Source organism: Glandiceps talaboti, chromosome 3 (assembly GCF_964340395.1).
Source record: "Glandiceps talaboti chromosome 3, keGlaTala1.1, whole genome shotgun sequence".
Taxonomy (NCBI): Eukaryota; Metazoa; Hemichordata; class Enteropneusta; family Spengelidae; genus Glandiceps; species Glandiceps talaboti.
The window spans coordinates 8695654-8759418 of NC_135551.1; the positions used below are offsets into that span (position 1 = coordinate 8695654).

General features: G+C 36.4%; 1 protein-coding gene across 3 annotated transcripts; it reads left to right on the top strand.

Moving 5' to 3' along the window:
- The first annotated feature begins 35540 nt into the window (after nt 1-35540).
- LOC144432791 (uncharacterized) lies at nt 35541-44609 on the top strand. Of its 3 annotated transcripts, XM_078121070.1 has the most exons (4): nt 35541-35681; nt 36839-37074; nt 39917-40020; nt 40591-44609. In XM_078121070.1, exon 4 carries the CDS (start codon nt 40611-40613, stop codon nt 44178-44180), a length of 3570 nt encoding a protein of 1189 aa, XP_077977196.1. In that variant the 5' UTR covers nt 35541-35681; nt 36839-37074; nt 39917-40020; nt 40591-40610; the 3' UTR covers nt 44181-44609. The 3 variants fall into 3 exon arrangements, with proteins under 3 accessions (XP_077977196.1, XP_077977198.1, XP_077977197.1); XM_078121072.1 differs by lacking the exon at nt 36839-37074; XM_078121071.1 differs by lacking the exons at nt 35541-35681; nt 36839-37074 and adding an exon at nt 38353-38504.
- The last annotated feature ends 19156 nt before the right edge of the window (nt 44610-63765 follow it).

A 63765-nucleotide genomic window follows, 5' to 3' on the forward strand; every position in this document is an offset into this window, starting at 1 on the left:
TTCTGGTCTGATGTATACTGATATGTGACATTTTCTTCATTACAGAGAACCAGCGATGGAGAAGCATTTTTACTTTATGACAACGTACCCAGTGATCGACGTGTTTTAATTTTCTCAACGGCTCAGAATATGCGACTTCTTGAGAATTCAAGCGACTGGTTTGCTGATGGCACATTTAAAGTAGTTCCTGAACTCTTCTATCAACTATATACTGTCCATTCACTTAACTCGGGTCACGTTATTCCCTGCGTATATGCCTTGTTACCAGACAAACAACAAGCAACTTACAACGAAGTTTTTCGTCAGCTACGTGTTTTAAACCCTAACCTGGATCCACAAACATTTCTCATAGACTATGAACAAGCAGCCAAAAATGCCATGGAAGCCGTTTATCCACGTGCTACAGTTAAAGGATGTTTCTACCATTTGTCGCAGAATGTATATCGCAAAGTTGTATCAGAAGGACTTCAAACCTTGTACCAATCCGATGCCGATTTCGCCCTGTCTATTCGCATGTTGCCCGCCATTGCGTATGTGCCTGAAGATGAAGTGATTGATACGTTTGAGACATTAGCTCAGAATATGCCAGATGATGCTGAGCAGGTAGTTGATTATTTTGAAAGTAACTACATTGGAAGACCAAGACGCAACGGGCGACGACCCCCACGTTTCCCAATTACAATGTGGAACATGAATAGACGAGTCAACGACGAGTTACCAAGAACCAACAACAATATAGAGGGATGGCACCGCAGAATGCAAGCCAACGTTGCTTCTCATCACCCAAATATATGGCGATTTCTCAATATTCTGAAACGTGAGCAGGCACTTAACAACGTCGTCATCAACCAAATGATTGCCGGTGAATCAGCGCAACCACAACGTCGACAGCTAGTATCAAGATTCCGCAGCCAGAATCCATGCAATAGTGCAAGATTTTGAAAATCGTCACGTGCTAGATTTTCTTCGGGGAATAGCCCACAATTTACAGTTTTAAACACTGGCTGATCATGATAAACCGAGCCGAGTCACCATTTACTGTCACCAAAGTCTTACGAGAATGTACATTCTGAGTCTCAATATTTTTTCTACTTTTGACTCGTTTTCTATCTTGTTACCCGTATATTTTGTATTGAACTGATAATAAATAAATCTTTTCCAGTAAAAAAATGACTTCGTGTTTGTGTTTAGTGAGTATAATGTACGCAAATTGCGGAGGTAAGTTGCCGACGGTGACTTTTTAATGAATGACAAACCCGTACATCTGTAATACTAGTTTTTTTTTCGTTCGGGGGCAGTAGTCCGGGGGGCAGTTGTCCTTCGGGGGCAGTTGTCCGGGGGGCAATTGTCCGGGGGGCAGTTGTCCTTCGGGGGCAATTGTCCGGGGGGCAGTTGTCCTTCGGGGGCAATTGTCCGGGGGGCAATTGTCCTTCGGGGGCAATTGTCCGGGGGCAATTGTCCGGGGGGCAGTTGTCCGGGGGGCAGTTGTCCTGTTACCGTTCTGATCACAGGCGTTTCTAAATAATTCCTGCAATGGTAGTATTGTTGTGATATGCTAATATAAGCTACTGAATGGATGTAACTTGTTTACTTGTACTCACAGTAGGGTAGCAGCTATGATGACTTCTTTGAGGGTGAATTGTTCATTTTCGGGGACTTTAAGTGTTCACACTATTTCGATTACAGGGTTATTATATCTGCACAAGGACGGCACGACTATCACCCCCATTTGTTATCACAACAGCGTTAGTTTGCCTCTATCTTAAAGTTGTCTCCCTGGTTTCTGCAATAGTATCCACCTCTATTTGGCGGGTATATGGCATTTTTTAACAGAGCTGTTCAACTTCAAGTGAAAATAATTGCACGACATGCATGCAAATGATACATGTATCACTTGATGCCTGGATACAACCTTTAAACTAAAAAGTATATACTGTGTGAATAAATATGTTTAGTGTACCAAGGATCTACACTTGACGAATTGAAAACAAATATTATGATTACACACACAGTCATGAACATTAAATAAATGTATATGAAGACAATTTATCCTAACATAAATTCAGCCACTTCACTGGTCTGTAAGATACGGAAGCTGTTCATGTATTTATCAAGCAGAGCAATGTTCAATAGATTCCAACCAGTTTTTGATAAAAAGAAGGTCGTTGAGGGCGGGATGATACGACGTATATTGCAGCCTACCGCTTGATCTCTCATATTTAGCCCTAATTTACATATATCAGCAACAATATCAATCAACCAATAAACCTTAAAGAGGGTAGCCCAGTTGCCCGAAGTCACTCTTATCCAGGGCCCTTCGAATAAAATAGTACAATGACAAGACTTGGCTAAATAATGTATAAATAATAGTATGTGCAATGAATATAAAGTGTAGAATTGGCTCTGTGTCGTTTTGACCTATTTCAGACATTTTCATGGTGACCTTGAAGGTTTTGTCTTTAAACTGACCTTGGTTTGAAGTTTTCTTGATCAAAGTAATAGAACTAGTTGAACACATACAATGTTACAACGTTTGACTACAGTTTTAGCCTCGGACATATCTTATCATCCCATGCACAAGCCAAGTTAAACGATGCAAATAAATATAGAATTTATATCCGGGTCGTTCTACGTCACGACAACTGGTTCTGCTGTGTTCGAAATATGAGTCAAAACATTCAAAATTGCCCGATATTTCTTTGATATCACAGGCTCTGGTATAATTATGTTATTCTCCAATATTTTCTTCATTCAACCGTGAGATACTCGTCACCTGAGTGTTTTGTCATTACTCGTCTAGCGACTCTTAGTGACAAGGCCCCTTAGGTCAGCCGTATTTTTCCTTGGCTGCACGAAGAAAAATATTGGGGAATGATATCAATTACCTACAGTAACATGTAAGGTTTACTACCAAGAGTCAAGCCGTTAATAATATTTCCACATTTAGAATAAGGCCAAATAAAAAAAGTTGTTTGGTTCCGGTTACCCGACCCCACCTACTTTTTTTACGTATTCGAGAAAAAATAATAATAAAATCGCAAAAATTGAGAAGTCTCGCAAGAAATAGTGAGTGAGGAAACTGATGACATCACCTGAAAAAAAGACAATATAAAACTATTCGACCGTTTTGCACAGATCCACAGTAGGAGGGGAAGTTTCTAGGCTATTTTTGACGTTGTTGTTCTTGAAAATCACTGTTCAAGACCTCAATGAGTGTGTAGACAAGCATGTACACCCGGCCGCGCAAGTTAAACGTCGAATCGTGACAGCTAACACATATGTTACAATGCAATGTGGTAAAGAGCGTGAAGTGGGTAAAGTCGGTAGTTCTGACCCTTGAACAGAAGAACGTCGAAAGAGAATGACGGTGGTTTCCGAACAGAAAGTTGCGTGAATTGGTTGCTGCAGCTCGTTCTATGTTATGTTCTTTATGATGTACAATCAAACGACCCCGTCTCTTTTTCGCAATGACTTTACATTGTATCAAAAACATGTGAAACTGTCGCGGGGGCCGATAGATTCACACAGCAGCTAGAAGCTTTTGAAGCATGTGTCGCGGTTTGTGTTTAATGTGTGTTAATCGCACAATAGATCGACGGTCACAGGTACTTTTATCAAGGTTTAGTACGGTGAGATCTAATATCAACATGTTATTGTCGGCCATTCCCCATGTGCATTGTTTTAACACTATTAATTGCATTATCTGTTAATTGATTTATCCATTTCATGCAGTCATGTAATTAGCAATTCATATCAGTAAAAAGTGTATATAAGGTCTAACTTGTGTCACAATCTTTCATTCATCTATAGATCTGACTTAGTACCATACTAGTCGTCTCTAGCTGTGATTCCATTGTATTATTTGCACCTTACCCAAACCGTTGTGAGCTTTCCAGAGATATCAACACACTGTTCTCGAGATTCTAGTAAATTCATACAATTCAAAATTTCATAATCTACATTCGAAATTTCAGTCTACTTTGCTATTATAATGGCAAGTTCATGTAACTTCTCCTGTCTTATTGTAGGTGAGACTCAATGGTAAAGTACATTCACAACCATGTATCCTGTATTGATGGTTTTAGTCCAGTTGTCTTGTCTTTCCCAGGGAAACGAGTGGAGCAGATATGTGTGTATGTCGCTGACATAGTGCACCAATTTAACCTAATTATTTTCGATGCAGGCATTAATAACTATGGTGAAAGTCCTAGTGCAGTTACTGAAAAGGTGAAGCGTTTTTATGACCAGGTGAAATCTGTTTCACCCAACACCCATGTTGCTCTCTCTTCTGTTCTGTATAGGGATAGTAGTGCTTTTGTTGATTTTCCACCTGGATTCATAGATGGTGTGAATTACAACTTTGTTTTGCCACTAAATATTCTTTTCAGGAATCTGGGGGGGGGGGGGGGAATGTAGCAGATGTCACTTACATTGATTCTATTTATCATTTCAGTACGGAGTTGGATACTGGAAGACGGCTCTTGGCAAGAGATGGTCTCCATCTTAATCGCTATGGTGCTGCATTTTTAGCTTCATTTTTTTGTAATGTAGCACGTAAATTGAAGATAACTTTAACAAATGATGTTGTTTTATTACCAAGAAAAGCTGAAAGAAGGGATGAAATTAATGATAATGCTGTAGTTTCAGAAGCAGAGCAAAATAATGATTGTCATTTATTTTGCAGACAGGCAAATGAAGAACATACCAGAGAACAATCTGTTGCTACTCAGAAAAATAAGAGATTACCAAAAAAAATGATGCTTTGATAAGTTCTGTTGTGGACACTCGTCTTGGTAGTACTTCCAGGAAATCTAAGGACAAAGTAAACATAGTAATCACCATGTCTCTTTTTCCAAACAAGTAGGTGGTAGCAATGATATTTCATTGGGATCGACATTTTCAACTTATCCTGAATTTCAGATTTGTTATAAGCAGTGGTGCATAGATAACTACCATCCAATGAAAGTGTCAGCAAGTCATCGTGACAAAGGAACCTCTAACCCTGAACACTTTCCTTTCAGTGACATCACATTTACATGCAAACACTATGGCAAACCAAGAATCAAAGCTACTTTGCATCCAGTTGTAATGTAAAGCTACGGCTTGTGTTTTTTGATGATTCTAAACACTATAAAATAACAGTTCTAAATGTCAAACATAATCACCCCATTAATCCACAGGCAATTGGTTGGTATCATGAAAACAGGAAGCTCGATGAAGAAGATACCTAAAGAGTTGAAGAATTGCTTAAACTAAATGTCAATATGAGAAATATAAAAAAAATAGTTTCAGAACAAACTAGCAAAGTTGTCCTTTCTAAGGACATTCATAACATTAAACAGAGAATGGCTGAAACTGTTGCAAGTGGAAGAGGTGATTGACAAAAAATTGTTGACAGACTGATCAAGCTCCAAGAAGAAGATGCAAATGCCACTACTATTGTTGAAATGTCAAATATTAATGAACTAGAAATTCTATTTTTTCAAACTAGTGAAATGAAGGTGTTGTTTAATCGTTACCCAGAAGTTCTTTTCATAGATGGTACATGGTACATATAAGGTAAATGTTGAAGGCTATCCCCTGTATCCATTTCTTGTTGAAGATGGGCAAGGTAAAGGTAAAGCTGTTGGCTTTGCATTTGTTAAAAAGGAAAAGAAAGACACCATCCATACATTGTTTGAGCATATCAGTTCCAAGAATGATCTCAGTAAAGTAAAGATAGTCTTTCTAGACAAAGATTTCACTGAAATATCAGCTGTTAAACGTTTTATGTCAAATGCTGTTGTATTGCTGTGCACATTTCATGTGATGAAATATCTCAAGAAAAAGGTGAGCGACTTGGAAATTAAAAAAAAAACAATCAAAGTCAGACATAATGAAGACAATTGCTGCTATGGTATACGCTAATTCACCAGAGATATATTTAGAAAAATACAGTGAACTACTAACATTATGCCCTGAGTCTTTTTCTTCGTATTTTACAGATAACTGGGATAATTGCAAAGAAATGTGGGTTCTTTACTACAGAAAAACACTACCAACTCTAGGTAACAGCAACACCAACAACAGGATAGAATCTCACAACCAGAAGCTGAAACTCTACTTTGGGAGGTCATATCATCTCAATCATCTCAACAGTACCCACAATTCTGACTACACTACTTTCAAAATGATGAAAACGGGAATAGATACTAGAAATGTGAATGACTTGCAGCTTTTAATCTCAAAGTTCTGCACTGCTCCTGCTGTTGATTTAATAATGGTGCAGTTTGGTAAATCAAATGACAAAAAATATGACATCAAGCAGTATGGTGGAGACAATTGTATAACTCATGATGTTCAAATTGGTGAAACATTGTACAAAGTCACCAATATGTTAACCTGCACCCGTTCCTTCCACAGCATGTATCTTCTCCCTTGTCAGTATATATTTGCTTGTCGCAAGGAAAATAACTTAGATATGTTTGTTACAGATCTCATCCCAACAAGATGGCAAAAAGATTTTACAGGTACATGTACAGAGATCACAGAAGCATCAACAGTAGTTTCTAAGAGGGACAGCCAGGAAACTAATTCCTTGACAGAAAGGCAAAAATATAGACTTAGGGGTAGGTAACAAATATTAGTCTAGAGCATGATCGATATAGTGACAAGTACAAAAATATAAGTTGCGGGACATATAAGGACGTGTGTTTAGAATAGGACATCCATCGGTAGAAAAAGTTTTTCGCTAACTCCTCCCACAAACGGTGGATTCGATCAATGGAATTTTCCCTGTTGTTCCTCCAACCAATTCTTCCCAGAACGCACGCTATAGGAATACGTATTTTCGATTTTTAGTAGTAGAAATCGATTGATTCTTACCATCAGGATTGTCGATGTTACTTGCCGCCATGTTGAATACGCACTGGACGCTGGGAAAATCAGGACTTTGTGTTCGTCGCAATATAGACTTTGCTTGTACCTAAACGACTTGTACCAGGTACTATGTAGAATTTTCCTGCAACTTGTATTTTTGTACTTGTCACTATATCGATAGTGCTCTAGACTAATATTTGTTACCTACCCCTGAGACTGGCAAGTGATAAAGTGAAAGACATTGCATCATTTCTGACCACGTGTGGTCAGAAAGAATTTACTAGAAAACTTAATGATTTAGATGTTCTTTTACAGAGTTGGCAAGCTAACAAGCCTGTATATATTCTTGTCAGAAACAGTACTCCCAGCTCAAATCAATCCAGTAACCATACTTCTCTACCACAGAAACATAGTGATGAAATAGACAGTATTTCAAGTGCAAGTTACTCCAGTAATGATGTTATTTCTCCTTTACAGCCTCCCAATTCCAATTCTAATAGTTTTTTAAGTGATATTCGAGATGATTTATTTGTAGCCAAAGTATTACATCACCGGGGTCGGCCAAAGGGCTCAACAAAACCCTTCTTGAGTTTTTCAGGACAAGAAAGTGGAGTGAAACGTGCAAGAGAATCCAAGCTATCACTGAGAAATAAGAGAGGTAAAAAAGATTCCACTGCTAAGCAAAGTAAGAAACCTATTTGATGGATTGAGGAATTTAGTCTTGGTATGGCTAGTCTTCGCATTATAACTAACGATGAACAACCGGATGATTCTATAATTAATGCAGCGCAACAGTTGTTAAGTAACCAGTTTCCATATATTGCAGGCTTGCAGTCAATTTTGTATGCGCAAAAGTTATCTTTATTTCAGCCAGTAGTAGATTAAATGGTACAAATCTTGTATTTTCCTCATCACTGGGTAGCTGTGTCTACAATAGGTTGTAGTGGTGACAGTGTAAATTATTGTGACAGTTTGAATGGAACAATTCCAGATACGGCATTACACCAGGTATGTGCAATATTGAGAATTCCAGGTAAAACTCTGAAAGTTAATCACATTCCAGTTCAAAGTCAGAGTGATGGAGTTTCATGTGGCTTGTTCGCTATAGCATTTGTTGTTGCACTTTGTTTAGGTACACCAATCCCTATGTTTGACCAATCACAGATAAGGGAACATTTGCGTAGATGTTTGAAAAGTAGACAGTTTTCACAATTTCCTCATTGTAGATCAACAAGCAGGCAACGTAAACCTAAAGTATTAGAATTTGATTTATTTTGTGTTTGTAGACAGTCAGAAGACCTGGACCAACGAATGGCACAGTGTGATGGATGTGAGGAAAGGTACCATCCAACATGTGTAGATATACCAGATAAAGTGTTTAATGGTAGAAATGTTGTTTGGCATTGTGACAAGTGCAATAAATAATCAAAGATTTTGCTGAAAATGACTGACAAAAAATTGTAGTAACATTGTTAGGAAAAAAATGATGTCAAATTTTTGTATGCATATTTGTGTTAATTTAGGAATAATACAATTTTGTATTTATTTATTAGATTTATATCTGATGGACATATGTATTTGTCTATGCATATTATTGTACTACAAATAAAGTTACTTAGGGGTAAAAAAATTATTTGTCATCAGCCAGTATGTATGTATGTATGTATGTATGTATGTATGTATGTATGTATGTGTGTATGTATGTATGTATGTATGTATGTATGCATGTATGTGTATGTATGTATGCATGTATGTATGTATGTATGTATGTGTGTGTGTGTGTGTGTGTGTATGTATGTATGTATGTATGTATGTATGTATGTATGTATGTATGTATGTATGTACTACAAATAAAGTTACTTAGGGGTAAAAAAAATATTTTTCATCAGCCAGTATGTATGTATGTATGTATGTATGTATGTATGTGTGTATGTATGTATGCATGTATGTGTATGTATGTATGCATGTATGTATGTATGGATGGATGTATGTATATATATATATATATGTATGCATGCATACATGTATGTATGCATGCATGTATGTATGTATGTATGTATGTATGTATGTGTGTATGTGTGGATGTATGTGTATGTATGTATGTATGTATGTATGTATGTATGTATGTATGTATGTATGTATACATTGCATGTATGTAATGTGTATATGTATGTACAAGTGTGTATGTCATGTGTACTATATGTATATAGTGTGTATATATATGTATGTGTGTTTGTAACATTGGAAATAGGAGTACAAGTGTGTGTATGTAGTATGTGTATATGTACAGTGTATGTAATGTGTGTATGTAATATGTATGTGTATATGTGAGGTGATGTTATATGGCAGAGCAATAATCAAGTTTAGAGCCTATATTTCTTAGTAGGCAAAAAAATGAAAATTGCTGTTTAATTGCCCTAGAAAAAGAATTTACTGTTGACTGACTAGTTGATAAAACAATTGTTGTGGGGTCAAAATCCTCCACCAGAATGGTTTACCCCTTACAAATGTATTAAATATAGATGATATTTTACTTTGTGATTTGTTTTGCTGATGTAGTTTGATATACTTGTATAACAGAAAGCATTCATAATCTGCATATTCATGTGGTTTCCAGATGACCTGGAAGATAAAAACTACAATAAATTGAAAATAAAAATAGGGCCACAGGATAATGAAGATATCAAGATGAGAAAGCATAATATTTGAGTTTACATCTCTTGTTCTTGTAAAACTGGCCTGAATTGAAACAGACAACTACACTATACTGAGCAAAATAGCTTTCAGAACAAAAACTGTAGGAAAAGTGAACTCTTATTTCCAATGTTACAAACATACACACAGAATGGACTAAGGAATTACGAATTTGACTTCCATACATTCATGCATCAAGTGAAATAAACATTAAATCGCAAGTACTATTAAAGCTGGGGTGGGAAACTTGAAACTACTACAGGAAAACGACACGGTGACGGTATTACTCCATTCCGGTACTTAATTGGGTCAAAGGGTACGGGTCAGTACTAGCGCACATGTTGAAGTCGACCAGGCTGTAGTACAATACTGGTTTAAGTTAAAAAAAATAACCCACGTATCGGCGAACGATATATCGATATGACATGTGACCCCAGCCCCGTCACGTCAGTTTCACGCTTGCTCACGATTTAAACATTTTGTTGAAAGTTCTGTGTATTTAGTGTACGAAGGCAATCATTTTCAAAGGTAACCAGAGCGTTTTCTTCATATCAATACACATCAAATTGATGCCGTAAAAATCTCGAACCTGTCACCAGCATGACGTGCTGGTGCCCGGCGCGTGTCACGAGAACAATATGCTGCTGACAAGCGCCGGTCACCAGACACTCCGTATTTTTATGATATAATATGATATAATGAAAATATCTAGACCGTCCATACATCCAGACAGTGAAAGAAGACAAGTTAACAAGTGCCAGTTAAAGTGTCCATGCACTTACTGATCTCGGCCTTGACTTTGACGTTTTGTATTGTCGATCAAAAAAATTACTCGCAATTGTAAACCTTCCGAGTTCATTTAGATAAATTCCAATCACTTGTTGATGACTGCTGTAACTTGCTGATTTTTTGGTCTTAAAACAGCAGACCATATTTAATCTAGAGATTTACTTTAGAGAGGGAAGACATTAGTTTTTCCTCTTGGGTCACTTTTTTCATTAATATAAGGGAAATTGTGGACGTATGTCTGTTTTACCACCTAATCGTTTTTGCTATGACGACATTTGTGAGCACAGCTGCTATCCATTTTGGTTCCAGTATATATGGTGTTACATTTTCTTTGTTGTTTAGGTTTGACACATAATACCAATTGAGGAAGCATAAACAATAGAAACAACACTTTGGAAACAAGAACAAAAATCTGACCTTGCACGACTCCTTGCTAATAATATTCCTGAGAAATAAGCACAGTGAGGGTCACAATTCAAATGATAGCATGTAAACGAGTTTGTTACCATAGCTTTTATTTTGTCACCAATATATAGCATGGATAGTAAAACCCATATGGCATATATTCGATCACAGATTTCTAATCTAAATAAACAATGACCTAGTTGTTGGTGAAGAGCATTGAAGTTAGACGTCGCATTTTTCTGTAGAACCCGAGTAGAAAAGTTTAGGGGGAAGCGGCCATTTTAGTAATTATTTGATAACACTGATGATTTAGTAACATTGATCTTTTTTTCTTGACGTCTTTTCCTCAGGCTTAATATTTACTCTGTTTATTGCCAAGTGATAGACACTATGTCCTTACTTCTGTTCAATTCCTCAATCTAAATGAACACATTTCTCAACTTATAAGTACCGAGGTATACGTATGAGTTTCAATCACAGTCATATCGTCTAGGAGATTATGACACCAACTAAATACACATTTGAATACTAGTTGCATAAAAGAAATAGTATTATTAAACCACAAAATAGTCAAATTAAATTAAATCTAGTCAACTCAAGTCATCGCTAGCATGCTCGCTTCCCATGTGGTTATACATAAGGAAGAAGATGAGAAACACTCTTCCGTATATTTGAAACGAAACAATTACGTAGAAATAGACCCCATCAAAGTGAGTAAAATTTCCTGTTCTAACCCATACGTAAGATGAGACGATATCCAAACTAGTAACACGTTGAAATGACTGTGGTTCACTCACGGGTTGTTGGCGAAAACGTCGTGTTATATATCAGCATAAAGCCTAACGAGGAAGTAGTAGAAACAGTTTCATATTAAATTGGCAAAAGTCACACACATGGCAATAACATCGTGGTTTCTTTCCTGCTTTTATTTTTATATCAACGACATTTCAGCACGGAATTCGGAGAAAGAATGTATAATTCATGGTCTGGAAATGAAATAGACTCTAGCAACTTCGTCAGTTCACCAATAGACGAAATATGACACGATAATAGTTGTTTCAATTCGATTACTATTCGATAATAGATTTGTGAAATGAATCGAATTGTTTTCTCTTATACGCCGACATTGTATACAATGTAAATGGTGACACATGGATGTGCTGATCTTTGTAGTGTGCATTTTCTGGTGTGTAAAAATAGGGGTGTTTTATCAGGGGCAGGGGTGTGTGTGCCGGGGGGGGGGGGGTGAAATATGTTCTTCTATATTACATGATCTAACAGTCCAAATCCATCCTGAAATGCAACACAGTAGTAGTAGTAGAATCATTTATTATAGTGACATGAGGTAAACAGACTACCGCAAAAAACAAAACAATTTACATTACACAACCTCCCAGCCAAATAGGCTTATATGTCACCTAAAGTGAAATAAAACATAATTAGAACAGATTGAGGAGCTTTTTTACAATAATGAAAATATCATTTACAAGGCAAAAATAAGAGTTATGAATTAATGTACAAGTTGTCCCTTCTCCTTAAAAATGCTTTCTCAATAAATCTGGTCATTTTCCGCACTTTTCTTGCTACCAAGTACCAAGTTAGTTTTTCGTTTTCAGGTAAGTCAGTGTACTCATCTCCAAAATCAAAAAAAGAAACCCGAAGGTCATTGTAAAAACTACAGTGCAAAAGAAAATGAACTTCATTTTCGACGACATCGTCATGGCAGAGGGTGCAAACTCTTTCAGATATCGGTTCCCCTCTGAATCGTCCAGTTTCTATACGAAGGGGCAATACACCTGATCTGAACTGAGCCATGAAAGAACGTTGACTTCGTGATAAATTCATGGACACATAGGGTTCAACACCGTAACTAGTTTTGAAAATTCTATATGTTCTTAATTTTGGTTTATGATGCACCGTTTCTGACCAAGCTTGCTCTAAATTAATTCTTAGTTTACGTTCTACATTTTTTAGATCAATTGGCAACAGAAAATCAGTTTCAGTATCTATATTTAAATCATCAAATATAGTGCCTAATTCTGAAGACCAGTTAGAATTTCCGAGACTAAAATCCCACAAAAATATTTTCTTGGTCAGCCTATTTTCATCAAGTTGAAGTAAGTGATTCCAGTATCTAATCTTCGAAATGTGTCTACGAACTCTACACGAATGCCAACCAGTATCGCCAGTCAATGCATGTATTGGGGTAAACCTATTAACACCGAGAAAATATCGCAAGGCTCGGTTTTGTATCGTATCACATCTTTCATGTTTTCCAAAACCCCAAACCGCTGAACAGTAATCAAGTATAGGGGATACACATGAATCAAAAAGCTTGGAATAGCTACTAAAACCCATATTCTTAAGTACTTTAAACTTCGAGTTTACAGCACCAAGGGCTCTACTGGCAGAATCCGCAAGACTAGATGATGTAATCGAAAAATCCAAGTGTTCATTCAGTGTTACTCCTAGGTACTTATATCGATCTACATAATGCAAAATATTTCTACCAATATGAAATTCAAAATCACTTCTTACATGACTCTTTTTACGAAAATGAACCGCTTTCGATTTTACATCATTTACAGATAACCTCCACTTACAGCACCAATCATAGACAAAATCAAGCATTGACTGCATATCTACTTCGTTGTCTGATATCAACGCAATGTCGTCAGCATAAAGCAGCAACGGCACATAATCTTCACCAATCTTGACACCTTTCTGCATTGATTTCAAGTCAGTTGCCAAGTCATTTATAAATAAACTAAACAAAGTGGGGGACAAGTTATCACCCTGACGAACTCCAATATTCGTTTCAAACCAATCTGTGTATAAAGAGTTGATTTTTACACAAGCATTAGTATTGTGATACATAGCTTTGATACTGTTGTACATCTTACCATCAACTCCGTTTACTAACAGTTTATACATTAAAGAGTCCCTGTTTATATAATCAAAAGCTTTCTTTAAATCGATAAAAGTAACAAATGTAGATAAACCATTGACTAATCTATTCCTTAAGATTGATGACAGAACAAAGATATGATCTTGACATGATCTATTTCTTCGAAATCCATTTTGTTCATCAACCAGGATATTATTGTCTTCGAGATAGCATAGCAATCGCGAGTTTAACAAGGCACTATACAACTTAGCTACAGAAGATTGTAGACTAATACCTCTGTAATTTAGTGGGATTCTGTTATCCTTTGTTGTATCTTTTGGAATGGGTGAAATAATGGCCCTTCTCCACACATCAGGGATCTTACCAGAGTCAAAACACAATTGAAAAAGTTGATGTAGAACAGAAATGGCCTCATCGTTCTGCAACACTTCGTAAGGAATTTTGTCAACTCCTACTGTTTTACCCTTCTTTGCCTTCATAACTACTTTTCTAACGTCTTCTAAAGTAAAATTCCTATTCAATAAATAGTTGCATTCATATAATGGATCATCCATATGTCCTTCTAACACTTGTTTATGATCATTCATTCTCTCAAAAAAGTTATCGTCAAAATTAGCATTAATAGGGTTTTTATACAATGTGGAATATTCTTGGCACCAAATGTTGAGAACGTCCTTGGTTGAACATGAAATATTTCCCAGATCATCATATACTTCCATCGGAATTGGTTTACTTTTCGTTTGTCCGAGTCGTTTTAATTTATCCCAAAATTGACGAGGATCGTGAAGACATGACGCTTCAATGTCATCAACTACCGAACTCCTATACTGTCTTTCATGAAATCGCAGTCTTTTGTCGAATAGAAACCGCGCTTTCTTAAAATCCGCGTGCAGTCTTCGTTTACCTGACGCTTGACCCCTGTACCGTACGAACACCTTTTCCCTTTCCTTCATATCATTCCATAAAGTAGACAACTCTGCGTTCCAGTATGGTTTATGACTTCGAAATTTCTTTCGCGTACGATTAGAACAATCATATTTTGGAATCGTTTCATCCATTTCTTTAGTTATACAGTCACATAGACTATCATAAATGTCATCAATTTCGGACTGGACCTCACGACAGCTTTCAATATTCGAAATTATTTCTAGAATAGCGTTTCTCGATATCTCAGAGGATAAAAAGTTCAACGGCATCTGCTTTAAACGGTACCGAACATTTGATTCTGCATTCAACGGTTGCTGTCCATGGTTGCGGTTCATACAATAATTCAAAGGATAAAAATCAAAACAAATGATTGAGTGATCCGGAATTTTACATCTGTCATTTAACAAGTATTGCAAATTATAATTATCAATAACATTCTGCATGGTAATAACATTGACATTTTTACAGTAGCGTACTTGATCATGTGATACACATATATAATCAACAACAGCAGTACCTCTCCTTGAAATTGAAGTGAAGTTGTCATTAGGAACATTACAGCGACCATTCAGTATACAAAACTTAGATTCTAATAAAAATTCATGAAAATCACGTCCATGCTGATTTACATTTTGATCAATGGGGTGCCTGTCAGGAATGTCATCAAGGTCATGAATATTGTCACTCAGGTGACCAACACTAGTAGAAAAAATAGTACAGTTTACGACACTTTCCGTACTATAGTTCAGATTGAGTTCAATTCTGTACTTTTATGCTGATGAGGTGGACGTTTCTGTACTTTCCCATTAGCGCCTGTCTAATCGGATTATACTCGATCTGAAAAATAGTTCAGATTGCGAGTCGGAAGTGATTTGAATACATTTGCATTTAGTTCAGAATATATTCATGAGTTCACCCCCATAACCGGGCAGTAAACAAATGAATATTCAAATCTATCTCGCCTGCATGGGATTCAAGGCGTGTACACTAATTGTTTGACCCACAGAAAACTAACAGTAACACTATTTAGTTAGTTAGTTGTCTGTGTTTGACCACATGAAGGCGGAGGGGGAGGGTGCAAAAGAAAAGGGTTACACACATGTACAGTGTATGATATGATGAGAGCTACATTTAATGTACATGTACATACGAACTGACATGTATACGTACATGTACAACTACGCTAGCATGTAAACGTTAGCAAAAACTCTTACTACTACCTCAGACCACTAAAATACTAGAGTGGTCTGAGCTACTACTACTTGCAAAAAGTATTTACAAGCATTTCCATGTAGGTCAATGAAATATCACCTATGTGGGTTATACTTCAATAGTCGGTCAAACAGCGTAAAGGTCTACATTCTACAATGACAGACATGATTGTTCAACTCGGTGCGATCTAAGATGAATTCACGGTGTATATTTGGTTACGTCGCCTTTGAATTGATGATGACGACTCGTCCGACCTAGACTGTTCTGGTCCAGTTTCAAGTGAAAGTCAGAATTATCACGGTGCCATTGATTATACTAACTGTGATGAAACTCGCCCACTCTAGTCTCTATGACTTCATTAGCCCCAAAATGCAAGAACTTAATAATGGTATTGTAAATCGAAGTTCATGCATGCTCTGACTGTCGCCTGTTTTTTGTTTTCTTACATTTTATACAATTTTGAATTGTTAGCTTTGTATTTCCTGCATTAATGTTGAAAACTGGTCTTTTTACTGTGCGTCTTCAATGCGCAGGTAAAATAGTGTGTTAATCTAGCATCGTGAGTACGCGCTCGCTTATGGTTTCGCATACCTTGGACTGCCTGTCATTCAGTATTGTTTTAGCCTATTTATTTCTAAAGAAAAATGGTCTGTAAAGGGACTGCTTTAGTTGTCACAGTGCCTTTGTGGATTTATAAATCGATTTATGACAAGTGAGTCTACCTATTTTTTTTCCGACCCACTCAGTCAAGGAGTGCGATACACCAATCACCGTGTATTTAGCTTTGTATACAGTGTATGGATAATAGCAAGTTTCGGGACTGAAAAATCATAAATTGTTTGTTAGACTTATTTTTTATTCAATGTAATCTGGGTTGATTGGGAATTTTCAGATATCAGGATTTAAACCTCGGATTTCAACTCAGAAAGGCTATATTTTTTGCCTCAGTCTGAATTATATTAGTAGAACTCTCACCAACGTTCCCAATGTGAAGTGATCTGAAAGTTGGTGAGAGGTCCTCACGTTGGATTGCAGCACTGCATGTTCTTGCCGAGAAGATAAAGAGGTGTAGTAATTATGGTTTAAAACTGACTTTTACAAACGCCAGTCGTGTAGGGTCTATGATTTTTTATGTTGTGGATGAATGCGGCACTTTGATCTGAACCTCAGACCACTATAATAGGAACAGACTAGAATCGCTTTTTGTTTTAGGTGTAAATGGGGCTCTAAACCCATCTTCTCTGTCGTGCATGGTTACCCTTCAAACCTGCTTCAAGCCGAACGTTGTGCAAAACGATACTTCGTGTCTTTACGGTTTTTTTTTTGCAATTGTGTTTTAGTGGCCTGAGTCTGAACAAGTGTTCATACAGTACAGCAAAGTCCCACCAACAAAATCCATAGCAATAGATGCAGGAAAACCTCAGTAAAATCATGGTGTTAATTCTAAAACTTTTGAAAGCAAGAACATATGTTTGTGCAACTTTTGTATTAAAAGCATACCATTCCAATTCAAGGACAACGATTTTGTTCAGAAATGGTGGTAGGACTATAATCCTTCCTACCTCCTTCCTTCCTACCTCCATAGTTCAAAACCGCTGATCGTAACTGCATGGTACAGCGCATCTACATTTATTTCTGAGTTCCGGAGGGCATTATTTGATAAGTACCCCATTCGTCCCTGTATTAGATCTTGTATAGTCATAACATTACAAAGATATGTGATTGTTGTGATCATTTCATTTGCTCATTATGTATTCAAGTGTAGTCAAATTTTCTTAGGTGTATGAGCAACTTTACTTCACCAATAAATTCTACTTTCTCACGAGTATTGTAAAATAACATGGCTATAATATGATACTACACAGCACGTTTTAGACGTATTTGCATATCAATGTCATCTTCAAATTTTCTTGAAGAATTCTTCATCCAGATACTCTAACATACCTGCACACCAAATGTCAGCCCATTCAATCGATTAGTTTTGCGGCTGTCATTCATTTTTACTTTGAATTCTTTTATTTACAAAACAAATGACAGTTTTTGACCCCAAAAATGACCAAAAACAGAAAATTGAAAATATCTTGCTGTCATAAACAAATATGAATAGACTTCTCGATAAAATTCCATTTACTCATTGGGAACATCGAACGTACAATGTTAAAAAGTCGCACTGGCGCAAAGTATCATGGGAAAACTTTCTTTGGCACACCTCACTTAGGAAATATAGCCGCAACAAAAAAGTTAATACTGGGATCATGTCTTTTTAAATTTAGCCTTTACCTTATAGAATAGAAGTATCAAAAGTGTATGCACTAACAAGTATCTGTGGTTTGTGCAAACATGCCAAATCGCTGATGATTGTTAAACAACAAAACTTTGCATACCATTGTCATTAATAATTCTACGTTTTACTTCTGAATCAGTTCTAAACACTTACGATTGAAATGATCGTCAACGATACGCTGATTTGTAGTTGAGGGTAATTAAAAATATTTTACAATGACGATTTCGACCATTAGCCGATGGAGGTGACCCCAACCAAACCTGTCACAAGATGTAAACTTGCACACTTTTTGTGTGTCAATATGTCTGTTCTGGTCAGTCTGTTTTGGGAATTTATGGTACACTCACTGTCGCAGTTTTCAGCCAGGGTCACGTTATTCGACGATTACTATTTGGATAAACACTGCAAAAAAGTAACACCCGTCATTGTTGCTTAGACATTTTCCTAGGGTCTTTTTCAACATGATTTATAGTAAGAAGTAACTTTGTTGATGGTGTAGTCACTGAATTTATAACCCTACATCGATGACTTAGTAATTGAACACGCAAATGAATTATCATGAACACTGATCTACAACCGATCCGACCCTGGGATTCGATCACAATTCATGGCGTCGCTTGCCAGTCTATGTCTATGTCTTGGTCACGCAAACGTGAACACTCTGATATCTGAAACACTTCTTTGCTCCAGATACGCACCTTTTTTTCATGGAAAATGTCATATAGTTTGAAGTAAGCTGGGAGAAAATATTAATGAGATATTTGTAGATTTAAATAAGAGTGAAATGATAGTCAAGTGATTTTGAACCATCTCCGTGTATTTTGCTTTAGCGAAAACACTGACAACTACTAGTATGTGATCGCCCGGTCGTCAAATTGCAAAGAACAATGAAGAACAGCTGAACACCTTCCTGTGGTCATCTGTTCCTTTCCGTACCGACTCTCAATTGTTTTGCTGCGTTTACTTGTATATCTTTAATAACAATAGTTTTTTAACTAACACCAATGTTCTTCCACTTTCTTTGCTTTCAAAATCAGTCACTTACTGTTGTAGCCAGTCAAAGACAGCCATCCTCAACTGGAAACACACCATGACAACAAAGATATACCAGAAAGTCATGACGTTTTGAATCATATCATTCGGCCCCCAACCCTGTTTTTGACAATTAAAAAATGCTCTACTACCCATCACAGCCAGTATCAATCAGACTTTTTCCATATATTATATTCCACCCTAACTTAACCCATATGACCGCCGCATTTATAACTCGTATGTCCGGACATGAACATGATTGGCTTTTCGCTGACCAAGGGGTATGAGACCATATGTGGAAGTGGGGGATAAGCTTATCAAATATGACCGTAGTTCCATGTAAATTAAAACTTATAGTTATGCTTATAGTCGTTACGTTTTCAGTTTATTGTGGTACCCGCTTGATGCTTTCTCTGAAGATGCCGACGGGATCAGTCTAAAATTCAGTTCTGGTGTATAAACTACAATGTATCACACATATCATGACTCTCACTATCCAATCCATCGGCTATACACTGGAGAACACAAGGACTATACTGACTGTTTTCTATCCAGCACGAAATAAATTGAGAATACGTGGAACTTATATGTACATGAACAGTAGCTCCGACAACTCTGACAAGTCTCTATATACCCCACCAGGCCTCTTTGCTGGAGTTCGCGGAGCGTGTGTTGTCAGTGCTAATCTCGTCTAGTTCCTATCACCGTGTTCCTAAACAGTATCGTTACCATTTACACCTCCACTCACTAAACTTGGTTTAGTCATAGAAAATAGAGAGGACCCTCTCTATTGTCTATGGTTTAGTTAGATACCAATTGGCATCTGGACTAGAGCTAATCACGAGTCCATCACAACGTGCATGCATCATTTTCTGATGTCCGCATTTGATTTGGACATTGAAGTAAATGATTTTACATTTCTGAGTCTCATTCGGTATTTTTCCACTGTTCTATATGTGGTAGCTACTACTTTTGGCACAATAAAAAAAAAAGATGTTACGAAGACGAAAAAAAATATAATCGAGATGCACGATAAACATTTTTGGAAAAAAAGTCACATAAATGACTGCAGTATCCATATTTTTAATTGGCATGATTGAAGACTTTAAAAAATGAATGATGATAAAAGTGAGATTTTGCCTCAGTGATGGTTTTTCTATACAAGCGATAACATCACGATACCGGGTACTTCACAAACATTATCTCACTGACTTCAAAACCATAGTGACTAAATCGTTTCGTACAATTAGACGGCATGATGTTTTTTACGTCTCGCACAAGCATATACAATGGTACACTTTACCAAATTGTAATAGACCATGTAAATATTACATTGACCGATGCAGATCTTGCTCGCGCAGGTTGGGTAGATTTATATGCTACGTTATGCCTTAGGCCTAAAAAATAACTGTTTGGTTTCTGTTACCCGACCCACCTAGTTTTTCACTGCCGACCCTTAACTTTTTTTTTACGTGTTCTTGAAAAACTAACAAAATCGCAACAATTGTGAAGTCTCACGAGACATAGTGGATGCAGAAACTGACATCAACTTAAAAAGACAATATAAAACTGTTCCTCCAATCTGTAATGGTTGTACATCTAATGGAAAGAAGCCAATAACACAGAGATCATTTGGAAAAAATGGAAAACCAGAATTAGACACTCGCACATGAATAAAAATAAATCTACCTACCCCACCTATTTATTTATTTTGCCTAATCGGAACAACACAATTTTTTTAATAGGCCTATTTCCTAACTCAAGCTTAAATTATTGGACCCTTGTGAACCAAAAATGTGCGAAAATACAACGCCAAAATAGTAACGCTTTGCACGGTTTTCACACTGAGCAATACGATTAGATCATAGACAGTGAAGTTCTCCAGTGTCTCTGGTTAGACCGACAACAATGAAACCGTTAGCGGGATCTCAGAGTCATACTCATTCACATACAATTTTTTATGGCTGTTCACGTTGGTTAGCAACATCTCTGTCTTTGAGTTTGAATGAAATCGCTGCCATTCCCTACAGGAAACTGTTCTATGGAATTACATGCCAGGAGCGCTTTCAATATCATAGAATGTTTTGTTGATCTTTTTTTTTCTTTTTTTCTTTTTTTTTTCTTCTTTTTTTTTTGGGGGGGGGGGTCGACAACTTTTACCAAGACAACCATTATATTAATCATTATAGTAACTACCTAGCATGGCTAATAGCCATACTGAGGTAGAACTGTAGATTGCTAAAATGTTATGGGTTGCTGGTTGTACACAACCTCAGCATATGCCACTTGACTTTCAGGCATTAATAGGTGGCAGAAATAGTCCGCACCAGGGCCGCTCTGTAGTCCGCATAAAAGGGTGACTAAGCCCAGACAATATTGTCCAGACCAGATTTGGAGGTGTGAACGCATTTAAAGCTGACTCGGTTCTAAATCTTGGTGCATATTCATGAGGTCGACACCTAGAAAATGAACCATGTGTACATTTCTTTTGTCTTTTGTTAGTTAATTTATGCGGGTAAACTGTGTCTTCACTAACATTTTCCACTAAAAGTTTCAAAATTGTCTTGTTTTTTGAAGGACTACTATAATAATATTTCACCGCCCTTGCTTTATTGTCATATCAGGAAAGTCAAGAACTTGACAAAAGCTATTCAAAACAAAGTAATCAAAGTTGTAAAACCAAAATGGTGCCGTGGAGAGTTGTGTCTGGTCATGTTCTGATCATGGAAGTATAACCCACGGTCTGATCTAGTAGCAGTATATCAACGACGAATCTACATTACAAACAAACAAACAAACAACACACACACACACACGGTGATATTAAAAAGCACGCAACACAAAGGTTGGTTCACATCCCTCGCATCAGTACCGGTACCCATTCTACTGAGTTATAAATATAAATCACATTCTCAGCTACAACATTGAACTTGTATGATACAAAAATCTTCAGAATGTGCGGGCCATATTTTCACTACCGGCATTGGCAGTCACCATCACTGCCTTTAAAAAAAATTAATACAGATAAATGGAAGCAAAAACAATCCTCTTGACGGTAGTTTAGTAGTCAGTTATGAATTATGTAACGTTAAATAACGCTATTCAAATATTTCCCTCTATGCCTCCCATATACCGATAGTAAATCTTCAAACATCCATACAGACATGCGGACTTTGCTCCCTACTAGATACATCCATGTTTTACGTTACTTTCGTATTGCAAATTTAGCTGATGATGTCATGTCAAAGCCACGTGGTCTAAAAACCTGAATCTCCGTACATACATTTCGATATGAAATTATTTATCCGTGATGTTTAGAATTTTGGTCGGTCAATATAGTTTCAATGACCAAGTGTGACCCCCACTGATGTCTAAAGTACTAATATCAGTACCTGACCGGCCATGGCCATGGCCTTGTTTTTGTTTTTGATTTTCTTCAATATTCAAATCTACGTAATGTCTGGTTTGTTAGGCCATAAATTCCAAGCATATTTACCATGATATCACAAATATAGACCAGTTACAGAAAGTAATAAGTGTCAGCAAAATACTGTAATATCGACACTGTTTCACGGATTTTAGGGACGCTGGTGCTTGGATTATTTTACGGTTGACATTACCTAGCCAGTAATATAAGGAGTAGTACATGGGTATTTTATCCCTGGACTCTCTGTCTGTTTATATCGAAATGGAATAAGCTGAAACAGTTCTTCTTTGAGCAGGAAATATGTTGTGATTATGGATATTATATATATACATGTATATAATTGCCAACACATCGGCAACGAGAGTAATGACATTGACTATACGTAATATGTAAAGATGTAGTGTAAAATTGGAATACGGTCGTCAGGAACTAGATTAGGGTAGGGGGAGGCTCAGGAGAAAAATTGTTGTCACGGGAAAAAAACGAATTGGGACGTGCGTGAAAATTCGGATTGTCTGAAAGGGGCCCGGAGTCACGTACAAATATTTTGCTCATGAGTTGAACCAAATTTAACTCCAGGAGCAGACGTTTAACAAGCGTATTTTTAAAAGGGTGACTGGCAGAGAATGTGTGTCTCTTGAAGGGTAGACAATATACTCGCGATAGACTATGGGTTTCAGGCCACTGTGTCAGACGTGGTCTTGGAGGAGTCAGTACAATTCCTCCAAGAGTGGTAAGAGGCCAAGCCTGAAATAGACGGGTTTGCAAGTAGAAGTTTACATGCCTTGTCTGTGGTTTACATTGTGCACGCAAAACATCCCACAAAACCGGCCATAACTAAAGCGGCATATCAGTAAATATGAAAAACGTGATCTTGGTAATTTGGATACCAGTTCTGAAAATATTCTCCGGGAAAATAGGTTAAAATGAACATCAAGATAGCTGCCTATTTCCCATTGTTTATAAATCGTCAAGAGGTTAAGCTATCCACTCAGATGAACCACTCTTTGTCACTTTATAATCTGGCATTATACATGGGATAATTTCCAAAATGTACATGTTTTATCGTTTCATTTTGGACTTTATAGAAGTTGATGACTAAAATTACCTTACCCTCGATGAAAGTTATGAATGCGACTAGGTTTTACCATAGACAGGGTGGAGGGTCTATGGTTTTACCTACTAGAATTAGTTGCGACAAGATTGTAAATGCACATGGGCGAGTTTTGCCAGATTGCTTTATTTCAAGTGATTTGAAAATTGTGAATGGCGGACTTGGCCGTGGTCCATCGAATTGTCGAGTACTACCGTGGTGGCACTAGTCGTTCCTCACTGGAACGGCAAGTGCCACCTTATGGCGATATTTATTGTCTTTGAACCTTTCTCAACAAATAAATCACACATAACTCCCCAAACGCTTCCATTCTAGAAATCCGGTGCCGACCCTAAACCTTTTTAATAAAGAAGAAAAATCAGTAAAATCGAGAAAATTGTGAGTGAAGTCTTGCCAGAAATGGTCATCAACTTAAAAAAGACAATAAAAAAACGCGGTTCTTCCAATCTGGAATGCAGAGCAGATGTCTTTGAAATAGAATTATTTAGTTTGGTTTAAAATTTAGTTGAAGTGGGCACAAAACTTGATTTGGTTCTGACTGTTCTGAATTTAGGGACACGAAATCGTCTCCCTGATGGCAGGAGTTCAAAGTGTTGGGACATAATGTGGCCTTTGTCATTTACCATTTTCCCAGCTTTGTTTTGTACACGAGATGTAAACATTTCATTCAAATTAGTCTACTTTTCACTCAATACTTTACTAAACACATTTACAATTTTGTTCAAGACACTCTTGTAGCTAGTCCCTAGACTACCAAACCAGCACAAAAAAGAAAATGTTAAACCGACTCAAAACTCCGATAGAATGTCTGTAATACCTTGGCATTTACAAAATTTTAGGCCCCTCAATTGTTGTAGACAGTAAACTCTAGATTGACATTTCTTGTTAATGAAATCTGTGTTGGCCTTAACATTTGATTTATTATCCAAGACTGTTCCTATATATATATATATATATATATATATATATATATATATATATATATATATATATATATATATATATATATATATATATATATATATATATATATATATATATATATATTAGTCACCTGTTCAACTTTAACATTGTCAATAAAAAGGTCGGGCACTACTTTAGGGTTCTTCCTAAAGTCGACCTTTCGTCCAAGTAGTTTTCTTTACACCAAGTAACAAACCTATCAACTTCATCGAAATAAGTACGGTCAGAATTTGACAGGTCAACTAATGCAGAGTTATCAGAATATTTGATAAGTGGATTTGTATCGGTACCTGATGAGCAGTCATTTGTGTAAAGTGTAAATAGTTTGTGTGAGAGTATCGTGCTCTGTGAGGCACCCCTAAATGTTGAATGGAAGGCTGAACTTAATTTTTGGTAGCGAACAAACTGGGAAAGGTTGACAAGAAAATCCATTATCCAGAGGATGAGTTTGGGGTTAACGTTTAAATAACTAAGTTTATGAGCCATCATGTTTGGTTGACTTCTGTTAACGACTGATGAAAAATCAATAACCAATAGTCTTACAAATGAACTTGGTTTTTCAAGATGTGTATACGCATCGTGAAGTAATGTGAGAGTTGCATTATCAGTACCTCTATTACTTTAATATGTAAATTGGTATGGGTCAAGGTGTGAATGTTTTTGTGGGTTTTGACAAAGTAAAATACGCTCGAAGCATTTCATCACAATGGAAGTCAGTGCTACAGGACGATGCCTTGGAAGTTTTTAGGGACCGGACAGATGGTAGATGTTTTCCAAATGGTTGATATCGTATGATCATTGTACGACCAATTGAACAATCTACTGGAAACACTAGCTAACTGCGATGCATAGACATTCAGTAACCTACCACATATGTTATCAGGACCCATAGCTTTCCTTATATTTAGTTTCTTAAAAATAGACAACTCGTTTATCACTGATTTCAAATTAACTCTTCTTTTCTTCTTATTTACTCTCAAGATCTAACCCGATGTTATCTATTTCCTTTCCAAAATCGTGAATATCAAAGCGACAGTACATTACAACTTCGCCTCGCCACCACCCTGTGTTGCTTGGCAAGGTGGTAAATAAAACAAGTTTGCCTTTGGGATTATATTAACTGGGATTGTCGACACTGAATAATCCGGTCAATCATGGCACTGCGCTCATTGTATGTCACGGCGTACAAGTATAAACGACGTTCATACTTCCATGACCATAGTTTCTGCGACCTGTCATTTGTTTGACCATAGACACTCCACCTTTGTGGAGGGTCCATGGTTTGATGGGATGCGTTAATTCTGGCAAACTTGTTTGGCAAATCGATCTGACGCAATATAGCTTGTGACCGTGGCATGCATAGCTTGGGTCAAAATCTATAACACCATTAAAGTATAAATAATGTTTAAACTTCCACGATAACACATACCTTTGAGAAATTATACTGACAGTATAATTACTCCAAGCACAGACTATTCTCGTGTCAAACCCCGACACGAACTTGTTTTTCCTTGAAGAGTATATCTCGTGAGACCTATGGAAATTATCAAAATCTATATTGTAGTTGAAAAGAGCAAGAATGAAAAGAGGGGAAATTTAAGGGACATCATTTCTATATACACGTGTATTGTGCAAAGAACCCGATATCTTTGACCGCGTTGCCGTCAACCGAGCAATGGTAATATATACATATATATATATATATATATATATATATATATATATATATATATATATATATATATATATATATATATAAGAGGTAAGTCATAAACTGAAGGAAAAGTGCTCAATACTGAGAAGTAGAGCTGTATTTACACAAAGTACACAAGTTATGGTACGGAGGCCGTTACGATCTTCAGACGACTAAATAACGGAAATTCAAGTGATAGAATTCGATGCGCGTTGTTGAGTGACATGGTGGAATGATAGAATGTATTTGTTTTCGTGGACGATTTAGTGGACGATCTAGTGGAATTAATCTCTAAAAAAAAAACATGAATCATGGTCTGAGTACTTCACAAATGTATTCAATGCTCAAGTCCAAAGTGATGAAAGTTTCTCGATTTCCATGATCTTATCAGATCCACCTTGATAGACATAAATTCAGGCATTAATGGTGAGATTAATATCCGACTGTAGTCTTTTGGACAAGGTAATTACTTTGATAGTCTAGTTCCTATACTGTATCATTACCATTTATACCTCCACTCAAAGTATAGTCAGAGTCGTTACTCTAGAAGTCTTGAAATGCATGAGATGCAATTTAAAATTCATTTACAGCCACCCACACAGTCATTAACATCATGTCTTTGTTAATAAATCACAAAACTCTAACCAATAACACAGTCCCTCATAAAGTTAGTGTTTATTGGGACAGTAATGTTCAAATGTGGTATATTTGTCAGCCCATGATGCTACTTATATACTGTTTACATCACCAAAACATTTAGGTTTCACTGATTGGGTGAACAACTTTTTGTGCTATTTGAGGGGCTTTTGGCTAGACGTGGTTTAGTTAGAAACCATATTGGCATCCAGACTATTACTTTGAAGGAGATCATTGAAGAACAATAAAAATAAAACTCAAGGTGTGGATATGGGATCAGTGTGGCATTCTACATAGACATTCTCCAACAATTCTTGTAGACATGTTATGTAACCATTTTTTCTTCACGAAAGGCATGTTCCCACAGGAATCAATGGGGTAGGGGTTTCTAACATTGTCTTTTGAAAGTAAATTACATGTATGTCAAAACTAAAATTATTGTATTTACTAAGAGATGAAATTCTTAAGAAAATTGAAAAGTGGTTATTGGTGGTCATAAACTCGACGTTGTTCGCTTTTTATGAATATCTAGGCGTGATTATGTCAAGCAGTGGTCTATGGTATTTAGCGCTTGCAGCTCAAGCGAGTAAAGCAATGATTGCGGTCATGAGTCAACTTGCAAAACTTGGGGACTCCTAGTCAAAACTAAATTTAAAAGTTTTTGACTGTAAACTATTACCGATATTAAATTATACAGTGGAGATTTTGGGTTTTAATAGGTCTACTGAAACTGAACGTGTTCAAAGTAAATTTCAGTGTTATATTTTGAGTCGTATATAAACATATATGTAGTCTTTGAGTATGGGAGCTACAAAAATGCTTGACAAGTGTTCATTACGGGAAGTAGGCTGAAATGTTTTGAGATTGCTGAACGAGAGCTGCAAAACTTTAACCTCAGACCACTTCTCCTCAGCCCTGGTTCAAGTTCTTAGGTCATAGTGGTGTAAACTACATCTCAGACCACAATGTAGTGACCTGAGACTACATGTACATGTAGGCCCTACCTACTGGTATATTATGTAACTGCACTTGACGCCAGTGTGATTTCTAACTAAACTGTGTTATTGAAAGAACCGATGTGACGTCATCTGTTTTCTTTGTACCTGACACAATCCTAGCTGCTGTATTTTGGGCATGTTCAAGAGGGACAATGTTTTTAGCTGGCAGCCCATACAGAAGGGCCATTCAGTAGTCAGGTATCGATGATATAAGTGCATGACCAAGGTTCTGACAAACTCCGTTTGTAAGATACTGGCGTATGCGACCATAGACAGTGGAGGGGCCCCCTCCACTGTCAATGATGCGACCTATTGTTCGGGGGTGAAAAAGAACTGATCTACATGTCAACGAGATGTGCTTCTTGAGGTTATAACGGTCATCAATTGTTACACAAATGGTACATGCTGAATCCACTAACTGCACAGAAGACGATCCCATGTTGATGTGGTTCATGAGACGAGGAAGCCTGTTGAACTGAGACGTGATAAGGAGGACCTCGGTTTTGCCATCATTAAACTAGCTTATTTTGGGTCGTTTAATATCATGTGCAACAGTTTCCATCTTAGTTACTGTAGTTGACGTATGTGATTGGGGAAATATATTGGTAAATCTGGTTGTCGTCTGCATGTTGTTGCATATTGAGATTTTGATGTCGGATTAGCTTTCCAAGTGGTGATGTGTATAGACAGCATACGCGTGTAAGAGTGGACCAAGCACAGGGTTTTGTGACACTCCACACTGCAAATGTTTGGTTTCTGATATGCCTTGTACAGAAATGGACTGTTGTATATCTTTGAGGTATAAAGACTCTAGTCGAATGCCTGTAATACCGAGCTCGGAATAAACTTGAAATTATGCTGGAGTCAGAATTTACGGGGGGGGGGGCATGAACAAAATTGAGGTTCAAAGGGAGGGGGGCATGACAATTGTGATGGTCTGAAAGGGCCCCCGAATATTCTGCTCATGATTTGAACCAAAATTAAACCTCAGGAGCAGTTGTTTACCAAGTAAATTTACATTTGTATAAGTGTATGCCTCTCTCTCTCTCTCTCTCTCTCTCTCTCTCTCTCTCTCTCTCTCTCTCTCTCTCTCTCTCTCGTCGCCGTATGTCTCCTTCTCTCTTGCTCTATCTCTCTGTGTGGAGACTTTGTTGAACATTCAAACGACAGGAGCAATCGTTTACCTTGTACTTTGCAAAATTGTTCACTTCATTTACCTACCACACATTTAATTATTAGGCAGCCAATGGCCAAACGAATGTGTGTGTCTGCCAAAATATCTATGTATTAGTTAAAGCGTAGGTAATACAGTTGTAAAATAATTTAATGAGAGTACAATTTGGGTATTGAAGACAATTTTCAAGTACTTTATGGCTTCCAATAATGTGTATGGTTTGAAATATTATGCCGCTAAATGGCCTCCTACATGTCCTTATTTTTCAAACAATTGCCTACTGTGGGAGGGGGACACACCCTCCCCACTAGTTATCGAAGGGGGGTGCCGTTTCTGTCAAGACATAGGATTCAAAAAGAAAACTCTGCTGGTTAAGTTTTTCCAAGTACAGGTTACAGCCCAATGAGCCCACATCCATTTGTAAAGAAATCTCTATGTCTGATATGTATGGACACTGAAGTTGATTTCCACTGTTAGCTTACAGTGTGTCATATAGTGTACCATACTGTACTTCTCTGACGTGTATGGGGAGGGGGTAATGTATAATTGCATATTAAAATATGTGCAGCCGGGGGGGGGGGTATGGACGTCGCCATCTTTCAAGCGCTAAATTACCTGTTAATCGAGGTTTGTTTCAAAACATTAGCATGGTTGATAATATATGTGAAAGGGGTAAACTAAGAATGGTTTCTGGGATCGCCTAAGTCAACACGACATATATTGTGGATGGTCTGAGATATTCGATTACGATTCACATCGTCCGATTTCCAATCGTCCCAATATCCATATTAACATTCTTTATCGTTTCAAAATCACAAAAATGCATATGTCGTGGTGGGGTGAGTACCGACTCTAGTTTGGTCTCCGCTCTCTCTCTCTCTCTCTCTCTCTCTCTCTCTCTCTCTCTCTCTCTCTCTCTCTCTCTCTCTCTCTCTCTCTCTCTCTCTCTCTCTCTCTCTCTCTCTCTCTCTCTCTCTCTCTCTCTCTCTCTCTCTCTCTCTCCCGTCTCCCCCTCTCTCTCGTCTCCGTATCGAAACTTATTCAGTCATAAAATCATCAGGTTTCTGACAATTTCCAATACCTGTTACAAGAAAGACTGCAGTACAAGAATATTTGGTTAGCTACATGTATTACATCTGATGCCTTATACGTGACACGCACGATAATTGTCCAGTTTGCATCAGAGGGTGTGCCTCGCCTTCTGTACATGTGCCGTACGTCTGGCTTGTCTGTCAGTGTCACATTTTGCTTCCCCTCTTCAGTTTTCTCAGATGTTTTAAGAATTTAAACATAGTCAGTGTCTGATCGACAAAAATTCTTTCCACTGAAGTTTAGAAAACATTTAGTGCAACTCTACGTAAACGTCATGTTGATGCATCATACATCATCATGAGACGTCACATTGACCTCACACTTCGCTTCGCGCTTCCTTCAACGTCCGGTCGTTATGAAACTAGTTCGAAGGCTTTCGCTAGCGATAGCGTGGCCAGTCTTGTTTTACTGCGTAATCGTCTAATGTTTTCCAAATAATTATGAATTAATTTATCTTTTTGTTTACACTTTGGGTATTTTACTTGCTATTAGAACTCCCGGGCAACTCATATTTAATTTTCCAACCTTAGAATTTGTTCAATGATCGTCAGGTTTGAGTACTTTCCTAAGCCGGTCCCACAACTGTTATACTTATAAGTTATAGCTGGGCGTTGTGACCGGTAACCGGCTATTATCTACATCACTGCCTACTAGGTACGTCAAAAACACACCGTTCGCACATGTGAGCCTGATTTTAGGCAAAATATCGGGCTATTAGAGTGCATACAGGCCCTTTTGTTCGCTTGTATTGTTTGCATTTGGTATTTGGCATTTCGCACGTTGTTTATTTGCACCATTCACAGTGTCTTATCATGCTTTGTGTAACTTGTAAGCCTAATCGACAACTGGGCCAACGGTTTTTACTAGACAAATTTGAAACAAATTTTGCGTCAGTTTGATGGTAAACCTGCTATATTGACTACCAAACTTAGTTAACCCCAGTTATTTTTACTCATGTTGCATCACCATATATTTAGAAAGAGTATATATGAAATATGAGAGCCATGTGAAACTTCTTCAGTGCAAAATGGGATGAAGATATGAGGGCAAAGTCAGTGCTCCTTATAGTCTCGCTGCCAGACTCGAGACTATCGTCCCTAATCTGTTTACCGAGCGGCGCAGCCGCGAGAAGAGCGGGACCAGTCCCCCTCTATTCTCGCGGCTGCGCCGCTCGGTAAACAGATTAGGGACGATAGTCTCGAGTCTGGCAGCGAGACTATGCTCCTTACAGCAGTTTGTTTTTCCCGCATATGCATACATTACCCATAATCCTTTTAAGTATTCTGCAGATATCTGTGCAATGTGCACTCATGACTCATGAAAATCTGGAATGCACTGATCGAAGCCAATTGTACAGTTATACTATAAAAACAGGAGTTATGAGTATAATTGAAATAAAACAAGAGAATAAGAGATGAGGGCCCTCAGAATCGTCACGTAGAGTGATATAACAGTTACATGGATGCCGGGCATGTACCCATAGGTACGGGCCCGGGGGGGGGGGGGGTTCTGCATGCCGAACGTCATTAAGTATTTCCTTTACTTTGGTGCTCATGATCGTAATTTGGATGATGCCCAAGATATTTGAGGCGTGAATACCTGTTGTTCTTCTAAAGGCTTGTTTATTACTGTGAAGATCACACCCTAACACTTAATTGTTCTATAAACGACACATGGACAAGAATACTATTCCCATAGAGGTTAGTCTAGTTAATTCCTGATGGACCGTATTTCGTTCAGCGTTACGTTGTACATAACACGGTCAGTCAGAAACTATAGACGACATGGACGACATGGATGCCATATAATATTCCCAATAGTCACTCAATTTTACTTAGCTAGAAATAATGTCCACAGACTCAAATCTGTCAGCACGTCTCTACTGTGAGTTTGTTGACGCTATTGGCCGGTCAGGTTTGTTAAGAAGCTCCATACACTAGCAATATTTGTGGCCCAATTTTAAACTATTATTGGAAACGATTGTCATGTCATCTAAATCTGTATTACTATGCATCAAACGCGTAGAAATGTGAAACACGTTTAGTGGTGGCGGTATGTAGTGCATAATGAAAAGGCGTACTACGAACATTTATTTCAAAATGAGCCCTGTGATATTACAATCTACGTACGTCCTAACCATGTAGTTCATATCATAAGCCTGCTTATATACATACATATGTATCGAATACACTAGCTACACGTATAGCGTTTATGTACGTATTGATTGCAAGCACGGTAGATTTGAATATTCATTTGTTTACTGCCCGGTTATGGGGGTGAACTCATGAATATATTCTGAACTAAATGCAAATGTATTCAAATCACTTCCGACTCGCAATCTGAACTATTTTTCAGATCGAGTATAATCCGATTAGACAGGCGCTAATGGGAAAGTACAGAAACGTCCACCTCATCAGCATAAAAGTACAGAATTGAACTCAATCTGAACTATAGTACGGAAAGTGTCGTAAACTGTACTATTTTTTCTACTAGTGCAAGACGAGCATTTAAATCTCCACAAATAACTAAACAATCAACCTCATTATCATAAGTATATAGTTGAGAAAGCAGATGACCGAAAAATGCATTAGCATTTCTACCCCAGGGTGAGTTTTCAGGCGGTAGATAACATGAATATGTAATGAAAGAATAACCAGATATCTTATTTACAAATCGAACGCCCAAAATACCATCAAAAACTCTATCACATACAGACACAAAGTGATCGTCATATATGATATTTTTAACAAATATACCCACACCACCAAACTGTCGCCTTGCATTGACATGAACAGTTTGCCTATTAAAACCAACCCAATGATAACCTTCAAGATGTAGAACGTCATCGCCAGCTAAATGTGTTTCATTTAAACTAATAATATCAGCATTTAATGTTAACAGTATATTGGATCTAAGTTCATTGTTCCACACAGTCCATCCACCAACATTTAGGTGAGCAATCCGAAGCCCATCAGGCTGGGTGTCCTATTCTGTCACTCCGTCCATATCGTTTGCATGACGTGTACGTCTAACTTCATGGTGACCTTCAGCTGTTTTCTTCATGATACGACCGTTAGCCGTGATGCGATAGTCATTACCATTTGGAAGTTCATTAAGAAAGAATCTTGCATTCAATTCGATTAACCTTTCAGCGTGAGTTTTACTTGAGCGTAAATAAACACGGCTATATCTATCACTGTCTTTCAATCGATGCTTCTCTCGCAATACCTTCTTTTTCTGATCTACACTTTCCATTGCAATTTTAACCAATCCAGGTTTATCACGACGGCGGTTTCGCAAACGGACTGCATCCAAAACTTTTATATTTTCGGCCATGTCTACTCCAAGAGCTTGTATAATATCGTTGACTTTCGCTATTAAGTTCTCACCTTCTTCATAGGGAACTCCTGTTGCGATGACGGTTATTTCGGCTACATCTGTCGGATTCTGCATGGTATCACCCTGCGCACCTGGCAAAGTCTGTAACTTTCGTTCAACTTCGTCGATTTTACCCTGCAGTCTTGCAATATCCATGGCAAAGTCATCTCTCAAATCTTGAATTTTATGCTGGATAACAGTTGAGAGATCATTTCTCAGACGATCGATCTTGCTTTCAAGAGAGCGTTGTATAGCAGATTGACCTGATCTCAATTCTTTGAGAAGACCCATTACGTCATGACCACTGCATAACTCACCGTCCGTTTCAGAACCAGTAGAATTTGGTCTTGGTCGTTTTTCTTGACTGCTAGCCATCCCAGTAAATTCAAACCAGCACTGACTGACAGCATACACTTTACGAAGCTCTTAGCAAGTAATTCGATAAGTTTAAGGGAACTTCTGTCGAAAATTAGAAAGTTTTTGAGGACCACTTCACTCTCACCTGTGTGCCTTCGAAAATAGCGCCCTCACGAGAAAAAACACAACTTCTCAAAATTACCATTTGGTCTGAAATTGGTTTATATGTTTTTTACTCTTGTTTGACTAAAATTGGGTCTGGGATTTAGGCGTAAAAAAAATTGTGTGATACCGATTACATTCAATTTTAAAATATGTGGGGTAGGTCGATTTTTTAATTTATTGTATTTTTTTTTTCATGTGTGAGTGCCTATTTCAGGTTTTCCATAGTTTTCCAAATGGTCTCTGTGTTGTTTATTTCTTCCTATCAGATGTACAGCCGTTACAGATTGGAAGAATAGTTTTATATTGTCTTTTTAAGTTGATGTCAGTTTCCGCACCCAATATTTCTTGCGAGACTTCACGATTTTCGCGACTGTTATTATTATTTTTCTCAAGTACGTAAAGAAAATGTTTAGGATCGTCTTGAAAAACTAGGTGGGGTCGGGTAACCGGAACCAAACAACATTTTTTGTTCGGCTTTAGCAATATATATTTAGCACATCCCGTCTGAACTAATGGATGCATGGTGTGCCCCAACCCCTCATATTTACCACACATAAATTGCATTTTGATTCGAAAGATATTCTTGTATGTAAATTTCCCTCAATATAGGATTACAATATATTTAAACGTATCTCTACACTGCCTACAAATAATATTGACCACTAATTAATAACAAATACAGTTGTTGTTTTTTTAAATGAAAAATTATTTACCATTTTGTAGTGAATATAACTTTGGTTATTTGATCGAAAAAAATCTGAGTTGCAGTTCATGCGCACATAGGTTTAAAATGAAATGAAACAGTGATTTCATGAGACCAACACTGTCTGATAGTCTGGTAGGACTGACTCATAAACCATTCAACTAAGGTCATCGAACTCCCCCCCCAAATAAATAAATAAATAAATAAATAAATAAATAAATAAATAAATAAATAAATAAATAAATAAATAAATAAATAAATAAATAAATAAATAAATAAATAAATAAAATAAAAAATAAATAAATAAATTTCGGATAGCAAATTGTTTTCAGCTTTCGAAGTAGAATATGAGTACAGGTAGATTTATAGTAAAAATACTCGAAAACCTTCGCAATGTCTGTGTGTGCATGCGGAATCGCGGATGCTTCGCCGTGACGTGTCATGATATTAGGAGTGGGCTCATTGTTCATAATCTACAAAAATGTGTCGTGAGTTACAAATGAACTTTCTATTAAGGAACTTGTGATACGTATTTCGACTATTAAATATACGATTGAAGACCCCAGAGATATATAGTATGGCAGAAATGTCGTATAAACGTATCGCTGTTCTTCCTCCTAAAACATGCAATGACAGATTTCATACCCTTATGAGGTATGCAAACTGGAAGTGAAGTGGTATAAGTTACAGCAATGTACTGGGGCGAGTCGTAGTAGCTTGCCATAAAACAATGTTACATCACCATTGTGACATCGACATTGTTGCAATCAACTGCCCACAAAGTTTCTTACAGCGTCGAGGATAACAGCTATCCCTTTCATCGTTGGTTTTCGAAGCCTGATGAATTTGACTTGCACAACGAAAACAACTAGGTAAAATTACTTTTATTTTACTTATGGTACTCGAGCACAGACTTTGTATGTGGGTTGTCTGAATCTGATATCATTGGCTGTACATTTGTTGTTACCGATTCGAACGTTGAGGCCTTGTCTATCTGGCGTGCCAACATTTCTTGGACGATTTTTAAAAAAAAAATGCAATGATGAAACAAAGAGGAATTGAGATAGTTGAGGCCCTCTTCCCGGGACACGTTTAATTATAAATTATTACAGTGATAAACTCATGAGAAATCGGGCACCACAAGCATGTTGCAGGTTGAAGTTTAGTGGTTTGAATCAGAAGGTGAATCGATAAATAGGTTTGTAACTTTAAATCATAATTATTTTGACTGAACTTTATATTGAGACTATTTTTTATATGTAATAGCCATCTGTTTCAAACACTGCAATTTATCAAGTCAACTCAATATTCAAGTCAGTTACGAAACCCACTGTCAATTTGAAAGTTTGAATCCTAGATTACATATTAACGGCCTTCAAGGTTGTTTGAATACAAACGGTCTACGAATTCTTAATATGTATACCAGTTACGTATTACATGTTGTAAAACATACACATTTAGCGCAATGGCATAATATTGACCACTAATTATTAACAAATACAGTTGTTTTTTTAAATGAATAATTATTTACCATTTTGTAGTGAACACAGGTTTAAAATGAAATGAAACAGTGGTTTCATGAGACCAACACTGTCTGATAGTCTGGTAGGACTGACTCAAAAACCGTTCGACAAAGGTCATCGAACTTACAACGTTAACCTTCCGCCCCCCCCCCCCAATAAATAAATAAATTTCGGATAGCAAATTGTTTTCAGCTTTCGAAGTAGAATATGAGTACAGGTAGATAGTAAAAATACTCGAAAACCTTCGCAATGTCTGTGTGTGCATGCGGAATCGCGGATGCTTCGCCGTGACGTGTCATGATATTAGGAGTGGGCTCATTGTTCATAAACTACATAAATGTGTTTATTATTTTGCCTCGTGAGTTACAAATTAACTTTCTATTAAGGAACTTGTGATAAATATTTCGACTATTAAATATACGATTGAAGACCCCAGTGATATATGATATGGCAGAAATGACGTATAAACGTACATGTGTTCTTCCTCCTAAAACATGCAATGACAGATCTCATACCCTTACGAGGTATGCAAACTGGAAGTGAACTGGTATAGATACAGCAATATACTGGGGCGAGTCATAAGCGCTTGCCATAAAACAGTGTTACATTGCCGTTGTGACATCGACGTTGTTGCATTCAACTGCCCACAAAGTTTCTTGTAGCGTCGAGGATAAGCGATATCGCTTTCATCATTGGTTTTCAAAGCCTGATGGATTTGACTTGCACAACAAAAAACAACGGGGTAAGATGATTTTTTATTTTACTTATGGAACTCACGCACAGACTTTGTAGGTGGGTTGTCTGAACTTGATATCAGTTTGAATCCTAGATTTAGGTACCCATTACATAGTAACTCCCTTCAAAATTATTTGAATACAAACGGTCTATGAATTCTTAATATGTATACCTGTTACGTATTACATGTTGTAAAACATACACGTACACAAATAGCGCTAATGGTATCGTAGCACAAGTAGAGAATATGAGAAATAAATGAAAATGTACTTATCAGTGAGTTTGATTGGTAGCTGTTGCTGTGGACTTAGTTGTGAGCATATATGTGTCAATCTTAAATATTTTTATTATTTACATGCCCACATATCCATGTTGCTCTTTGTGCAATTTACACCATCATGCTTTCACTGTGCTGTGTGCAGATCTTGTTGCTGGTATATGTGATTTCATTTTATGAATGTTCCATATATACATATTCGTGCTGTATCTATATCTATATAATTGTATTTGACTGTTTCTTATGGTACTGTGGTACTGTCTACCCATTCACCTAATAGTTCCAAGATTTAACTTTTGACCACAAATTCGTATTATTATACCTACTTTTCCATGTTACTGATAGGATTATCATGTCCGGAATACTACACTTCATTTATATATCCTCGGTGAACTTTCACCTCAATCTTTCCAGTACTAGTGGTTTCGGAATTGAAGTTTTTTGACAGTAAACGTAACTTAATTTGCATATCACTTTTCGTCATGTCATGAACAATTGTGCATCCAAAAGGCATCCTACCACATTTCTAGTGCCAATCAAGCCGGTAGCTGATTTCATATTTCGTTTGTTTAGTTGTTTGTTTTCTCTCTTGTTTGTGTGTTTGTTTCATTGTTTTTACAAAAATCCTTTATTTTCTAACCGAGACATACATCTATATATAATACACACAGTTTTATTTGTCCAATATTCTATTTACATCTGCCATTTAACATCCCCACCAACTACAGAACAAGCAGTCTGGTGATATTCTACTACATATGTAAGTTGTTGACAGACAGACAGACACTTCACCATTCCTACTGACCTTAGAAATTAGTTGTGCTAACCATTACATAAAACTGTCAAACACGCATTCGTGCACTCATAAACTAACTCTGAAGTATGGGAAATGCAATATCTGAACTCGATACTTCCTCCAACAGTAAGTTCTCGAAAGTTATGGAACACTATACTGCTGATGTTGACAACAACTAAACGAGTTTTTCATCTACAAAGCAAAGGCGTGGACAATCGGTCCACTGGCGTTTTGAAAGTAGCTTACTTCTCCATTTGTAAAATATGGAAACTATCACACAGAAATCCAAATATTCATAGAGTGAAACGTGGTATACGAGGACGATTGAATATAAAGGCAGCTTCTGTAAAAAAAATTGTTAATGGTAGGTTAATGTGGTGATATATCTTACTTTTATTTTATTTCATCAAGTTACACTAACTTGAAACACGAGCCTAATACGACCTGCCAGGCTGCATGAGAGCACAATATTATGCTTAAAATATGACTTTGCGACATTAGATCTGTCTACTTCAATTTGGTTCATAACTTTCACACAACTGTTAAGATCGTCCTTCATAGCAATTTTTGTCTTGAAATGTGGCCTCATCATATCAATAAATCAGACTACACAATGATTAATGTTTAACTAGGATCATTTTAGAAGTAGCCAGCCAGGGAGCAGATGAAAACTCCTTGCCTCAGCTTGTTCTCCTCTCAAGTGAATCATACTTTATTCCATCTTTAAAGTCTTATAAACATAAATTATACAATACTCAAATGATTGGGTGATCATAAATGAATAAACGGAAGTGTTGTTGTTGCCTTAATTTAATACAAATAATATTGAGAAAATATGAAAAGTTTTCACATAATGTGATCACGTCATCGTTCTTCCAGTTTTCTGTAATCATTATTTGACATCGACAATGTTTTAATAACTTTCATTGTTGTCATCTCAGAGGAATGCTATTCGCGAAATGCAAACATTGATTCATCACTACAGGCATCCCTACCAAACTTCTCTACCAATTAAGGCAGTAATTTGTTCTGTGTGTGTGTGTGTGTGTGTTTCTTTGTTTGTTTGTGTTTGTTTTTTTGTTTTCACGAAAACCCACTTTTTCCCCAAAAGCACAATCTATATAAGATGCAATCAGTTTCATTTGACCAATTTTCTATGTACACAAAACACGCCCAATTTAATGTCCCTGCCAAATACCAAGTGGTATTTTACTTTAAGTTGTTGTCAGACGGACAGCTACAGACAGCCAGACAGATATACATACATACATACATACATACATACATATGCATACATCCATCCATCCATCCATCCATACATACATACATACATACATACATACATGAATGCATACGTCCATCCATACATACATCCATCCATCCATCCATCCATACATACATACATACATACATACATACTTACTTACTTACTTACTTACTTACTTACTTACAGATATTTCACTATGCCTACTGAACCTTAAAAGTCAGTTGTGCTAACAAATACATAAATCTGTCAAACACTCTATATTCGTTATTTATGCAGTCAATAAACTAAACTCTGAACAATGGGAAATGCAATATCTGAACTCAATACTTCCACGCCTTTGCTTTGTAGAAGAAAAACTCGTTTAGTTGTTGTCAACAACAGTACGTTCTCGACAGTTGTGGAACCCTATACCCCTGATGTTGACTACTAAATGATGTTATCTTCTACATAGCAAATGCGTAGACAATCGGTCCACTGGCCTTTTTTAAAGTAGCTTTCTTCATTTGTAGAATGCGGCAACTGTAGCACACACAAGTCCAAACATTCATAAAGTGAAAAATGGTATAAGAGGACGATTGGATATATAGGCAGCCGCTGTAAAGATTTGTTAATGGTAAGTTAATGTGTAGTCTAGCTGCTAGACCTCAGGTGTTCTTCCAAAACAATTCGATAATCCACCATAGGTCGCTTTCGAGGTTCGGACAAGCCCTCACTCGCTTAGCGCATCGGAAGAAAGCCCGAAGGTCTAGCAGCAAGAGTAGTTAATATATATATATATATATATATATATATATATATATATATATATATATATATATATATATATATATATATTTATATATATATATATATATATATGTATATATATATATATGTATGTATATATATATATATATGTATGTATATAATACATATTTATATTATATATATATATATATATATATATATATATATATATATATATATATATATATATATATGTATATATCGACATTCTTTTTTGTTTAATGTATATATATAGTAAAACGATTTTATTTTGATATCATTCCTGAAATAGATTGTAAGAAATTAACAATGACAATCGTATACTCCCAAGCTCTTATTATCTATAAGCACATTTTTATTTATTTATGGTCTCATCACGTACATGAACTATACTTTTATGGCTGTTTTTATCTTACAGACGTTACATTAATTGGATCTATGGTCGTCCTTATTTGTCATTCATCAATACTTTTAGCTCTGAGCGCCTACTTCTTCCGACGTTACAGAATGCCGCGATCCGAAGATCACACGTTTATCCTCTATGGCAGGAAATCTTGGGTTTACCTCCTGTCCATATTTCTTATGTTACTTATCACAATTATGACAACTACCGGGAAAACACCATTTAAATACTGCCTTTCGAGACCAATTTCACGATCAAACGGTAGTCACTTCGACTGTTCAGACATGCACCTTCAAGAAATACCTCGGTTTTTACCAAATACAACTACTGAGCTGAACATCTACAACAATTTAATTGACCAATTAAGTAACACTTCGTTTAGTCATCTTCCTTATTTGGAGAAATTGAACCTCAGCTATAATAATCTTAGGAACATATCGGCTGCAAGTTTCAAGAATCTTGGAAAACTTGAAGAATTAGACCTTTCGTCAAATTTTATTATATCAATACCATGTGGGACATTCAAATATTTGAAAAATCTGAAGATATTAAGCATAGTTGCAGATGCAACTAGAATATTTCAGTTCGAAGGATTGTATTCTATTTTCAACAACTCTGTTTTGGAGGTATCAAATTGCACATTGACTGGGTTGGGTCAATTAGAATTTTTGGACCTTAGAAATTATATCTTATATCCATACAACTTGACACATAGTTGTGTGAATTTAGATTTCCTGGATCCACTTCCCAATCTCAAGTGCCTTGATCTATCAAAACCCCTTTTTTATGAATGCATCGATACATATACACGCCATATGTCAACTGCGCATAGATCTCTGAATGGCAAAGATAACACAATCGGACTAACAAAGTTAAACCTTGCTTATAATAAATTCCGGGATTTAAAGGCTTCATATTTTAGTAATTTGCATAATTTGGAGAACATTGATTTTTCATATAACGTAATAAATAGCATAGGTTCTGGTACATTTGAACGTTTAAGAAAATTGACATTCTTGGATCTCTCGTACAACCTTATGCAAGTACTATTTCCGGACACTTTTCAGAACTTATCTCTTATTCGTCATCTCAATATTTCATACAATAGAATAACATTTATATGGAATTCTACGTTTATAGGTTTAACTAATTTGACGTCCTTAGATCTGACATATAATCCGATGATATACGTTACAGCTCTTCATGGGTTAGAAAATCTCCATCATTTAAAGCTAGGTGGCAGCACATCATATGGCTCTCCTCGAAATTCAATTGTTGACCATACTACTTTAACAGAGCTTAGATCATTAGAACTAGTATGCCATAAATACAGAGTCTGTGACAATGCCCAAATACTTCAGATACATAAACACAGCAGAAGTATTGGTAATTGGTTATGTAATTATCCTAACCTCCAATCATTCCAAACCAGCTATAGCTTAAATCGAAAAATGATTAACTTTATTGATATCTCGTGGGGTTATGGTGAGTTAGCGTCATGCATGTCATTATCCAAAAAATTATGGAAGAGAAATTGCAATTCTATAGAAACCCTCTCCTTACAGTTCCCACATAATAAATTATCTAACAATATGCCAAGTTTTTTCATAGATTTACTATCAGACACACCAATCGCCATGCTAAACTTTAGTGCCCCAATAGAATGGATGCCAAACTGTACAACAAACAAATCTATCAAAGTAGAAACTCTGTTGTATAATGGATATACAGACACAATGGTGAATGTATTCTCTTGTTTTGATGGTTTGAAAGCTTTGTATCTTAACAATAGTAATCCTCCATTGGAAAATATCAACCCATCGACATTCATTGGGTTAGACGGTCTTGAACTTCTTGATTTAAGTGATAACAAGGTAATCCATATTGACGGGGACGTCTTCAGAGGTTTGGATAATCTTGTTTATCTAAATGTGTCCAGCAATGCCTTAGAATTATCTCTAGATCTCCAACCAGTGTTACCTAATCTTACATCTTTGAGGATCATTGACATCGGTTATAGTAGTTCTGACGCCTATTTTGACATTGCATATGGTAAGAAACGTTTTGAGGAAGTTTATATGCATGGTTTTAAAGAGTTAGCATCAAATCCTGTTGACATTTGTTCTATTCCTGTAAACACTATGCTGCTTGATCTATCAAAGGGTTACCTTTATAGTAACTTGTGGTGCTTTCAAGGGTCGACGAAAGTGTTCAGAGCAACTGGTAATTTAATGCAATTCAACATCTATGACTGTGGACTTGAAGGTTTGGAGACTCTAGACCTTGCAAATACAATATCAAAACTGTCTTGCCTGGACAATATCATCTTTCCTTCTTTGACACAAATGATTGCCCAAATTCTGGATGACTGTACACTTGATGTATCTGTACCATTATTGAAGAGCCTCGACATGTCTTCTTCCAAACTGCGTTTGAATAACCATCAGGTTACATTTTCAAATACACAACTTTTGAAATACGTAAACCTAAGCAACACGCTGTATGATCAAGGCTCAGCTGAATGTAACAGAGACAATGTTCATGTGTTCTTTCAAGATTTTTTCCAGGTGGAAAACCTAAATATTTCTAATTCGGGAATAACAGAATTGTGTCAATTTTATTTCATGAATTTGACATCTTTGAAAATACTCGATCTATCCCTCAATAAGATCACGTCTGTCAGCAATGATTTATTTGAATTCAATTCAAATCTGACGCTAATTGATCTATCTCACAATCAAATCAAATATTTACACCCGTCACCTTTCAAGATGACGTCATTATATGCATTGTATTTTGAGAACAATTCTTTAAATTGCGATTGTAATATAGCTGAATTGCAGTCTTGGATGACGAACAATAACACTCTCCGATTCACAAGAGATGGGTCACTTGTATGGCAGACGTATCAATGTAATGCACCTAGTAATATGCAAGGTAAACCGTTTACAATTGTTGACTTTAAGGAATTGGATTGTGAGAAGGGTCTCGCATATGTACTTGTGCTTGCCCCAACATCAGCATGTATTGTAATCGTCATTATTGGAGTCATACTGTGGATGAAACGATGGAAATTGATCTACCGCGCATACAGACATGTGGCAAACAACAGACAACGTTATCCGTTACGGTATGCTCCATTGGATGATAAAGTTCAAGTGTACCAATATGATGCATTTGTGTGCTACAGCCATAAAGATTCAAAATGGGTTTATGACAATCTCCTGCCAACCCTCGAGGATAAACCACCTCATTTGAATTTGTGTATTGCTGAAAGAGACTTTCGCGGTGGGCGATACATCTTAACAAATATTTCAGATGCCGTGATGACAAGCCGGAAAGTAGTATTTCTCATATCCAACAATTTTGTCAAAAGTCGATGGTGTGAACGTGAACTTCAACATGCAAATCAACATATCCTAAACGACAATGTGAAGGATAACAAAATGTTGTTTGTCCTTTTAGAAGAAGTTGATGAAAATGATATGTCAGAATTAGTTAAGTTTAACATCAACACAAAGACTTTCTGTGAATGGCCTCACAGTAACAATAGGAGGAAAATTGAAGTTTTCTGGACAAAACTAGTGAATGACTTGACTGGTTAATACTACACGCATGTATACACACATACATACATACATACATACAATATAATACAATACACGAATGCACATACGTACGTATAGATACATAATTGGAAACTATATCATATTGCCATGTGAGTATATATTTTAATTACCAAGAGTTACCTTTTTTTATATTGCGAATAATTACATCCAACGTATACAAGAATTATTACTCTAGCAATATTCAGTGAGTCGTTTTGTTTTCCTATTCCTTCTTTTTTCTGATCACTCTTTTTATATTTTTTTGAACTTATATCATTTCAAATACTCCATACTATCACTCTTTATTAGGTAATACGATTTTATTTTCACATAAGTGAAAGAGGTTGTAAGCAATTGACAATCGTACACTGGTACGTTCTTATTCATATGCAAAGTGTTATTATTGTTACGTTTTTCTCCATTGAATAAAGCCTATAATCAAGAATCTATTTCATTAGTGTTGTTTCTTTTTACAGTGATGTTACGAGTGTGAGTGTGTTTATGTCCGAAATGTCAGATTTACGAAATGTTTATCTGATTTCGTCCTTGTCATTGTGTGATGTCGAATCGTAATGTTTTGAGTGCATCATTCTATACTTGTGTCATTATTTTGCCAAACCGCTTTGCTAAATATTCTCGCATTTAGTAGTGATGATTTAAACATGTTTCAGTATGTATACTGATATTTCAATTTCGAAAACGGATATTGTGATATAAAAAAGCAAAACTACCTTGTAAAGCTCTGTTATAGCTTCTAAATCTAACGTGTAATTTGTATTATTAATATTATGTCGGTAATTAAGCTATGTCGCCAGAATGTAAGCTTCATATATTTCCTGTAGTTTGGTACACACATTGAATATATACTCTGGTCGCTCTACGTCACAACGCGTGTCTACATCACTGGTTCCAATGTGTTCAAAATTGCCATTACCTTCCCTAACTTTTCTTTTGATATTACTGGCGCTGGTATAATTATGTTATTCTAAAATATTTTTTCTTCATTCAGCCGGAAAATGCTAATGACATAAAGGTCTTTACTACTCGTCTATCACTCGGTAGCGACAAAGACCCCTTATGTCACTCGTATTTTCTTTGCCCGAACAAAGAAAAATATGGGAAAAATAGGGAATGACATCTAAATATCTTGCGAATGCTACCTTTGAAATTCATAATAAATTGTACAAGTTGTTTGAAATATGTATTCATGGTGAGCCAACGCAGGAGTCTGTTAAAGCTTACTGGTGTACCTTTTTATTAAATGAGTCATTTGCTAGGCCCATTTTATTGAATGAGTACCATTATTAATTATCAGTCAAGTAGTCCCATTCTTAGCAGGAATACTGCACACCTACAAGCTGAACATATTGTCAAAAAAGTTATCATGGTGAGTATGAAAAAAATAACTTTGATGGCATAGAACGAGTCATGACATGTCTTATTCAGAAGAACTTTCCTCTGCATTGATGAATACTGTGTGGCATCACATCAGTATGGAAATTGAGTTGAAAAACTAGATAGAAATGGGCAATGGATTTTGAGGTGATGGTGACAGAAATGTTTTACACGAATTTGGGACTTTCTCTGCCACGTATATTAAGGTAAATTTCGGTCTTTCAAGAGTCACTGAAACGAACAACAGATCAGAGAGCACAAGTATCAATATATTGATTGTTATTTGGTATAACTACTTTATCAAAGACTCTCCTTTGACGAGAGCATCGCCAATAACCTCAGTATTAGGCCCATGAATGTCGATAAGCATACAACCTACATCAATAAACTAATGCCGCTGTGAACTATCAGGCATACATATATATACAGCTTTCACCAATTTAGCTACTTTGTCATAATTGTATATCAGTTATAGTAGAAACCATCTCGAGTATTAAGTTCATATTCATATATTAGCAACTCTGTTTCCGATGTACACACAGGTTAGCAATGTTATTCTATTAATCATTCCTGTTTATAATATATTTTCTCTCTTTTGTTTTGTTTCGTATTCTTGTGAAATGAATTGATTACATTAATAAAATTATACGAGAAATGGATCGGTGAATTTTATTATAGGAACTCATGCTGCTCAAGATTTAAAGGGCACTGTGTTAAAACGATACTTTCTATGCCATTAAACTCTGTCATTCTTCCTTTTATACTTTCCTGAGGAGCATACATTTTGACGTGAAAAGTACAATGACCATCTTCCCAAGTGTGGATATCTGTGACATGGTACTTCCCTAACTGAGCCATAGTATTATTTACTGTAGGGTCTGGTGATCTGCTGGTTTCTTTTCTGGCAATGGAACTCTTCTTTAGATAGTGTTGCGTAAGCTTTCCCATGACGCGTGAATTGAATGTAGATGTCACCGTCTGCATGTTCGAGTACATTGTGAATTGGTTGGTGATGAGCCCAACACAGAACAACGCCTTGTTCTTTTCTCGTTTGGTGAACACCTGAAAAGACATGCAATTTTACTTTATTAAGCTTTAGTTAACTCTATAATGTATGGCTGATATTCCCTGCTCAGAGAAAACTACTAAACCACGCTTGTGTTTCGATACAATCTGCATGACATGACTCTCTCTAATAAATGGTTTTGGAACAATTATATTGTTATGTGAAATTCTCTATTGTGTAGTAAAAGCTTGTTGATAAAGCTTGTTGATGGACTTCATATATTTCAGGAAATGCTCCGTATTTCATGAGGCACTCTCTTTTTTTATCAATAGCATCAGCTTCAACTATAAATACATGAACGTAATACCATATAAAGTAGTCATACGCATATTGTTGAAATCTCAATTTAGCATTACAATTCTTGACAGCATACTCAAACTTACTTATTGTAATTGACCTCCCTTGGCTGGATAGCCACAGCCAGCTGATTAATACACTACACTACACTACACTACAAGGTACACAAACACACATCTCTTTTTAAGTGCTAGCAAATTCAAAGTTTTGTATATTATGAAGAAAAAGCATAACATTGTATGCATTATATTAAAGTACAGCAACAAGAACAAAATGTTTCCCTGTGCAATAAGTTTGTCATTGTTTTAAACAAATTTGAATCGTCAGCATACAATCTAAAGTCGAAGAAATCAGAAGAGAGTGGCATATCATTAATACATAGACTCCCAGCTCTATCCTACGATTGTCCATATCATGTCTCATTTCAACATGGTACGTGGCCCATCGACCACATCAACAAGAGATCATAGTAACGAATTGAACTAACTTGACAATAATTATTAAATGTGCAATGCACACTGCACACTTCAGTCTTTGTCAACAGATTGACTCACTATTCAGAGCACATGATATTTGAATTCGTGAGCCTAATAAGGGGTCATATCTATACCTGTAAGTTACTAACGTCCTTCGTCTCTGTTGAATGATGGTTAAGTAAAATTTTCAAAAGTTCAATTGGGTACTACGATTTAAGAACAACACAGATGAATTTTCATTTGAAAACAACGGATCTTGGTATGTGAAGTTGGTAGATTCAGAACGTTTGACTGATTGATTGATTGATTGATTTATACCACTTATTAAATATCATCTGTGTAACAAGTAACTGAATTTTTATATACGTCGCCTATTTTTACCTGCCCTCTAGTGGCCACAGAGAATTCGTGACGTCACACTCTCCTAACCTTGAACTTGACATTGTCAAGTTATGGCGCACAGTAGTTACCCTGATTTGGAACCCTGCATGTTTGAACAGAAACCCAGAAATTTCACTAAGAACAAAAGTAGCTGTACAATGTTAACATTGCTGATTGTGTGTAGTGTATCCAGTCTTTTCTGGATCTGTACTGTCTAATATCATGTGATTCGTGATATAATAACTTGGATGTACGATCCTCCATATGCATTCAAGTGCAGTTTACGAAATTGTATGCAAAATATGTTGAAATATTTTATAAACACTTTTGCGTGCATTAAATCATGCCGATATTGATAAATGACATGCTTTCATTGGTCATTATTTTGTATTCATGCTTTCATTGGTTACTATAGATGTACATTTGTATTCATATTTTTTACCTCTATATGTTCGTATTCGTACTAGGTCCCCAAGTTATTGGTAAACTTCAATTCATCATGTGTTTTTAAACGTTCAATGCCGTTGGACTTTAATAAATTCTTGAAGAACTATTGTATTATGCATTGTCCTCGCCGTAATCTTTTTATTGTACTAATTTTGTCCATTTTTCAGTGGAATCGACCGACCAACCATCCATCCTACCAAACAAACAAACAAACAAACAAACAAACAAACAAACAAACAAACAAGCAAACAAACAAAAAGTGTTTGTATTCGTAAATATATGTTTTATTGCAGAATTATTTTTGAATTCTTAAATCTTACTTTCAAATCGATTCATCAACTTACTTTAAAATTGGTCAAATTTTAAATTACATTCACTTTCGAAAATGCGATGTAATCTTGGATCCTAATGTATATTTTGCGTGTGAACTTGTACCCCAATGAGCTTACACGATGTACATAAAGGTTATTTTATTACAAGCAGGTAATATTACCATGTCAAGATATTTCGTATAGCCTCGTGGGACTTTTTCAGTGGACTTGATGTTTTCGATGTAGGTGTTAATGGCGTCACGTGATTATTGACCAATGCATCGGAATTGATGACCTGATCGTACGGTGTGACACCTATAATCCAAACCTCAGTTAAATGTCGGTTGCTCCTTTCACACATGGCTTGCCTCCCGCCACTTCCATAGATCTCTAGTCTCTTTATGCATTGTTTTGTATATCATCCGTTAACTACTTGGTGTCCCGAGTCAATGAATGTTCTGTCACTGCATGCCATGGTCTTTTCCTTAAGTGATTTCCAGTGTTCTTCTATCCTGATTTTGAGTAGCAGTTCCACACTGTCGAGACGTGTTCTGACTACTCTTGCTTCCTGGTTAATGAGATAATGCGAGTTTATATAGTGTTATTGGTCCTTATGTAGGTTGACAGTAAGCATACCGAGTTACAAATGTACTTTTTCACATATATGTATGTTGGAATAAAGAAAACCAAGCTCATTATTTTCCTCAATTTATCTAGTAAGTTTTATGTTGCCAAGTTGTTCATTCAAATGTTCAGCGAACGGATCAATACGGTCATGTTTCATGATTAAAACATGTTATTTGCATACCGGCTCCAGGTTTGTGATGGTCACGTTGCAGATTCCAGTGCCCTCTGTTCGGTTAGCAACAAATCAGAGAGATTGGTGAGCATATGTACTAGCTGCACCATCCATAGTTCTGAAGGTATATGTTGACGGTATGGTGACACGGGCGCCATTAAAGCCTGACAAAAAATTCAGTCCATTGAAGAATTCAATCAAGTGTAGACGAAATATTTGGGCAAGGTAACATGTCCTGCTTGTGACAAAACAGCCTTTACACACACATCATGAAACCAAGCTGATGGATCTCTTTGGATTTCTCACAAGAGGTGGGGAATTGTTTGTCCTATAAGAGCCGCAAACAAGTGTATAAAAAAATACCTAACAAGTGTTAGTTACTCCGTCTTATTAGATAGATCATTCGTATTTCGAATTATTTTTCTCATGTCCTCTTTATTCTGCAAAGTATAGATTGCATTGCATTCATTACTATAGAATATGGGATGACATCTGTCCCATACTTGTTTAACAGATTTCAAGGACATGGGACAACTCTTTCAATATCCATCTTTCTGCCTGCCTGTTATAAGTCTAATAATGCCCTAGTACTGCATTCCGTACGGCCGCGGGCTTATTAGATTTCGGTAAATATATCATTGTCAAATGCATAATTAATTTTTTCAGTAATTGAGTAATGTTTTAAGATTTTTTTTAATATGTCAAAGTTAATATCTGGTATGTAAGTTAAGTAAGTGTACATTTTCCATAAAATATTATCCTACGTCATAATTCTATCACTGTCATAAGTAATGCGTTTTAGTCATTATGTAATATCATAATTTATGAGTGTGACATTCAGATTCTGTACGATTTGGTATAACAAATGTTGATAAAAAGGTTCACATAGCTTAGAAAGTGATTTACATTTCAATTATATTCAAATCCAACACAAAAGAACAAATAATATTTGTATTTCCAAGCCTATCTTTTACAACTGCAGTATTGAGTAATTCCGCTTTGTAATTGGACCTCACAGAATATCATGATAATATTCAGGCCTCCTTGGTTTGTATTGAATGTAGTTATACCGGCGTACAATATACAAGTGTTAACTGTTAGTGATATGATAATTGCAGTTTACTTTCAGAGAAAGTCTCTGAACTAAAACGAAAGAAATAAGGCCAGTACATGACTGTAGCTATAGGATCCTGGAAGTAGTTGATTACTACCACAGTAAGGATAACAAAACATCAATAAAAGCATTTATCAAATATATTGGATTTTTCAGCTCTTGAATATACGTTGTTGTTGTTGTTGTTGTTGTTGTTGTTGTTGATTGCAGTGGTTGGAATATTTTTGGTCGTTCATTTGAAAGCTAATGTAGACTGTGGCGTTGCTGTGAAAGAATAACACGACGAGCATAAAAAAAACTGGCGAAAGTGGTTTTCAACAGACACCGGTAATTGCAGGAGCATTTCGGGCTACATGACATAAACAACACAAACCATTCAACACTGCCTCATTTCCACAGGCGAAGTAAATAAACAGAACAACGAGGAGACCGCCAACAAGCAAAATAGGCAATACTATTTCGTACGTTTCCACCATGTTGAACAGGATTTTATATTTGTATACAGTCAGCGTATGCCTGGGAAACAAATGGAAAATGAAATAAAATAAACAAAATGAGGTACATATATAAAAGAACTAGTTGTATCTTTACTACACAGTATACGATATTATGGAATGTTTGGAAAAATAAAGTTTTTAATTTGTGTTGGAATTATAGCCGTGATTTGTTAAAATTAGGCTGGGAACATGTGCAGTAGAGTTGTGATTTAGGTACTAATAGATCTAGATTACCTCCTATTGACAGTAATTACCGGTTTGAAGACTTTCCATCCCGACATTGGCGTGTAATTTGGGAGTGACGTCACTTTGACCTACAAGCAAAGGCTTTTGACGGAATTTGAAGAGTGCATGATACTGCTTAATTACTGAATATAGTTCATTATTCAAAATACTCATTAAAGGTAAATGTTGTAGCAACAAACTTCATAGGACAGGTGCGTATTATTATGGTTGATACATGTACCATATTATACAAAATTGGTGCGTATTATTATGGTTGATACATGTACCATATTATACAAAATTTGAAGGTTGCATTTTTAAGATACAGCCTAGTTACCTAAAATCATTATTTATGCAAAGCTATAGCTGTAAGCTATATCAACAAATTTTATAGGACATATCCGCTTTGTTATGGTTAACGTATGTACTAAATGATATTGAAATTCAAGTATGCATTCTTATGATATATCTTACTTACCGGAAATCATTAATCATGCAAATTATTCATTAACACTGTAAGGTACATCAACAACTTTGTAGGGCATATAAAGTTTGTTATGTTTAATGTATGAAGTAAATTATATTGAAATTGAAACATGTAGTCTTAACATATAGCCTAATTACCGAAAATCATTGATTATGCAAATTATTCGTTAACACTGTAAGGTACATCAACTAACTTTATAGGACATACACAATTTGTTATGGTTAATGTATGTACTGAAATGTATTGAAATTGAAGTATGCAGGCGTAAGATATAGCCTAATTACCGAAAATTATTAATAATGAATGTCTGTCTGTGTGTCCGTCTGTTTGTCTGTCTGTTATAAACACTTTTGTGTGCATTAAATCATGGCGATAGTGATAAATGACATGCTTTCATTTTTTACTATTTTGTATTCATGATTTCATTGGTTACTATGTACTTTTGTATTCCAGCTTTCAGTGGTTACTATGTACTTTTGTATTCTAGCTTTCATTGGCTACTATATACATCTGTATTCCTGCTTTCAGTGGTTACTATGTACATTTGTATTCATATTTTTGACCTCTAAATGTTCGTATTCGTACTAGATTCTTATTGGTTAACTTCAATTCATCATGTGTTTGTGTTTTTTTAAATGTTCAATGACGTTGGACTTTAATAAATTCTTGAAGAACTATTGTATTATCCATTGTCCTCACCGTAATCTTTTTATTGTGCTAATTTTGTCCATTTTTCAGTGGAATCGACCGACCAACCATCCATCCTACCAAACAAACAAACAAACAAGCAAACAAAAAGTGTTTGTATTCGTACATATTTATGTTTTATTGCAGAATTATTTTTGTATTCTTAAATCATACTTTCAAATCGATTCATCAACTTATTTTAAAATTGGTCAAATTTTACATTACATTATATTCACTTTTGGAAATGCTATGCAATCTTGGATCCTAATGTATATTTTGCGTGTAAACTTGTACCCCAATGAGCTGATACTTTCTCACACGATGTACATAAAATTAAGGTTATTGTATCACAAGCAGGAAACATTACCATTACATGTCAAGCTATAGCCTCGTGTGACTTTTTCAGTGGACTTGATGTTTTCGATATAGGTGTTAATGGCGTCACGTGATTATTGACCACTGCATCGGAATTGATGACCTGATCGTACGTTGTGACACCTGTAATCCCAATCTCAGTTTATTGTCCGCTGCTCCTTTCAGACGCGGCTTGCCTCCCGCCACTTCCATAGATCTCTAGTCTCTTTATGCATTGTTTTGTATCATCCGTTATTTACTTGGTGTCCCCGTGTCAATGAATGTTCTGTCACTGCATGGTCGTTTTCTTACGTGATTTCCTGTGCTCTTCTATCCTGATTTTGAGTAGGAGTTTCGCACTGTGGAGATGTGTTCTGACTACTCTAGCTTCCTGGTTAATGGGATAATGCGAGTTTATATAATGTTATTGGTCCCAGCTCTGAGAACTGATCAATACGGTCATGTTTCGTGATTAAAACATGTCATCTACATACCGGCTCCAGGTTTGTGGTAGACAGGTTACAGAATCTAGTGCAACTCGTTCCGAGAGATTGGTGAGCATATGTAGTAGCTACACATGCATGGTTGCGCCATTAAAACCTCAGGAAACATTCAGTCCACTGAAGAAGTCAATCGAGTGTAGACGAAATATTTAGACAAGGTAACATTTCCTGCTTGTGATAAAATAACCTTTATATATATCATGAAACCAAGCTGATGGATCTTTTTGGATTTCTCACAAGAGGTGGGGATTTTTGTCCCATATGAGCTGCAGACATGTGTATACAAACATACCTAACAAGTGTTAGTTACTCCATCTTAATATTAGACCATTTGTATTTCCAATTATGTTTAGGTATTAATATAGTAGACATGTAACACTCAGATTCTGTATGATTTGATATATCAAATTATGATAAAAGGCTCACATATCGTAAGAAGTCAAATGTGCATATAAATCCAACACAGAAAAAGAAATAAAATTTGTGTTTGGAGAGATAGCTTTTATAACTGCTGTATTGAGTAATTCCGCAGTCTAATTGGATCTCATAGAATATCATGATAGTATATGATAATATTCAGGCCTGTTTGGTTTATATTGCATATAGTTATACCAATGTACAATTTAAAATTTAATACAAATTCTAAATGTAAGTAAATTGCTAATTGCAGTTTACTTTCAGGGAAAGTCTCTGAAGTAAAATGAAAGAAATAAGGCCAGTACGGATTGAAGTAGGATCTCGGAAGTAGTTGATTACTACCACAGTAAGGAGAACAAAACATCAATAAAAGCATTTATCAAATGTATTGGATGTTTTAGCTCTTGAATATACGTTCTGCTGCTTTTATTTTTAAATTGTAGTGGTTGGATATGCACTGGAGATGCTGTGAAAGAATAGCACGACCAGAGTAAAAACAAGCTGAACTGTTTTTTTTCAGCAACCATCAGATTCTCCTGCAGGAGTAACATGGTTGAGTGTTTTACAGTAACACTGCAAAGCCTCCGTCCCTGCCTTAGTTCCACAGGCGTAGAAAATAAATATAACAATGAGGAGACCAACAACAGCCAGTATAGGCAGTATTATTGCGATAGCTTCCACCATGTTGATAAGGATTTTATATTTGGTATACAACTTACAAGTCAGCGTATGCCTGGGTAACAAACGGACAATGAAATGAAATAAACAAAACGAAGTACATATATAAAAGAACTGGTTGTATGTTTGTAATACAGTATACGATATTATGGAATGCTTGGAAAAATAAAGTTATTTCATTTGTTTTGGAATTATAGACGTGATTTCTTACAATTAGGTTGGAAACATGTGCAGTACGTACATACAGTTCAACAGTTGTGATTTAGGACCAAGATAGATGCCTCCTTTTGACAGTAATGTACCAGTTTGAAGACTTTCCATTGAGACTTTGGTGTTATTTTGTGAAATGGAGTCATGTTGACATACAAGCTAAGTATGAGCCAATCATAACTGTGAAATATACAGTGACACGAGACAAATCTGTTTTGGCATGCCGTTAGAGGTGTGTGGCTGGTAGGAGTTGTACATGTACGTGCCTGGGTAAAATGCGTTTTATCGCTCAAAAGTAGTGTGCCGACTTCATATATACATTGCAGTTTAAATCTTATAGGTATGTCTGACTGATTTATATATGTATAATATTCGTATGAGCGTAGTGAGTGAGCTAGCTGTGGTACTAAATATTCAGGGAAAACCGACAGCCATATCCTAATAAGAACGTGCGGTTCGAACCTGGGGTGTTTTTGATTGTCCCCAGTGTAAAGAAGTAATCGCGTACAATTATAACAATCACAATTTAAAATATGCACACCCAAGCAATTGAATTGGTTATAGCGTTGGAAGAATGAACGAATGAATGACACAGTTGTTTATAATTTATGCAAACTATGTTAGTCTCGGCTATTTAAATTCCACGCCATTGGTAGGCCATATCTGGTGAATGTCGTATAAAAGTAGTGTCCAAATATTCCTCGACAGGGAGGGTTGGAAGGGACCCACTGATTCATGTTAGCTAGTACTACTATATCCTCTCCAATATTGATTTGTGTGCGATTCAAATGATTACACTTGAATAGATTCGTATAGAGTAGTGCACTGCTGTACAACATTGTTTTATATTATGACAGTCCGTATTTATTCAGGGCATATACACTTAGGAAATCAAAATCAATACAAATTTTACATAGGGAAGGGCCCTTGTCATCGTACTCACTGCAATGAGTAGATGTACATGTATTGTGGAATGTATGCGAATGCATGTTCATTAGTGTCTTTATCTCCCAGAAAGATCATAATAGGGAACTTGCAATCCAGACTGAGCATGCTCAGACGCAAATGACTATATGGGATTATTTGTGATTATCGTAATAACTTATCTGGGGCTACATATAAAATAAACCTCCCACACTGATCAGGATGACTTTGAATTGATTATGTGTGGTTACAAACAATGTATCCTTATTGTTTACAATGCTAATTGATTATTATTTATTATCACATTCCCCATGATGCAACATTCAACATGGCGGGTTTGCATGTTCCGTATTATGGTAGGTAAACTTTGAAACGCGTGCCTTCATATAAATTATAAGGTGAGAAATGTGTCCTTTCAGATAAAAGAGAACTGAATAGAAGATATGACACAGACTCTATCCTGAGAAGGAATATTGAGCCAGAAGAAATTGCTAACCAACAAAAGAAACTGTAACACAAATCAACGTGGATCAACGGTTACCACAAAGATAAAATAAAATGGCTAACCAACAAAAGAAACTGTAACACAAATCAACGTGGATCAACGGTTACCACAAAGATAAAATAAAATGGAATAAAATATCATAAAATGTGCGTGACTAACGATATCCACGTGAAATCCTACTCCATCCCGAGATATGTATCAGAATATTTATATCAGAATACAATACAATACCTGCACTGCAAAATTAATATACATGCAGCACAGGCACCGTAAGTGCAATTTAAACACCGTACATATACCATACCGATGAAAGGCCCAAATCTCATGATGCATTTTTCACGATCTGCAGACTGTACCATCCCGTAAATTCTACTCGCGTACTCAGTCTATATTAAATGTGCAAATTCAATAGATTTCAAAGTAAGATGGACTGATGAAGCGACCTCACTAATTCAGTGATGAAAATTTTGCTGCCCCAACTTACCTAATGCCTTGAATACTACATATTTAATATTGATTCAAAATATTTTTCAACATATAGTACGGATTGCATAATTACTGTACCGTGTGACCCTTTCCATTACATTAACTTATAAAGTTTCTATATCTTCTTTGTGCCGCTCTGTCTGTACAGGTATATTTCAACGATTTTTCAAAAGTGACTGGCTCATGTCATTATTCTTTATTTACTTAAATTATGATTTTCGGTTAACCAAAATCTCAATAGTGAAAGCTTCAATTGCATGTCATTTGATATATATACATTTATGATAAAGTAAATATGTAAATGCAACATTGTTGATATGCTGAAATTACGCTATATCTATGGGGGTATGGTGTGTGTGTGTATGTATGCACATTTGTGAAATTCAATATATTTGTTGTGTCAAGTTCTCCAGCTCCCGGCCCCCGCCCCAATTAATATAACTCTATGGAAGAGGAACTTAAAATCTGAAAAATATGTCCACCAACCCCTTGGTGCCTGCCCCAAATTCCGATTATTGGATAACAAATTATTCGCGAAAGGTAAATAAACAACTTCAAACTGACAAACTATAAGTGCAATGGAAGCGTCAACGATTGGCATTCCTGGTACACTCTCAAAATACCGAATGTTTAACGAGTATCTTATCTAATTATTGAGTTGAGTTCACACTCGAGCTCTCTTCTTCCACCTGTGATTGAGAATCGGACATGTTTCGAACAAATCACTTGTCATTCTTCAGTGTCTAACTGGATCTGATGGAATGATCCAAAACTGAGACAAGTCACACCTTAATTTAGATATATTGAAGCTAACATTTGTATACCTCTGGTTACTAAACAAGACCAGCAAAGTTGTTTTATATAGCGCTTTCCCACTTTGTGCTCAAAGCTCTTTACATTTATTACACACTGGCATGGCACGGATCTATAGCGCCCGCAACTCCCCTGGTGAGCGCGCACACAATCCATTGCAGCGTATATAAGCGCATAAGAGTATTCACATTGCAACCTCTATCCTACCAGGTCCTATACAGTCAGATAGCGATCGACGTCGTTTTACTAGTACTTGAACGCACGTTTTTGTAGGCCTAATAACTGACTGACGACACTGTTTATTTTGTTTTCACACTGTGGCATTAGTCATGTTTTGTCGTAGAGTCCGTAACAAATTGTTTCACAACCTTTACAATTACAATATTACTTAAGCCAAAAGGCTATGAACCCCGGTACACCCCTTTACATGATGTCGTGCATTGGATCTGTTTAATAATGCAGAAACCAATACATAACACTGCAAATGCTACATGAAGGCACGAACAATGTTTCTGATCAGCGCGCGCATGACATAATACCCCGCGTCGATCAATTGTCACTGCATTTGTCCAGCCCATGAGTTGAAGAGAGAAAACAAATGTGACATGGGTAATGAAATAATTCTTAATCTTACTTACTTCAGTGACTGACCAGTGATGTCTTCTGTCACTACACCTGGTCGTTATGTACTTCAAAGTTCCCAACAATACTTATGCATAGTTTCTCAAATTCTCAAATCTGTGCATTTGATTTTCACTGACCCCCTAGCCTGTTAAAGATTACCATCCCTCTTTGCCACTGTTTGAAACGTGCCGGCAACTTTCGTTTCTTTCTTGTTTGTGTTTGTACGTATTGTAGCGAACTTGACCCATGGATACAAATTCATGTTTTATAAACACATTGATTAAGAAGTGTATGCACACAAATTGACGTTTTACAGACACACACAAATTAAACACACTCACATATATATTATATCTCACTTAAATGGCAATACGCATGCACACCCTAACATAAGTAGCATATGTGGACGTGAAGTTAAGTTAATTAGTAATTTTGCATTTCGTGCTGTTACAGAACACCGCAACCTGATTGTGGGTTCAACATTACTAAGCTGAGAAGGAAGTTGGGCTTCTATAAAACAAGCCAGACTTTGACGTCTATTAATACAAATAAGTATATGCTATGAGCGGTTGCGTGGCGACCATGGGATGACTCGCTCATGTTATGTTGCTGTGTTATTCTTCAAATCATACTCTGTTCGTCTTTAGAAGGGTTCAAATTTTTCAAATTTTAATAAAACTTGTATTACCAACAACAGATATTTTTTTTTTTTTTAAACTTAGTTTTTTTTAGACTCCAACTTCCTTCTTCGCGCATAAAGGTCGAAAGTTGCGTTATTTGTTTCGCAACAATAAAACTCAAGATTACCCATTCAGGTTAAACAAGTTCAGCAGCTGAGGGACAAACACATGATAGAATGAGTGTTACAGTTAACGTCAACAGGCTAGGGCACCCTTTGTTATCTATGCTACACAAATTTTACATGTCAAAGTTTGTTTCCACCGGGATTTTTATTAAAACATGTACAATAGCCTCATTTCAACACTTCGCGGTAACGGGTTCAATAGTATCTCCAAGCTTTACAACAGGTCTGGGATCGATATCTGAGTAAGACTTCTAATTTGAGTGTGAATTATTTTGACAGTGCCAATATCAATTGAAAAGTGGACTCTACCACTACCTAGTGTCATTCCCTATACCAAGTCATGCAAAGAGTCATGTTTTTGCCAATAAGTATGTATCTATACAACCATAGCTAAAACCTTAACGTAGTAGGTGACTTAAAAATGAATGTTGCATAGTTTCTCAATTTCTCAATTCTGTGTATTCGATTTTCACTGGCCCCCTAGCCTGTTAAATATTACCATCCCTTTTTCCACTGTTTGAAACATGCCGACAACTTTCGTTTCTTTCTTGAGTTTGTACATGTTGTAGCGAACTTGACCCATGAATACAAATTAATGTTTTATAAATACATTGATTAAGAAGTTTATGCACACAAATTAACGTTTTACATGCACACACAAACACACTCACATATATATTATATCTCACTTAAATGGCAATACGCATGCACACCCCCAACATAAGTAGCATATGTGGACGTGAAGTTAAGTTAATTAATAATTTTGCATTTCGGGCTGTTACAGAATACCGCAACCTGATTGTGGGTTCAACATTACTAAGCTGAGAAGGAAGTTTGGCGTCTATAAAACAAGCCAGACTTTGACGTCTATTAATACAAATAAGTATTTGCTGTGAGCTGTTGCGTAGCGACCAGGAGATGACTTACTCATGTTAAGTTGCTGTGTTATTCTTCAAATCATACTCTGTTAGTCTTGAGAAGGGTTCAAATTTTAATAGATATTTTATTAACAACAACAGATATTTAAAAAAAAAAACTTTGTCTGGTTCGTTTTTTAGACTCCACCTTCCTTCTTCGCTCAGTAGAGGTCAAAAGTTGCGTTATTTGTTTCGCAACAATAAAACTCAAGATTACCCATTCCAGTTAAACAAGTTCAGCAGCTGAGGGACAAACACATGATAGAACGAGTGTTACAGTTCACTTCAAAAAGCTAGGGCACCCATTCTTATATATGCTGCACAAATTTTACATGTCAAAGTTTGTTTCCGCCGGGATATTTATTAACACATGTACAATAGCCTTATTTCAACACTTCAGTGACGGGTTCAATCGTATCTCCAAGCTTTACAACAGGTCTGGGATCGATATCTGAGTAAGACGTTTGAGTGGGAATTTATTTTGACATAGTGCCAATATTAATTGAATAGTGGCCTCTAGCACCACCTAGTGTTATTCCCTATACCAAGTCATTCAAAGAGTCATGTTTTGGCCAATAAGTATGTATCTATACAACCATAGCGAAAATCTGAACGTAGTAGGTGCCGTAAAAATGAAAGTCGTGAACTGATACTATTATTTTTTTCAAGACTACTCCAGCCCAAACTCAGTTTGAAGAAACAAAGAACATGAGGTTTCCATGGTGTAATTTGAATATAGACTCTAAAGTGATAATGAAATCAAGCCATATCAGAAAGAGTGGCTGAATACCATATTAAATGTACCTACAAATAAATGATTGCCAATGTCCTTGAAAATTAGCAGACGGTGAATCCCAATGTTATACTATTACAAATAATAAAGCCACATGTACAGGTTTAATCTAGCATCTTTGGAATTTCAGGGAAACTTGTCACCGAGGTACATTCTACATTAGTATTAAATACAAATATATTGTTAGTAATTTCAAAAATTGGGATGTTATTTTTATTTACAATTACATTAGTAAGAATGTGAGAGGCTTAAACCGGCTCCCTGTAGCGTGGTGGTTGGCGCACAGGATTAGCAGTCGGGAGGTCACGGGTTCGAATCCCACTGGAAACAGGGGATTTTTCTATGACCCAAACCCAGTTCTCCAGACTCGATGGGTATGCTGTATCACTCAGCCGTGTCTCACTCACAAGACGAGTGCGAATTTGGGGGGATTCCTGGAGTAATATATGACTCGAAAAAAGTCGGGGACGATTACTCACCCGTAGCCTGTAGGTGCTATGTTTTCCGGGCCTGGGTGACTCTGAGATAGCATGTGGACTGACTGGGAAAGCCTTAACAGTTCCACAGCAACATGATATAGAGCGTGCAACATAGCCAAACCCGAAAGGATCTCTGTAGCATTTGTGTGTGTTTGTGTGTGTTTGTGTGTATTTGTCTGCATAACAGAAAATCGCTGGGAGCAATTCCCAGCACAAATTTTTTTTTTATTAAAAAAAATGTGAGAGGCCCAAAACAAAGTAAACATTTGATCAATTCATGTTAAAACATGTATATTTAGAGTCGTCATCATTTGCAGTTAATGTATTAGAGTGAAAGTCTCGTGTTCTCTACATGTGGTAATATTTCAATTGTCTTGTTCTTTTAATAAATATGGCAGTATTACAATAACAATAATGTTGTCAGCGAGGGTTATAACGCTTCTTTAGTAAGTTGATAATGTAAACTTGATTGTAATTAGCACATTAAGTTTTTGTTTCTTTTTTGTATTATACTAAAGGTTCTCTGGTGAATTCTCGTGTATGGGTGTCTAACTGTTGAGAACTCTCATTGTTTCGTACTACATGAATTGTATTGATCAATTCACTTCCGATTCAGCCGATGATTTGGAACTGTCGTCGCAGTTCTAAGCTTGACGTGCAGGGTCACGTAGGTTTACTTGGCGAAGTAATTTATTCCGTTCATTGTCACTGTCTTGTTTTACAGCGATTCATTGTTTACTTTTAGCTAGTTACAGTTGTATTTAAAAGTGTACACTAACCGTCTAGAAAGTTTTCTAGATTATTAGATAACGTATTCTGCAGATTTTTTTCTGTACATTTCTTCAACGTTTTGCGTGTTGACAAGCAATTCTTTAACATAGTTTGCTCGATTACCTTCTTTAAATTTGAGTTTCCTCTAAATTTTCCAGGTTATTACTAATCACGGTAAAACTAGATCATTTTAAATAGTCGACTTCAAGAAGTGACTCATTAGATTGTTAACATGACTTTTGTTTGTTCCATGTGTACTTCTTTACCACTACATACGGGAGTTTTGATGTTAACCCCGGTACACCCCTTTACACGATGGCGTGCATTGGCTCTGTTTAATAATGCAGAAACCAATATTAAAAACACTGCAAACGCTGCATTAGGCCCGAACAATGTCTCTGGTCAGTGCGCGCATGACATAAATACCCCGCGTCGATCAATTTTCATTGCATTTGTCCAGCCCATGAGTTGAAGAGAGAAAACAAATTGCCACTGTTTGAAATGTACTGGCAAATTTCGTTTTTTCCTTGCCTGTGTTTGTACATGTTGTACTGAACTTTACCCATGAATACAAATTCATGTTTTATAAACACATCAAGAAGATTATGCACACAAATTGACGTTTTACAGGCACACACAAACACACTCACATATATATTATTTCTCACTTAAATGCCAATACGCATGCATACCCAAAATAAGTAGGATCGTAGCATATGTGGACATACTGTTATGGTAAGCAAATATAATATTTGTCCAATATAAAAAGAAGTTATGAATGCAATGAAAATGTGAATTTTACGAATAAAAATATGATTTTATAAAGTAGATTTATTGAGTATTCAAACACATAACCTGCCATCATTTTACTTTGAAAAAATTTCCCAACTAGACACCAAAAGTGATATCCAGCACCAAATACCAAGGCAATTGGTCTGTTTTTTTTTCCTTTATAAGCCAAGAAAACACCACAATACAAGACATTGGCATTGATCTGGCGTTTTTCGAGTTTAAGTCGTCCACTTACACATACACACAAAAAGACTGACAGTTGGACAGACACCGCCTACAGCACTAATGAACCTTATCAGTTCAGTTGAGCTAAACATTTTATTTTGACCCCAAATTTGCATATTACACTCTCAAATAACTTGTTTATATGTCTACTTCTTGTAGACATTCTATATAAAAGGCTTGGTTACCTTGCGTCCCTGTAAATACCTAACATGGCATAGTGTTACAAGTGTTTATTGGACTATAAACAAACGTTAAACGTGAATCAAATGAAAACACTTGACAAGGTGCTGAGGTCACATTGATTAATGAGACAACACGATAGGTCGGGTCATGACATGTTGTTCTGTGTCGTTAAGTAGAGATCACAAGTGTCACATTGAGTGATATATTACAACTTAGATGATATCAGCTGCTATAGTCGTGTGGGTGTTATTAAGCTATTGTTTTCTGAATTTAATTAACTGTATTTTATAATTATTTTTCTCTTAATCGTGTTTGTATCATGAAATGAAGGATTTCTTATTGTAATTTAAATACAAATGTGTGAAGCAGATATACACTGGAGGGTTTGCCATGTACCGTCAGTTGGAGAAGTGCGGGCACACCAGACTTCCAACAAACGTAAATCTCGACTTCTTGTGAGATTGTTTGTTTATCCCCTGAAGCAGTCCGAACAAAGAATCAGGTACCAAGAAGTGTGGAATTCAGTATTGAATGCGATTGGAACGGATCTGACACAGATCTGAGAGCTGTCATGAAGTTTTGAGATATGTCACCTGCTTAATAATGGGGCTATTATTAAATAAACATCACGGCTCCAAAAAACTTTGACATTTGATATATGTACAAAATATATAACAAAGGGTGTAGTCTATTGATGGAAACTGTAATATTCACTCTATCGTAAGTGCTTGTATTGTAATTGTCCCACAACTCCTTTAAGAACTTGGTTACGTGAAGTTGTTAGTCATTCTGCATTTCGGGCTGTTACAGAATACCGCCACCTGATTGTGGGTTCAATATTACTGAGCCGAGAAGGAAGTTGGGCGTCTAAAAAACAAGCCAGTCTTTAACGTGTTAATTAAGTATATGCTGTGAGCTGTT

What these genes read in the sequence shown, in the direction of transcription:
- LOC144432791 (XM_078121070.1), top strand. Translation starts at nt 40,611, where the DNA reads ATGGTCGTCCTTATTTGTCATTCATCAATACTTTTAGCTCTGAGCGCC.